Source organism: Pleurodeles waltl, chromosome 9 (genome assembly GCF_031143425.1).
Source record: "Pleurodeles waltl isolate 20211129_DDA chromosome 9, aPleWal1.hap1.20221129, whole genome shotgun sequence".
In the NCBI taxonomy this organism is placed as follows: Eukaryota; Metazoa; Chordata; class Amphibia; order Caudata; family Salamandridae; genus Pleurodeles; species Pleurodeles waltl.
Window position 1 is genome coordinate 23,430,848 of NC_090448.1, and position 72,089 is coordinate 23,502,936.

Below are 72,089 nucleotides of genomic sequence, written 5' to 3' on the forward strand. Positions count from 1 at the left end.
CATGTTGGGAGGCCATCCCCAGCTGAGCCTCTGCCGTCTTCTTGCTGCAGCGGCGAATGTCCTCCCATCTTTTCCGGCAGTGGGTGCCCCGTCTCTGGTGGGCCCCCAGGGTCCGGACGTCCTTGGCGATGGCACGCCAAATGTCCCTCTTCTGGTGGGCGCTGACCTACATGACATGCACAAGGGAAGACGAGAAGTCATTACCAACTGCACCGTCGATGTGAGTGGCCCCCCTCCCTACTCTAGCCATGTGGCCCATTCATTCACATGCATTAATGTTCCCTGAACTCTGTCCCCTTCCCTCTTACAACCAGCCCTCTCCACCCAGGCCTAACCCATACAACGTGCTCCCTGTGTACTAACCTGTTGGTCTGGAGGACTGTAGAGTAGCGTGTACTGGGGGAGGACCCCGTCTACCAGTTTCTCCAACTCCTGAGCAGTGAAGGCAGGGGCCCTTTCCCCAGATGCAGCAGCCATTGTCTCTTCCAGACCGAGGTCACAGCAGCACTTGCAGTGTAGGTCCTTTCCTGTCGAAGATCAGGTATCTAGTGATTGAACAGATAGAAAATGGCGGTCACATCCGCGGCGGTGACGTCCGCGGCGGTGCGTATCATCACCGCCGGCGCACCTGTTCATTGGCTCCTGGGACCCATAGGGTCCTATGTCAACCAATGCAGCATTGCGCCGCGGTCTACGACCGCCTACCGCGACGGTGTGCAACGCCAACGCAGTTACCCCACAATCCCATTGTCCCAGTTTAGAGCTGAGGCAGCCGCCATTTCAGGGGCCCACATGGCTTCATTTACTTCTGTGTCACACATAGCTAGGCCTACACTCAACACACATACAGGAAGGGTTTTGTGTTTGGTGTCGTCTTCTGTGTAACTGTGGGTACATACCTGGAAAAAAATTGACTTGATCGTCGCTGTTGTCCTTCCTAGGTGCCGTCAGCTGGGACATTTGAGAAGATGGCGGAATCCTCCGGTGTACCTACCGCTGGTGGACCTGTTGACAATGGAGGAGCGACATGTAATCGTCACCTACAGGTTTGACCGTGCCACAATCCAGGAACTATGTACCCAGTTGGAGTCAGACCTGATGTCACCAATCCGCCATCCCACTGGAATCCCCCCTGACGTGCAGGTGCTGGCAGTGCTCCATTTCCTTGCAAGTGGGTCATTTCAGACAATAGTGGCCATGGCATCAGGGATGTCCCACCCGATGTTTTCCAACGTGTTGTCCAGCATGTTGGCTGCCCTGCTGAAACACGTAAGGAGATACATAATTTTCCCTGAGGTGGAAGATTTGGCTTCAGTTAAAGGTGACTTCTATGCTCTTGGACATATCCCCAACGTCATGGTGCCATTGATGGGACCCATGTAGCTCTGGTCCCCCCCCACAGGAGTGAACAGGTGTACAGGAACAGGAAGAGTTATCATTCCATGAATGTACAGATGGTCTGTTTAGCAGACCAGTACATCTCCCAGGTTAATGCTATGTTCCCTGGTTCAGTGCATGACGCTTACATCCTGCGGAATAGCAGCATCCCTGATATGATGGGTCAACTCCAGAGGCACCGTGTGTGGCTATTAGGGGACTCTGGTTACCCCAACCTGTCCTGGCTATTGACCCCAGTGAGGAATCCCAGGACCAGGGCAGAGGAACGGTACAATGAGGCCCATGGGCGGACTAGGAGGGTGATCGAACGCACCTTCGGACTCCTTAAGGCCAGGTTCAGGTGCCTCCATATGACAGGTGGTTCCCTATTCTACTCACCGAAGAAGGTGTGCCAGATCATCATCGCCTGCTCGATGCTTCACAATCTTGCTTTGCGACGCCAGGTGCCTTTTCTGCAGGAGGATGGTCCAGATGACGGTGTTGTGGCAGCTGTGGAGCCTGTGGACAGTGATGAAGAGGAAGCTGAGGAAGAAGACAACGACAACAGGGAGTCAGTCATACAGCAATATTTCCAGTGACACACAGGTGAGAACATTTTCATTGTTACCATTACATTCACTGTCCCACGTCCTCCTCTATCCTGTGTGTTATTTCATGGGATTATTTGGTAACTGAGTTGTTTCTTTCCATTACGGTTTCACAGGTGTGGTTACCAACGTGTGTCATCTGCTTGCATCCTTCAAGGACTTGTGATGTGTGACATTGGTATTTTGCCTTTACATCTAACAACGCATTTTGACACTGTCATAGATATTACATTTTACCAAATCATAGACTGACTCCAGATTGTTTTGTGTTTCAAGGGTGTTTATTGAAGTGCTAAAAAATGGAAGGGGGTTGTAAAATGGTGATGGGTGATGGCAGAGGAATGTCCATGGCAGAGTCCAGTCTATTAGTCTCACAGGTGCACTGCCCATATCGGCATAGGAAGTGGAGCTGGGGCAGTTCAAGTATGGACAGGGTAACAAAGTGGGACAGTGGGGGGACAATCAGGGTGGTCTCATTTCCTGGCAGGGGTCTTGCCATCTTGCTCTGTCCTGTTCCTGGCTCTCAGGGACCGCTTGCGTGGTGGATGTCCGTCTGCAGGGGGTGGGGTGCTGGTGTGGTGGTCCTGTGGCGGGGCGTCCTGTCCACTAGCGCCGGCGGAGGTGGTGGGCAGTTCATCGTCCATGCTAGTGTCAGGGGCCCCTTGGAGTGCCACGGTGTCCCTCAGGGTCCGCTGTATGTCCTTCAGCACCCCTACAATGGTGCCCAAGGCGGAGCTGATGGTCCTGAGCTCCTCCCTGAACCCCAACTGCTAGTCCTCCTGCAGGCGCTGGGTCTCCTGAAACTTGACCAGGACCGTCGCCATCGTCTCCTGGGAGTGGTGGTATGCTCCCATTGTCGCGTGGGCTCTCATTATCCTAAATGAGACTACTGGATTTCTAGGCAGCAGGATCAATAATGGTGTGGGGGACTGAGTCTGACCCACGTGTAAGGAACTCTGTCACCCTAAATCAGTTTTTTGCTCCGGCTAACTAGCAGTGCCTCATTTCTCCCACGGGGAAGAAATGATTAGGCAGCCGAGCGCATGACATCTTTGGAACTTCTCAGGGAAGTCGTGGTCACTCAGATCCAAACCAACTCTCTCATTTACAATATGATCTCATATACAAATGACAAAGACAGTATAAGTTTTATATAATGTTTTAATGAAACGACTGTATTTTATATAATAAGGCGTGAGCCGCAATAACCAGAACAATACAACACAGTAGGATTGAAATAGTCACCAGGAGAGTAAAACATAAGAACAAAGCTATCATAGTGCCTAACAGTTTCTACTCTCCCTCTGCTTGTTCTATTTAGAGCACAGCATGTTAAGCTTCTAGCTTGCCTTTCCGAATCACTGTGGAGACATCAGCCCTCATACCTGAGCAAAGGCCTGTGATCTGGTTCAGCATCTGCAACGAGGCAGTCAGCGTCTAGTTGTGGTTCCCTGGTAGGACTCTCCCTCTTGCGTGTATTGGGACAAGGAAGTGATTTTATAACTAACATGTCATCGTGATCACAAAATGATGATGTCCTGTGAGCGGGTGACGCATATTGATTGCTATATTCACTACATTAGGATTCGCCATTTGTTAAAAAAAAAAATATCTCTAGGTCAGAGAAGGCACACCAATATCGGGGTTTTTCCTTTCAAAGTTCAAGCTTGAACAACCAACCACTAAGCAATAGGATGTACCTATCCCGTGGTGGCGGAAACCCTCAGCCCCACGGACGTCTCCGCGTACGGAACCGAGGAGTCAAAATATATATGAGACCGAGAGAGTCAGTCGGACCTAAATATTAGAGCCAGACCAAACGTTGGCGGCGCCATGTCGCGTGGGCTCTCATTATCCTAAATGAGACTACTGGATTTCTAGGCAGCAGGATCGATAACAGTGTGGGGGACTGAGTCTGACCCACGTGTAAGGAACTCTGTCACCCTAAATCCGGTTTTTGCTCCGGCTAACTAGCAGTGCCTCATTTCTCCCACGGGGAAGAAATGATTAGGCAGCCGAGCGCATGACATCTTTGGAACTTCTCAGGGAAGTCGTGGTCACTCAGATCCAAACCAACTCTCTCATTTACAATATGATCTCATATACAAATGACAAAGACAGTATAAGTTTTATATAATGTTTTAATAAAACGACTGTATTTTAGATAATAAGGCGTGAGCCGCAATAACCAGAACAATACAACACAGTAGGATTGAAATAGTCACCAGGAGAGTAAAACATAAGAACAAAGCTATCATAGTGCCTAACAGTTTCTACTCTCCCTCTGCTTGTTCTATTTAGAGCACAGCATGTTAAGCTTCTAGCTTGCCTTTCCGAATCACTGGGGAGACATCAGCCCTCATACCTGAGCAAAGGGCTGTGATCTGGTTCAGCATCTGCAACGAGGCAGTCAGCGTCTAGTTGTGGTTCCCTGGTCGGAATCTCCCTCTTGCGTGTATTGGGACAAGGAAGTGATTTTATAACTAACATGTCATCGTGATCACAAAATGATGATGTCCTGTGAGCGGGTGACGCATATTGATTGCTATATTCACTACATTAGGATTCGCCATTTGTTAAAAAAAAATATATCTCTAGGTCAGAGAAGGCACACCAATATCGGGGTTTTTCCTTTCAAAGTTCAAGCTTGAACAACCAACCACTAAGCAATAGGATGTACCTATCCCGTGGTGGCAGAAACCCTCAGCCCCATGGACGTCTCCGCGTACGGAACCGAGGAGTCAAAATATATATGAGACCGAGAGAGTCAGTCGGACCTAAATATTAGAGCCAGACCAAACGTTGGCGGCGCCATGTCGCGTGAGCTCTCATTATCCTAAATGAGACTACTGGATTTCTAGGCAGCAGGATCGATAACGGTGTGGGGGACTGAGTCTGACCCACTTGTAAGGAACTCTGTCACCCTAAATCCGGTTTTTGCTCCGGCTAACTAGCAGTGCCTCATTTCTCCCACGGGGAAGAAATGATTAGGCAGCCGAGCGCATGACATCTTTGGAACTTCTCAGGGAAGTCGTGGTCACTCAGATCCAAACCAACTCTCTCATTTACAATATGATCTCATATACAAATGACAAAGACAGTATAAGTTTTATATAATGTTTTAATGAAACGACTGTATTTTAGATAATAAGGCGTGAGCCGCAATAACCAGAACAATACAACACAGTAGGATTGAAATAGTCACCAGGAGAGTAAAACATAAGAACAAAGCTATCATAGTGCCTAACAGTTTCTACTCTCCCTCTGCTTGTTCTATTTAGAGCACAGCATGTTAAGCTTCTAGCTTGCCTTTCCGAATCACTGTGGAGACATCAGCCCTCATACCTGAGCAAAGGCCTGTGATCTGGTTCAGCATCTGCAACGAGGCAGTCAGCGTCTAGTTGTTGTTCCCTGGTAGGACTCTCCCTCTTGCGTGTATTGGGACAAGGAAGTGATTTTATAACTAACATGTCATCGTGATCACAAAATGATGATGTCCTGTGAGCGGGTGACGCATATTGATTGCTATATTCACTACATTAGGATTCGCCATTTGTTAAAAAAAAAAATATCTCTAGGTCAGAGAAGGCACACCAATATCGGGGTTTTTCCTTTCAAAGTTCAAGCTTGAACAACCAACCACTAAGCAATAGGATGTACCTATCCCGTGGTGGCGGAAACCCTCAGCCCCACGGACGTCTCCGCGTACGGAACCGAGGAGTCAAAATATATATGAGACCGAGAGAGTCAGTCGGACCTAAATATTAGAGCCAGACCAAACGTTGGCGGCGCCATGTCGCGTGGGCTCTCATTATCCTAAATGAGACTACTGGATTTCTAGGCAGCAGGATCGATAACAGTGTGGGGGACTGAGTCTGACCCACGTGTAAGGAACTCTGTCACCCTAAATCCGGTTTTTGCTCCGGCTAACTAGCAGTGCCTCATTTCTCCCACGGGGAAGAAATGATTAGGCAGCCGAGCGCATGACATCTTTGGAACTTCTCAGGGAAGTCGTGGTCACTCAGATCCAAACCAACTCTCTCATTTACAATATGATCTCATATACAAATGACAAAGACAGTATAAGTTTTATATAATGTTTTAATAAAACGACTGTATTTTAGATAATAAGGCGTGAGCCGCAATAACCAGAACAATACAACACAGTAGGATTGAAATAGTCACCAGGAGAGTAAAACATAAGAACAAAGCTATCATAGTGCCTAACAGTTTCTACTCTCCCTCTGCTTGTTCTATTTAGAGCACAGCATGTTAAGCTTCTAGCTTGCCTTTCCGAATCACTGGGGAGACATCAGCCCTCATACCTGAGCAAAGGGCTGTGATCTGGTTCAGCATCTGCAACGAGGCAGTCAGCGTCTAGTTGTGGTTCCCTGGTCGGAATCTCCCTCTTGCGTGTATTGGGACAAGGAAGTGATTTTATAACTAACATGTCATCGTGATCACAAAATGATGATGTCCTGTGAGCGGGTGACGCATATTGATTGCTATATTCACTACATTAGGATTCGCCATTTGTTAAAAAAATATATATCTCTAGGTCAGAGAAGGCACACCAATATCGGGGTTTTTCCTTTCAAAGTTCAAGCTTGAACAACCAACCACTAAGCAATAGGATGTACCTATCCCGTGGTGGCGGAAACCCTCAGCCCCATGGACGTCTCCGCGTACGGAACCGAGGAGTCAAAATATATATGAGACCGAGAGAGTCAGTCGGACCTAAATATTAGAGCCAGACCAAACGTTGGCGGCGCCATGTCGCGTGGGCTCTCATTATCCTAAATGAGACTACTGGATTTCTAGGCAGCAGGATCGATAACGGTGTGGGGGACTGAGTCTGACCCACTTGTAAGGAACTCTGTCACCCTAAATCCGGTTTTTGCTCCGGCTAACTAGCAGTGCCTCATTTCTTCCACGGGGAAGAAATGATTAGGCAGCCGAGCGCATGACATCTTTGGAACTTCTCAGGGAAGTCGTGGTCACTCAGATCCAAACCAACTCTCTCATTTACAATATGATCTCATATACAAATGACAAAGACAGTATAAGTTTTATATAATGTTTTAATAAAACGACTGTATTTTAGATAATAAGGCGTGAGCCGCAATAACCAGAACAATACAACACAGTAGGATTGAAATAGTCACCAGGAGAGTAAAACATAAGAACAAAGCTATCATAGTGCCTAACAGTTTCTACTCTCCCTCTGCTTGTTCTATTTAGAGCACAGCATGTTAAGCTTCTAGCTTGCCTTTCCGAATCACTGGGGAGACATCAGCCCTTATACCTGAGCAAAGGCCTGTGATCTGGTTCAGCATCTGCAACAAGGCAGTCAGCGTCTAGTTGTGGTTCCCTGGTCGGAATCTCCCTCTTGCGTGTATTGGGACAAGGAAGTGATTTTATAACTAACATGTCATCGTGATCACAAAATGTCCCTACGCAGGAACGCCAAATCTAAACTCCTACCACGTCTATCAGCAATGTACCAGACTGTGGTGGTCATTACGACCCTGGCGGATTACGTCCGCCAGGGCCGCGGGACGCGGTGGCACCGCCGACAGGCCGGCGGTGCCCCGCGGGGCATTCTGACCGCGGCGGCTTAGCCACGGTCAGAGAAGGGAAACCGGCGGTCTCCCGCCGGTTTCCCGCTGCCCCCAAGGAATCCTCCAAGCCGGCGCAGCTTGCTGCGCCGGCTTGGGGATTCCGACTCCCCCTCCCGCCATCCAGTTCCTGGCGGTTCTCCTGCCGGGAACCGGATGGCGGGAGGGGGAGTCGCGGGCCCCCATAAGAGGGCCCCAAAATGTATTTCACTGTCTGTCTTGCAGACAGTGAAATACGCGACGGGTGCAACAGCACCCGTCGCACCTTCCCACTCCGCCGGCTCTATTACGAGCCGGCATCCTCGTGGGAAGGGAGTTTTTCCCTTGGCTGGCGGGCGGTCTTTTGGAGACCACCCGCCAGCCCAGGGAAAAACTCATAATACCCTCCGCGGTCTTCTGACCGCGGAGCAGTATTATGGAGGGCGGAATTCTGGCGGGCGGCCTCCGCCGCCCGCCGGACTCATAATGAGGGCCTGTATCCTTGACTGAAGCACAGAGTGAATATGTTATGGAGAACTCCAGTGCTGAAGTAGGCAAAACAGTGGGATATGAATAAAAAAACAACACCGTAGAACTGGCTATTTGAAAAATAACAGTACGAAGCCTAATAAAAAGCATTTAGAGCAAAGTGCACAGAGGCTCTAAGCTGCCAGCAAATGAATAAAACACATCCTGGGCAAAGTGCACAAAGGCCTAAAGCCTGAAGCTAATGCGCAAAGGATACGTAAAACTAACCACACTACACCATGATGGAGGATAGGGCCTCGTGGAGAGTGGGTTCCCTTGTCCTGTCTGCCCCCTGTCACACAGCAGCCCTCCCAGTTCCCCTGTGTTCCTGTGCCTCCGTCCCCTGGACCGTGTGCCCACTACCACTGCCCCCAGGTCCCTGTTGTTGTTGGGGTGGTGGGTTATCCTGGGTTCCCTGTAGTGGTGGACACACCGCTGATTGACCTGTCCTGGGTACGGAGGTATGGGCCCGCTGGGTGGCTGCTGTGCTGGTGTTACCAGAGGGTGGAAGGTCAGTGTTGGGCTGTGTCTGTGCAAGGGGAACCGACTGTCCCGAGGCCCACGATGGTCCGGGCTGGTCATCAGGCTCCAGTAGGGCAGAGCTGCTATCGTCACTGTGGGCCTCTTCGGTGGGTGGAGTGGAGTTGTCTGGACCCTCGGGTGTGGTGACAGTCCTTCGTGATCCTGCAGGGGCATAAGAGCATGATTTTTGCATGTGTGTGTGTGATGGTGTGCAATGGGTGGGTGTTTGTGTACCCCAGTGCAAGCATTCGTGTGTGGGGGCTTGTGTGATGATGTTTAGGGGGTTGTTCTGGGTATGTGCAGTGGGCATGCTTTGGTGATGGGTGTCCATGCTTAGTTGTGTCATGCAGGGTTTGGTGTTGGGATGTGTAGTTTGTGTTATTAGTACATTAGTGATGAGTTGGGGTGATAGGGGAGGGTGTGAGGGTGGGGGTGTGTGATAGCATGCAGGTAGGGTGGGGGATATGATAGTTAAGATTAGACTTACCAGTGTCCATTCCTCCACCGACTCCTCCGAGGCCCTCAGGATGCATGATGGTCAAGACTTGCTCCTCCCATGTTGTTAGTTGTGGGGGAGGAGGTGGGGGCCCGCCGCCAGTCCGCTGAACCGCAATGTTGTGCCTGGAGACCGTTGAACGCACCTTCCCCCGTAGGTCGTTCCACCTCTTCCTGATGTCCTCCCGATTTCTTGGGTGCTGTCCCACAGTGTTGACCCTGTCGACTATTCTTCGCCATAGCTCCATCTTCCTGGCTATGGATGTGTGCGGCACCTGTGAGCCAAATATTTGTGGCTCTACCCGGACAATTTCCTCCACCATGACCCGGAGCTCCTCCTCGGAAAAGCGGGGGTGTCTTTGGCGTGCCATGGGGTGGTGTGTGTGATGTGTGGGGCGGTGTGGGTGTTGATGTGTGTGGTGATGTGTAGTGGTGTGTGGTGTTTTGTGCGTGGATGTTGTGTGGGTGATGGTGTTGTGTGCCTCTGTATGGTGGGGTTGTCTTTGCTGTGCTGTCTCTCTGGCCTTCGTTCGTGAATTCTGGTCGTAGGGGTTTGTGGGTGTGTGTTTTATAATGTATTGGGTGTGTGGGAGTGGTGATTGTATGTGTATCAGGTGTGTGTATTTGTAATTGTCCAATGTGGCGGTGTTTTGGAGATGTGTGTGTATTTTGAGCGCGGCGGTGTGTACCGCCAATGGAATACCGCGGTTGAAAGACCGCCGCGTGGATTCGTGAGTCGTAATAGCCTGGGCGTGTTTCTGTTGGCGTGGAGGTGGAGGTTTTGTTTTCGCCAGTTTAACACTGACCTTTGGTGTGGCGGAGTTGTGTGGGTGTCTGAATTTCGGCGGTTTCCGAGATGTGTGTCATAATAGCTGTGGCGGAATTCCGCGGCCACGGCGGTGTGTTGGCGGTCTTCTGCACGGCGGTAAGCGGCTTTTACCGCCAATGTTGTAATTACCCCCCAAATCACCAAATGTTATAAGTTAGGGATGATAGTCAAAGCCAGTGATGACCACAACAGCCACATTTATGCCAGAACTGTGCCTGTGTGATTTTCCTGCTAAACTGGCATATATTTGCGCGCGCGCGCGCACACACACAAACACACACACATTTCACGCACATATGCATTCATTCGTACAATAATTTTTGGCCAGTCAACCCCACCTCTCATATCTGTAAAGTGAGGCTGTTGCGCCACAGTTCCCTCTCCGCCAACATATCAATAAGGCCCTAGGATTCTTGCCACCACTACACGTCTCAGAAACCAAGTCAAATCACAACGCCAGGAAAGGAAGGGTCTACTCGGAGAAGAGGAGCGAAACAGAGACAAGCTGGGTAATTAATGACGCTTCTACAGGTAGGTTTCATTGCAAGTATAAGTGCTGTATAAAGTTTTATGAAACCACTTCATAAATTCAATAAGTAATGAGCTGTGAGTAGCGTAGCACACATTTGTAACAATATGTGAGATGAATGTGTGACATTGGCGCCGCCTTCTGGCCTATACTGAACCGACGAAGGCAATGTTTTAATGTTTTTGCTTTTCAATCTTTTGGAGGGCTTAATCAGCAAAATCGGTCCTCTTTCGCCTAGGTTGCTGCGTCTTTGCATTTCAGTTACGATCCAAACCAGATTAGACAGCGGATGTTAAACAAATTAAGCGGTATAATACATTCTATGTCAGGACCAGAGGCTCCCATTATGCTTTCTCTTTCTTTTACTGTCTCAACACAGCAGCAAATCAAATAACAGTACAACAAAAAACATGATAATACAACATTGATAAATATAATACAATACCCATGACGCTTTACATTAAATCACATGTTCCAATCACATCTCAAGACCCCCGTCTATATAAACCATGACCCCATAAGTCACTTCCCCCGCAGCAGATAAGTACTCTATAGCTTATATTACTGTTATGCATGTGTATATTGTGATATCTGCACTGTATTATTGTGTTTTTTTGTTAATTTGAGCGAAGTGATTCAGCTTGCTTTCATGATTTATGGATTCAGTGCTATTGCGCTCTGTTTATTTTCATGATCGGCTTCTTACGGATTTGGCCCACTAGTGGAGAGGGAGCGGGAGTGGACCACACGGATAGGGCGTAGTCCTATTTCTAATTTTAGTTTTTCCCCCTTGTTGCGTCGCGTTACAGATTTATGAGCCGAGCTTATTCAGAGTGTTTCCTCTGGGAGATCGACCCATTTCTCTGTGGCGTAGCACGTGGAGGCCTCCTCTGACAGTTATTTGTGCTCTCAATACTCCCTGTTGCTTGGAGAACGTGGGCTGTAATAAAATAGAAGGCTTTGCCTAGAGTGTTTATTTTTTCACAGGCTGCTCCCTCCACATTTTATTGGCCTTTAAGCCTGTTAGGTGTTTTTACGCTCCCCCTATATTGATATCTCCTGTTCTATCATTTTTATAGCTAACTAAATATCTATCTATCTACATATATATGTATATATATATATATATATATCAGGAGAATGGCTCAATAGGATGAGCATGAATCAAGGTATTTCCCTGAGGAATCTGGAAATCAGTTAGAGATGACCTGGTTGAAGCCCTTGATTGCAGGGTTCAACAATCTGGCAACAATGCCCTTGTCAGGGCTTTGGGTCCTTTTGTGGCCAATTATTTGATCCCGCTCCCGCTCAGGGTTGGATGCAGGAGCCCCAGACTCAGAGCAAAGGGTCTAAATCTAAATCAAAATCTAAGAACTTAGATAAGGGATTGGACTCTGCATCTGTGGACGCCCATGCTGACGCTTTTGAGAAACTTCGCAGCAAACGAGCTAGTGAACATAACTATAGTGCCAAAAAAGACTCTGGTTTTTCCCCATCTTCATCAAACAAAAATTCCTCATCAAAAGATTCTGATGACTCTGATTTCCCGGGGCCCAGCAAGAAGCCTAAAAAGCAAGTTTCCCCTCTTAAGATCCTAGATTTCGATCCCACAGAGATTATCCACCCCAAGGCGTCCAATTGGATTCCTCCCTTGGAAGTGGCAAAGTATGTACAGTCCAACATTCGCAAGAGCTTCGATAAGGAGGTGTGGTCCTGTCTTCGAGCAGAATGCCCTAGACCAGATCTATAAGGCAAGGTTGCACACACTCTAGAAATTGACCCCACTATGGTGACCTTTATGAAAAAATGTGCTAGGAACCCTAAAAAGGGTCTGAACAGGTTGTGGTGTAACTGCCAGGACAAGTTGTCACATATGTTTGGTCCTTTGATGAAGATTCTAGAATTGGCCTTCCACGCTAAGGAATCAGGGTCCCCGGTGGACACCGACATTTTAATTGGTTGGGCACAAAGTACCATTTGTCAACTTGGCAATACAAATTGCGCAATCTCTTCAGAATGCAGGAAGTCCATACTCATGCGTATCGACCCTAAACTAAATGATCTGGCCACCTCAGAGGCTGGTCCTTCGGCTGACGGATTGCTATTTGGGACTTTATTCATTAAAGAACTGGCTAAGTTCTGCTCTACTTATTCCTCCCTCGATAAGGCACAGATTTCCTTCAAAAAAGTTTTTAAAGCAGGCCTTTTACTCAGGGCTGGTCGTTACGGAGGGAGAATCTCCGGCCGAGGATCTTTCTCAAGTCCTCAGAACTACTACCCCAGAAGGAAAGGAGGTTGGTATGGAGAACAGTCTTCAGATCCACCTTCTACTCCACCCGCTCCACAGGAGGGCGCCCCAGAGTCTGTAGAGGGCCCCGCCGGGGACATCAGGGAGCAATTCAAGACTCTGGATATTCCGGTAAGCATTATACCACATTCTCAAGTACTACTGGGGGGAGAGTGGGATTATTTCTGGACAACTGGAAACAGATTTCTGGGGATCCTTGGGTTCTTCAGACGGTACTGGGTTTCAGGTTGGAGTTTCTCAGTGCTCTGAAGCAATTGCACTCCCCTCTTCAAATGTATTTTTCCCTTGCAGATCAGTCCTCTATAGACTTAGAGGTTCAAGCCCTGATTGACAAAGGGGCAGTACATTTTTCCTCACCTCACCAGTACGGTTTTATCAGCCCCATTTTCTTAGCAGACAAGAAAGATGGGGGTCATTGCCTTGTTTTAAACCTGAAAAAATTCAATTATTGGATCTGGTACAGACATTTCAAAATGGAAGGAATACACATGTTGAGAGATATTCTATTAGAAGGCGACTGGATGGTCCGCCTAGACCTAAAGGATGCCTATCTCTCGATTCCCATTTTTCCTCCACACAGGAGATATTTACAGTTCCTGTGGAGGGGTCACTGCCTGGAGTTCAATGCTCTCCCTTTCGGTCTGTCGTCAGCCCCTGGTGCTTCACAAAACTGATGAGACCAGTGGTGGAATCACTTCGAGCCAAGGAGTGCGATTGATCATATATTTGGACGACATATTGTTGATGGCTCAGGATGCACAGGGGGCCGATGGTTGAGATCAGAAGAGAATCTCCACATCAACTGCTTGGAGCTTCTGGCGGGCTCATTTGCCATAAAGAGCCTCTCCCCTCAGAAGACCGGCTGTTGCATATTATCAAGGATGGACAATATATCAGCAGTCTGGTATGTCAACAAATTGGGGGGGACAAAGTCCAGGATCCTGGAAGAAATTGCCAAGGAATTCTGGTATTATTGTCTCAGCCATTGTCTGGTTGCCCTAGCGGATTATCTTTGAGGTTCCCGATAGCGGACTGGAACTCCAGATTTCTGAGGGATTCCAGCGTTTGGAAACTGAATCCAATGATTTTTCTCCAGATAATCAAAGAATGGCGTCCTTGCGACGTGGATCTTTTTGCTTCATGTCTCAATTCTCAGATAACGAAATTCTTCAGCTGACATCCGGACCCTCTGGCTCTGGTGACAGATGCCTTTCTTCAGGATTGAATGCAGTTTCGGGGGTATGCTTTTTCACCGTTCCTGATGATTTCCAGGGTTCTGTCTCATATACGGTGACAGAAGGTGGAGATAGTTCTGGTGACCCCATTTTGGAGTACCCAACCATGGTTCCCGGTAGCTCTACATTTAACTTACGCTCCTCCGCTTCTCATTTCACCTCGTCAGAATCTTCTGATGAGTCTGGAGCGCCTTCAACATCCACTGGTCTTGTCAGAGAAACTGATATTGATGGTTTGGATGGTTTCAGGTCAAGATGGAATTCCCACGGCATTTTGCAGAAAGCTGCAGATTTCATCAAACAGGCTTGGGCTGCAGGCACTCATAAGCGGTACACCTCAGCCTGGCGCAGACGGAGTAGTTGGTGTGACGGGTGGGGTTTCAATCCCAGGGGGTCGGACATTGAGTTCATTGTAAATTTCTTAGCTGAACTCACAGGTTCAGGATTGGCATATAAAACGGTTAATAATTTCTGATCTGCCATCTCTGCTGGTCATGAGCCTTCTGAAGGTCAGCCTGTAGGGGAACATCCTCTGGTATGTAAGGTTATGAAAGGTATCCGCATGTCAAATCCTACTCAGGCCCGCTGTTCTTCTTCATGGGATGTGGATGTTGTATTGCGGTTTTTAGACAACTGGCCTTTTAATAGGTATATTTTTCAAAAACAGATTTCAGTGAAATTAATTATGTTAGTCAGCCTTATTTCATGTAAAAGAGTATCAGATGTCAGAGCTTTGGATCTAGCCGGGAGAGTTTATTCTCCTGAAGGTGTTACCTTTACCATCACGAGAAGGACAAAAACTAATTGTAGGTCAGTAACTTATCCGATGTTTCCTGATAATCCACATTTGTGTGTAGTTCAATGTTTGAAAGATTATGAGGTGGCCACTGAAGAATTCAGACAAGATTCCAGGGGTCAATTATTGATTTAGTTACAGAAACCTTTTAAGGCGGTTTCGCCCGCTACATTATTTAGATGGATGAAATGGTTAATGAACGAAGCTGTTATAGATATAGAAACATTTGGGGCACATTCAGCTAGCGGAGCCATGGCTTCCAAGACACATGCCTTAGGTTCTCGTTTAGAGGACATTATGAAGGTGGCAGACTGGTCTTCTGAGTCTGCTTTCTGTAAGTTCTATCACAGACCTATTGTTGATGTAGTTGCAGTGGGTATTGGACAGCTTGAAACAAGCATAATCGGAGCCTCCGGTCCTGATATAGAATCAAACATTTTCTAGCTTACGTGTCAACAAGTTTCAATTCTATTAAGGACACGAAGGTGAGGATTATCCCTCCCATATCAATATTTTTATGACTCTTCTCAGAATTTAATGTTAAGAATCTTTTGTATTTATTGTATATCATGTTTATGGATTTTGCCCTCCCTTCTTTTTATAGATTTGCTCACAGAAGTGTTGATATTTGTATATCTATTTTGGGAGATATTACCATCAGTTTTCTGCTATTTTAGGGTCTGATCAGAAGACACCGTGAAGTATGAATCTTCCACTGTTCAGCTATCGTAGAAGACAGCTCTGTGGACTTCGTTCTCGTTGGAAGGCTTTTACTCCTTCTGGATATGGCTCCTGTTGAGCTTGGTGGGTGCTTTTTCCTGGATTTCAGATCTGATGGTCATTGGAAAAGTTCATCTGTAAGGAGTTTAGTTTCTGATGCTTGATGTTTATCTGTCTTTAGCAAAGAAAGAGGAAGTGACTTAAGGAGTCATGGTTAATATAAACAGGGGTCTTGAGATGTGACTGGAACCTGTGATTTAATGTAAAGCATCATGGGTATTGATGTTTTTTGTTTTACTGTTATTTGATTGGCTGCTTTGTTGAGAAATTAAAAGAAAGAGAAAGCAGAATCCTCGCCTCTGTGTCCTTAATAGAAATGAAAATTCTTGACACGTAACCTAGAAAATATTTTTGTTACCAGTATGATACAAAACAACCCTAGCATATTTTGTAGAATGAACTTCCGCTAGGATGACAATATACAGGGTATCTTTTAAGCCAACAGACTTGCTGCATTTTGAATGAGCTACAGTTGGCCTAATAATCTGATGGCCATTTGAAGGTCCAGTAAATTGTCTTAATCGAGGACATGACAGTGGGCACTAAGTTTGTGGGTTGTTTCACGTGTCTCTGGGTTCTAGAGTCTATGGATCAAATGTACTTCTTTTTTCATGGTATGAAACAATGTAATCAAATTTGTTGAACTGCATTGAATTGCCATTTTTGTTTCTGATATTCTGTCTAAATACTGTTGCATTGCATGAAAGGGACGGAGTGAGACAGCCCCATGTCTACCAAATATGGCGCTGTAGCTCGTACCCTTGTGCAAGTGTCTTTAACTCACTCTTCCATCATGTGCATGGGTGTGAGCGTATGTTTTGTACTGGAATTTTACTTTTTCAGAACAAAACAGTATGGTTAGACCTATTGTAAGGGTCAAATTTACTAACCAAAGTGGCTGCATTAGAGGGTTAAAATATCTGTCTACTTTTTTAATATGTAGGGATTTACAACAAAAGCCATGGGTGGCTACATTGGAACTCCCATTTACTATCCATGGTACACTCCTTTGATGGAACGTAGCACAAAGAAGTGCTTTGCAATGGAATGTAAACATAGTTTCTACACTTTTTGCCACTTTACTTCACTTTGAAATGTGTTAGTAAATATGCCCCAATGTGCAGAGTGAACATTGCAGGGAGAACAATATGCCTGTCTCCAAAATTAAGTGGTTCCCTTTCAGTTTGTATTTGCCCTACTTGACTTGACAGATCGGCCTGTTCTTATTTTCTGGGTACCTGTTCTGAAACTACATGAGTGTTCAATGATGTAGGGAAATGCAAATCTATTCCCAGTCAGTCTAGTTGCTGCCAAACACTCAACTGGACTATCCCTTTTAGCCCATAGTTTTCAGAATGTCTTGGCACAAATACTGCAGCTAGCCACAGCACCAAAAAGATTGAAATTCAAAGGAAAAGTCTTGAGCCCTCAATACAACCCTGGCGGTCGGTGATAAGGAGGTGGTAATACCGCCAACAGGCCGGCGGTAAAAAAATTGGAATCATGACCACAGCAGAAACTGCCAACACAAACAGCCACTTTAACACTCCGACCGCCACGGCGGTAGCAACAAACACCACAGCGGTAACCGCCAACAGCCAGGCAGAAGACTGTACCGCCCACTGCATTACAACACGCCTATCCGCCAGCTTTTCCGGGGCAGTACCAACGCCATCAAAAGCACAGCAAAAACAGAACACAGAAGGGAAACGACTCACCTCTCGACACTCAAGGAAGAACCACGACGCCATGGAGCCCGAACTGCAGGTGTTCCCCATGCTGGTGTACCTTCTCATACACCAGGAACATGAATGCCGGCGAAGACGACCACGGTGAAGACTGCACCTAGCACACGGGGAGGGAGGAAAAAGAGAGTGACAAACACACACAACACGCAACACCCCCACCCCCACCTTCACCCTCAACACCATACACACAAACACATGCAACAACATGACATATACACCCCGTAACCCTCAGGAATAACCAAAGGACAAAAGGATTGGAGTAAAATGATTGTAATAGTACAGTTTTAGAAAAATATGTACTTAAATCAATAAACAGTATGTACAATGTATTCAATATATACAAAAGGAGGGACAATGCCCACTCAAAAATGTCCGTGGCCCACTGGGCCAAAACACATAGGCCAAGGCCACACTTGACTTCTGCCTGAATAAGGAGAGAACACTTCAGGGGCATCAGGTCGAAAACACACAGACACCTCAGGGGTATGGGGAATGGAGGGGCACCTCAGCCGGAAGATGGTACTACGCCACTGGCCTGGAGGGGGCTCCATGCCCACTGCTTTGTCCTGGGGAGTGCAAAGCCACAGTCTCTCAAGTCGGTGGCTTGTCTACTGCTTGGTCGTGGGAAGTGCAAGGCCACAGCCTCTCAAGTGGGTGGTTTGCCCACTGCTTGGACCTGGGGAGTGCAAGGCCGCAGTCTCTCAAGTGGGTGGTTTGCCCACTGCTTTGTCCTGGGAGTGCAAGGCCACAGTCTCTCAGGTGTGTGCCTGTTTTCCACTGGTTCTGGAGGGGGCCTTGTGCCCAGTGTGCTTCATCCTGGAAAGGAGGGGCTGAGTGGATGCCTTCTTCCACTGGTTCTGGAGGTGGCCTTGTGCCTAGTGTGCTTCATCCTGGCAAGGAGGGGCTGAGTGGATGACTTCTTCCACTGGTTCTGGAGGGGGCCTTGTGCCCAGTGTGCTTCATCCTGGATGTGGCAAGGTCACAGTCTCTCACCTGTGTGTCACACTGACAGGTGTTGCAGGGTCCAGGATGCACTGCAGCCCATGTAGTCACCACTACACACTGCTCTCCGGCGGTGACGGCTGCTCAGTGGATGCCAGTTGCACTGCAGGTGGCGGTGCAGGCAGTTGTGGTGGTAGCCTCCAGGCCTTCACCTGCAGCCTCGGACGGCTGCCCACTGGGGCTGCTGCTGCTGGCAGTGGTGCTGCTGGCGGCGGGGCAGGTGGCAGTGCTGGCCGCGATGCAGGTGGCAGTGCTGCCCGCGGTGCAGGTAGCCGTGCTGGCAGTGGTGGTGGTAGCCTCCAGGCCTTCACCTGCAGCCTCAGACGGCTGCCCACTGGGGCTGCTGCTGCTGGCAGTTGTGCTGCTGGTGGCGGGGCTGGTGGCGGTGCTGGCCGTGGTATAGGTGGAGGTGCTGGCAGTGGTGGTGGTAGCCTCCAGGCCTTCACCTGCAGCCTCGGACGGCTGCCCACTGGGGCTGCTGCTGCTGGCAGTGGTGCTGCTGGCGGCGGGGCTGGTGGCGATGCTGGCCGAGGTGCAGGTGGCGGTGCTGGCACTGGTCGTGGTAGCCTCCAGGCCTTCACCTGCAGCCTCAGACGGCTGCCCACTCGGGCTGCTGCTGCTGGCAGTGGTGCTGCTGGCGGCGGGGCAGGTGGCGGTGCTGGCTGCAGTGCAGGTGGCGGTGCTGCCAGTGGTGGTGGTAGCCTCCAGGCCTTCACCTGCAGCCTCGGACAGCTGAAGTGCCATGGCTGGTGTTCTGTGCCCCTTCCTGCCCTTGGCAGATGGTGCCTCCTTGCTTCTGCCAGCTGGAGTCTTTGTCTTGCCCTTGCTGGCTGGTTGTGCCTCCTTTCCCTTGCTGGCTGGTGTCCCCTTCTTGCCCTTGCTAGGTGGCAGACCCTTCTTGGCCTTGGCAGGTGTTGCTGGCACACTGGCCGGGCTGACGGGTGCCTCCTTGGAGCCTCTCACACCTGCAGTAGCTGCAGAAACAACAGCGGCCGTGGACTGGGTGGCTGAGGTGCTGGGCTGGGTTCTGGCCACCCTGGCCCAAGGCGAAGGACGGGGAGGGGGGAGGTAGGGAATAGGTCAGTATTGGTGAGGAAAAGCTTCTTAGGGACACTGGGGTGGGAAGAGGGTGAAGGTTTGGGAGTGGAGGAAGAGGGAGTGGTTGTAGGAGGTGTCAGTCTGCTGTGTTTGGGTGCAGGTGTATGGGCTGGATGCTGTTGTGAGGTGGATAGCTGTTGGGTGTGTGCGTGCTTGCGTTTGTGTTCTCTGGGAGGAGGGGTCAAAGACACAGTGGGAGAGGACACAGGGGACGTGTGCATGGATGTGATGACTGCCAGTGAGGGGCATGTAGTGATAGGCGTGATGGTGATGGAGGTAGTGGATGAGGATGTAGTGCATGCAGGTGTGAGTGGAGACGCTACTGGGAGGGAGGTGGACGACGAGAAGGAGGGGGCACAGTGGAGGCAGTGGATGTTGGTGCGTCTGCATTTGGATGGTGGTTGTGTGAGTGCCTGTGAGATGAAGTGTGGTGCTTGTGTTTGCCAGAACCACTTCTGTGTGTTGATTTGGGTGATTGCTGGTCTGAAGGTGTGCTTGGTATAGGCTGGGGTTGAGGGGATTGGGACTGGATAGAGGAAGTTGGAGGGGGGAGGCTGGAGACAGGGACAATGGCTAGCATCAGTGCGGAGGCCAGAGCCTGGAATGCTCTCTTTTGGGCCGCCACACCAGAGTGAATGCCCTCCAGGTATACATTTGTTAGTTGCAAATGTCCTGCTACACCCTGGATGGCATTCAGTATGGTTGACTGCTCAAAAGAGAGAGATCTCTGGAGGTCAATAGCCTCCTCACTGAGGGCAGCAGGGCTGACTGGGGCAGGGCCTGAGGTGCCTGGGGCAAAGGAGATGCCCACCCTCTGGGGTGAGCGGGCACGGGAAACATGCTGAGGGGCTGCTGGGAGGGCGGTGCTGGAATGGGGGTTGGCGGCTGTACCTGTTGTTGGGGTGGGCACAGAGGTGTCCACCACTGCCAGGGAACTTCCATCGGAGGAGGGGTCGCTGTCGGTAGTGTCCCCTCCTGTCTCCGTCATGGTGGTCCCCTTGCCCTCCGTCCCACTGGTGCCCTCACCGTCTGTGGATTCGGCCCCCAGGTCCATGTGGGATGCAGCTCCCTCCATCGCCAGTGCCTCTGCTCCTCCGGCAGATAATGTTAATGCATACAAGGACAGGGTGACAAAACAAAAAGGGGGGGGAGAGACAGAGGATTCACTTGGTCAATGCCAGCAACAACACTACCGTTGGTGTACACAACACACAGGGAACAGCCCTATGCACTAGGCCATGCACTACCAGTTACAATGCTAGTCACCAGCCCATGGGGTACAATACCTTACACCATTAGCTGCACACCTGAAACCCACAGGACCCTGACCAGTAGTAGATGCCCACTAACACTATTGGTGTTGGAGTGCATCTGATCTTGCCCATCATTGAACATACCCTGCCATGTTCGCCCTGGCCTAGGGGCATCCACAGCCCACATCCCCCACCCAGGTAATACCTTAACGCGTGCAAAGTCATGATTCTGAATCTGTACTCACCCCCTTGTGGCTGCGGTGATGCCTTCAGATCCCATCCAACTCCAGATAGGCCACCGCCAGGATGCGGAACATCAGGGGGGTCAGGGTATGACGGGCACCCCTTCCTCGTTGGGAGGCCAGCCCCAGCTGGGTCTCCGCCGTCTTACTTGCCCAGTGGCCCAGGTCCTCCCACCGTTTGCGGCAGTGGGTGCTCCACCTGTCAAGTTGTTGTTTTTTCCTGTAGGAAGTGATTAGTCCAGCTACCCAAGATGGGTATCATTTTGACTGAAAGAAGTGTGGGAATGCTGGATGGTAGTAATCTTGTGGATTGTCACATATTACAGAACATTCCCTTTCAGAAATGTAACAATTTATTTTAAATTGTATCCAAAATGTGAGTCTTGCAGGGAGTTGCAGATGCAAGTAAACCAGACTACCTTTGACTCCCCTGGGAGTCTAGATTTTAGAAATGTCTTATTTAGGTAGGTTGCCTCTGTCTGTTGCTGAAACCTTAGGACAGTAGACCTTTTGTTGGGCTCATTTTATAGGAAAAAATACACTTTCTTGTGCAGCACTGTTTCCAAAAACATCCAACCTTTTGGCTATTTTTTCCGTTCCCTTGAGGGGAGTTGATGCAGTCTGGGTACCATTAGGATCCCAAAAGCACACGGTTTGGCCTCCATTCCTTTTGAGAAAGTTATTGATGCTTAAGCATGAACTGCCCCAAAGGTAAAATAAAGCTTAGAACTTGGAGTTGGTTGAAGTCTCAGCACCAAAGCTGTTAAATTTCACACCATTTGCTGTTGATATTCTGTTTGTTATAAATAACTGAGCTGTTTATACTACAAGGTTCGCTGCTTTGGAAATAGTAACTCTATCTAGTCATGGTTATGGAATGATCATATGTAAGCAAGTGCTGTGTGAGTTCACTGTCATCCAGGGGGAGTTTAGTTGGTTGCCCCTGGATAGGCACATGATTCTCCACAGCACTGCTAGCAACTTAATATAAGTTAAGAAACTACATCTCTGCATTATGACCTCAATAACTTAGTATTCCAGCTCAACCAAAGAGAGATACAGTGAAGAGGAAACACATGTGGCCCTATTTAGGCCAGGGTGGGTGCCCCACCGCCCCGCCATATGGGGGTGGGAGAAGGGGACCATCACCCATATTTAGAGATACCTATCTTCATGTAGGGGATCTCTCTGCAGCAAAATAAGCTGCTGTTATGCTTCTTTTAACATCTGACATTCTTTCTCAAATGAAGATTCTATGTCAAGACAGGAGGCTACCATTATGCATAAACATTTTATTCAGTTCTGAGCAGCATCTTAAAAGCTTCCAACATTGAACTTATAGACATCATAATGAAATATAACTCTCAGGCCCATTTAAGCATACATCTTCCTCCTCTTTTGTTTGTTGCTTCTGAGCAGATCCACACTGCTTGTGATTTTCTACTTTTTAATGAGAACAGTTTATATTTAAGATGCTTTTGTGTAAGTGTGTTTATTTACCCAATTCTATAGGCATTTTTGCCTAGATTTTATGCAAATATAAGTGTTTGTTATAAATTCAAAATTATTTGTCAATTTAGAGTTGTAAATATTAGGGCTAAAGATCATGGGCCCATAATTATAGATTATGAGGTTTATTTATTTCAGTATTTGCCTTTGAAATTATATCTTTGTGTAATTTCATTAAAAAAAAAGAAAATAAAAGAAAACAGCCATTTACCTAAGGTTGTGATCGCGAGGAACACTTGTTCTTGTCCTTGCGCTTGAGTAATCTTCAGGTATAGCCTCTCAAATGGCGAGGATCAGGAAGGAAATAGATGACCAGGCTGTGGCACTAGGGCCTGTTTCTTTAGGATGTGGAGCCTGTTATAACTGAAATGGATGCTCGCACTGGAGATGTGCGAGTGTCTAGGACAGACCAAAAAGGAAGGTAGTCATGGATACTCTGCGGGAAAATCTTTTCAACACATGGGATTTAAGGCACCCAAGAGGTAAAAGAGGAAAAGAATGGTGGCCGTTTGATCATGTGTCTGATTACATTTGGATCTGGTTTGAGGCTCTGGAAAGAGAGGAATGTAATATTATGAGGGCTGAGTGTTCTCCCCCAGTAATCAATGATAAGGTCACATTGACTCTGAATTTGGACCGATGTTTATCACTTATTTATTCAAACTAGGGAGAGATACTGACGAGATCGCTTAAACCGTATCAAGACGAACTTTTAGATATATTAGAGCCAATGGCAAGACCTTTTGACCTAGTTGAGGATGCGTTCCTTACAGGGAAAGATGTTATTAATAATTTGTTAAGAGGATGATACCAGCACTCTATATGTTTTTTTGGATAAGGAAATGCAGGTCTCATAGCGCAGAAGTGTAAAACTGTTTTGATGCACATAAACCCAAAGTTGGGAGATTTGGCAAAGAAGGAAACAAATGAAGATGCTAAAGGATTAATCTTTGGTGAGGGAATAGTAAAGTCTTTGGGAAAGTATGTGCAGACATTTACAAGCTTAGATAAATAGCAGTTTAATATGACTACACTACTCAGAAAGAGTAGTTTTTTTTGGGATAGGCTGGAAGGAGAGGGCAGTGTTCCTGCAGACAAATTATAAGTCCATTCATATAGATTACCAAACAAGTGGAAGTTACAGAGTTAACCAAGGATGTTTCTATCCCCAGAAGGTTAGAGGAGGAAGGAATAGGTCAACTCAAGGTTGAGGTCAAGCAACCAGTTCTGGACAAGGTGAATATGAAGACAACTATTGTTTTATTCCATTAAAGGTGGGAGGAAGATTAAAATGGTTGCAAGACCATTGGAAAAAATAACAACAGACGTTTTGGTCTTAGAAGCTGTGAAAGGGTATCAAATACTGTCCGAAATCAGCCTTTTTAGGTATAACCGAACGAGTTGGTTTTCAACGAAAATTTTGAGGGTATTGAAATGGAGGAGATAAAGCAAATGTTGGCAAAGGGAGCAATAATAGAAGTAGGAGAAGAGAAAAAAGATTTTGGAAGTACACTTTTCCTAGTGGAGAAAACAGACAAAGGTTCAAGACCAGTAATAAATGTGAGGAATTTGAATCAATTTGTACAATACAGACATTTCAAGATGGAAGGGATACATCTGCTAATTGTGATTCGGTCTATTAAAACAGGCTAAATTGCTTCGTACATCCGACCCTAAGAGTGCAGAATTTTGGATAATAAATGTGACGGAGAAATCAGTTGTTAATTTCTTATGTTAAACCATATAAGGGTGTTTCAAGTGCTACAATTTCAAGACTGGCGAAATCAGTGATTAGAGAAGCGGGTGTAGATTTGTCAAAATTTACAATACATTCAGTTACAGGAGCTATGGCAAGTAAGGTGTTTATGTCAAGGGTCGGTTGGAAGATGTTTTAAGGCAGCAGATTGGTCTAAAGCAGACATTGTTTGAAGATTTTACTTTAAAGCTATGGAACATGTTTCAAGTCATTCCCAAGGAAATTTTGAACATGCATAATGCTAGCCTTCTGTCTTGACATAAAATTACAATTTCTATTGGCTCACTGAACACAGTGTTGCAATTTTGTTAACGAAAAGGAGGCTTGCATTATCCTACTCATCCTTCTCATTTGAGGACATCTATTTGCTGGTAGATAAATAGACTTTGTTATATTCTGTAAGGCTATTCAATTTGAAGTTTATTTTGTTTAAAGTTTACACTTGTCGAAGATGTAGGTAGACATGGACATATGTTTTCTTAATTTGTTTTTTTTCAGATAATTAAGGTGAAGTAATTATGGCACGGAAGAATAATATCAACTTCTGTTCCTGAAGACTCAAACAAAAGAGGAGAAAGCTGGAGAACCAGGAGTATTCTTGGGACTGAGAGTTCTATTTCATTGTGATGTCTATAATTTATATGCTGGAAGCTTTTAAGGGGCTGCTCAGAAGGAATGAATAAAATATTTATGCATAAGGCTAACCTCCTTGCCTTTAATAAAATTGTGATTCTTTATTCATTGAACCTATAAGAATCGGCATTCTCCCATATTTCCATGAGGTAGGTTTCGCTTAAAGTAACAGTTTCAATCACATGTTCTGCTTCCATTCACTTGAACTGAGTAAAGTGTATAAAACAGTGTATTCAATGTATTCAAATTTAGTATTATATGCTCCAAAGAGATTGAAATGGATGATCTTGTCCCATGGTCTTCAATCTTTTCCAATCTGTAGTGAGGGCTACTTCTGAGCAGTGAAAATCATTGTGGGTTACCGAAGGCTAAGTAATTTGTAAAAGTTACCATACATCCCATGGCAATCTTTATTGACTTTAAGCCTAATGTTCAGATACTATGGCTTGAACAAAATACTTTGATTAGGGGCACTATGACAGGCCTGCATGTGTGTCAGTGATAGTGTGGTTTTGGGGAATGTATGATCATGTGTGTTTATGAATGAGATATATGTGTATGGGTTACTCAAAGTCTGTGTCATATGTACTCATAGCATAGGACATACCTTTTGGCATATGTGGCACAGTTACGTGCATAATACAAATATACAACAATTTTTTAAAAGGGATACATTTTAAGTGCAGAAAAATAAAATCTGCAAAAATGTTCATAATATGGAACATTTTTCTGCATTTTAAATTTCTTCCACTTAAAATAATGGCTGTATTTTTCAGTAATAAATACAGCAACTTTTATTAGGGATGAAACTCCAAGGGTTTGCACCAATTAGGGCTAGGGGTGGGTGAAGCTCGCTATGTGGAACTCCATGAAGTAGTAAAAAACTCCAACACACTATGCGGAATTCTGCAGGCGGAGTCTCTCGTCGCGTCTGTTCACATTGCGATTTACTTTCAAAATTGCTGGCATCTTGTTTTTCAGTCTGTTCATGGTGCTGGGCCTGTTTTTGGAATCCTTTTTACTACTTTTCAATCCTCCATCTTTCTGATTAATCCACCCCTCAATTTTATTTATTGTATTAGTGTGTGTTTTTGTGTCTGTGTATTTTACGTTTTAAAAAAAAATTGTGCTTCTGTGACTTTTTGTATTTTTGTTTATTTTTCCCTTTACTTCCTTATTTCTTCCTTCATCCTTCCTTCCTTCCTTCTCCTTCTCCTGTTTCTTTTCATTTTCTGTACCCCACCCCACCCAGTACCATGGCAGAGCAGGGCAGTGCCAGCAAAACGGGAGCAGCGCCGCCAGGCCTCCCCGAGCAGCAGCATCTACCTTATGGGCGGCAGCTCCCCCAAGAGGTGCAGCCCCAGCCCATCCTTTATAAGGCAGAGGTGGCAGCACTGTTTTTTTTATGTGTAGCGCCACCTCCCCTCCATGCTGGCAGCAGGTGGCAGGCCTGACAGCAGGTACTCCCTGCAGGGATGTGATGGGGAAGGGTGTACAGATGTGTGCGACACACCAGCCAGGTCCAGAGCACCATCCAGCAGCTGACGCAAAGCTGGGTGGATACCTGCTCGACCTGCTAGGTATCGAGATTCTGGGGCTCAGTGAGTATTCGTTATATTATTTGTTGCGTTTGTGTTCTAAAATGCTAACTTTTTTCCTAAATAGCATGCTGCTCACACTCAGAGGTAAGGTACATTTTGTTTATGTTAAGAATATTATTATGTGATCCAGTTTGAGAGAGGCAGGTGCTTGTCTCTACCTAATCGCACTCGTCAGCGCTCTCTCTGGCTGATTATTTAAGAAGTCATTGCACTGCAGACTCCTCTTTCCCCGTCAACATAGTGAATTAGTGATATCAATGAGTTACCATTCTCTGTGACTTTTATCTATTAGCTCGTACAGTCCCAAGCAATTTCACACAGTGTAGTACTAGCAGTATGCATCTATGCTTTGCAAAAAACGGAGACTGAGTTAGTCCATCAAGGGGTTTGAGAAATGAGAATACAATCAAAGATCACTTATTGCAATAGATTAGTTCCAAATGTAGTTTTAGTTAAGGAAATTTGGACTAGGGATTTTAGGATTAGTATAGCCAACTCAACGATAGTCAGCACTAGTACCATAGGTGATCTGATTTAGATAAATACAATGGTATTGTGTCTGCCTGTTTTGATAATTTTGTGGAGGTTAACTGTATCACTAATCTATTTTTCTATCTTCTTTATTTCCTACATCAGTACCCAAGGGCAAGAACAGGGGCAGTGCCGAGACGGGTCCGGGAAGAGATGGGAGGAGGAGGTGCCGACCACATGTGCCACTGCCGAGGGCTCTGCTCATGCCAGTAAGTCCTTTTATTATTATTATTATTTCCCTAAATTTTACCTCTGCCCACTATTATACTACTTTTAATTTTGCCTTGTTTATTTTTTACACTGCCTCCTTTTGTTTTCTAACTCCCCTATCACTGCCTCCTTTTGTTTTCTAACTCCCCTATCAAATTTATGTTTAATTCCTCTTATCCCTGCATTATCTTTTTTTCTATCCTTCATTAACCATTATTATTCCACCCCTTCATAGCACTTCAATGATTCCTATTCACCATCATCATAGGCTATGCCTCTGCCCCTCCATTACGAGAAGTTTTTGGTTGGCTTGACTCCCTGGCTTTTCTAACCCTGTGGTTTGTGAACCAAAAATTGCCTAGAGTGATATTTTTGATAGAAGATACTGCAGTGGTAACCGAACTGTAGTGATTAAAAAAATTAAGGGAAGGCGTATCTCGCATCTAAAAACGGTATGATTTTTCTAGCCACACAGAGTGCCCTGGCTCGTCAAGTGCCACTGCAGGAACAGAAGGAGGAGGGGGAGAAGCGGTGGCAGGTACGGGTGGTGGAAATTATGACAATTACTATTATACTCACTAGCTACAAGGGCATTGTTGTGGTTGTGAACCCCCACATTACAAGCTATAGGGGTGGTTGGGTTATGGCCTCTTCTTTCCGCAATTTAGCAAAAGCTCACATACTGCATGCCAAATATGATGGCTTGATGGAAACGGAAAAGAACGGAAGGTTAAAAAAAAAAGGATGGGTGAAATTAGTGAAAGTAAAGGATGCGTGGGTGGCTGGGTGAAAGGATGCGTGTGTGAGAATTGGTTAAATGGATGGATGGGAGAAAGGATGATTGAAGGAAAGGGTGGATAATGAATGGATGGTTAATGGATTTGGAATTTTGGTGAAAAACTGGATGAGAGAAAGTAAAGCTTAAATCATGGTGGCTATGGGTGAATATAGGAAGAATTAAAAGATGATTGAATAATTGCTTGGATGAATAAGCAAGGGAGCTCCTCTGGAGAGGGGCATGCTTCTCACCTACGTTGCTTACTTTGTGTTATGGTTATCAAAGTTGTGGTTCAAAGTGGGGGTACTTTAATTTGTGTTCCAATCCCTTGACTAACTGTATTTGTTAAGCGAGGCGGATATGTATCCCTCCCATCATCATTCATCAACCCTCTCCCTGCCCATGGCATTTCACCACCCATAAGCGAAGAAGTGCAGCATGGTTCAATTTGTGACTGCGGTGTTCGTTCTGCAATGTGTCTCTGCTTCAGTTAATGCAGCATTTACAAAGTTTTCAATGCACTGCAAACCTAACACACAAAGGCCCTCATTATGACATTGGCAGTAAATCCTGCTTACCACCATGCTGACGGCCGCCAACATACCGCCGCGGTAGCGGATATCGGTTCACCATGTTATGACACACACACACCAATCTGACAGAATACTGCCATGTACACAAATCGGCCAGACCAAGGGTCAGTGGATAAAGTGGCAGACCCACCACCCATACCGTTCCACCAACAGAACAACACCCATCACATTATGACCCACCGATCAACATGGCGGACATTTAACGGTGGTAAACCATTAGTGGTACAAACCGCTGCGCTCAGAATGAACACCCACATACAAAACAACACCACATTGGCCAATACTAAAACACATACCTGACACTCATACACATTCCACACCCACACCACTATAAAAGTCAGACCCACATTACCCACAACCGCTTACAAACACCAATTGCTACCAGGAGACTGAGAAGAAGAGCACAGAGACAACCAGACACACACACCACTTACACCCATACACCCCTCACGCACTCCACATCACACACCCCACCATATTACCCAACACAGCCTCACCAACACACAACACCCATGGCACCACAAAGGCACCCCCATTTCACTGAGGAGGAGTTAAGGGTCATGGTGGAGGAAATTGTCAGGGCAGAGCCACAGCTGTTTGGAGCACAGGTACAGCAGATTTCCATTGCAATGAAGATGGAGCTTTGGTGGAGAATCGTGGACAGGGTGTGGGACAGCACCCAAGAACAAGGGATGTCGTCAGGAAGAGGTGGAACGACCTACAGGGGAAGGTACGTTCCATAGCAGCAAGGCATAAGCTTGCCATACAGAGGACTGGCGGTGAACCTCCTCCGACACAGCTCACAGCATGGGAGGAGCAAGTACTCGCATTACTACATCCTGAGGGACTCACTGGAGTAGCCAGAGGACTGGACACTGGTGAGTCAATATTTATTACTTATCACCCCCCAATACCTGCATGTCATCTCACACACACTCACACCCATCACTGCACTCCAACCCACACACTGCACCTACACATCTGACTAACCCCAATGCAAAGCCCTGCATGCCATACCAATATATGGACACCTCTCCCAGCCCTGCATGGCCACCCATCACTAAAGCATGCACAGCATAGGGAAAGCAACATAACTATAATATATCACCATACGCAAGCAAAAGCTGGCAGGGCAACACCAACAATAGAGGGGACGCTAGGGATGTACAAATGTCATACACTTGAGGTATAATACCTCACTTACATCTCATCACTGTTCAGGGGACAGGGGCAAAGGCCAACTGGGAAACTGGGAGGACTGCAGAGCCCAGGGGGAGGACAGGACCAGGGAACCGACTCTCCAGGAGGCACTTTCCGAGATCCTGGGAGCCTACCAACATTCCCAGGACACGGTGGGCCAGATCCTTGACAACGTGCAGGAGAACAGGCAGCTGCAGGAGGGACAGTATCAGGGGATCAGGGAGGACTTGCAGGCCATTAACAACACCCTGGTCTCCATAGCAGGGGTGCTGGTAGACATGGCCAACATCATGAGGGAGGCAACAGCACACCAGCGGGCCCCCACCACTAGCCATCAACTGAACAGCCCTCCACTTCCACTGCCGCTATTGGGCTGGAGGCCCGCCACAGGACCCACAGGCCACCAGCACCCCTCCCCCTGCAGAAGGTGAACCACCCTGCAAACAATCCCTGCGACCCAGACAGAAGCCAGAGACACTTGCCAAGACCACCGCCAAGAAATGAGACTCTCCTAATTGTCCCCCTTGTGTCCGACTCAGTCACCTTGTCCACCTTGAACTGCCATTGCTCCCCTTCCTATGTCTCCTTGGACACTGCACCTGTGCTACAAACAGACTAGAACAATACTCTGGACTTTCCTCCATCATCACCCCATTCCATTGCACTTTCTCCTCAATTTCTTAGCACTACAATAAACACCCTTGGACAAATTCAACTACTAATATTTCATGGATTGAAAATTTGTATTGATGGAAACAGCTACATCCATTGCAATGAACTGTACATTGTGAGAGCATAGAAATAATGACCTATAGCTGGCTGTAGTCAGCACATCAGGACATTGTTGTCCTGTCACCAACATCTGTAAAATGATAATCCACAGGTGACAGTAAGTAGAGGTACTAAGTGGATAATGCCATCATGCCACAGCCACACAGAATACACCAATAGTCATGGAAACGTCAGGTTGCACTGTCTCACCTGTGTGTCATTGGAAGTACTGACAGATAACTGATGTTCTGTTGTCCACATCCTCATCCTCTGCCTCCTCATCGTCACTGTCCTAAGGGTCCACTGCGGCCACAGGGGCATTTCCAGTCTCCTCCTTCTGCAGAAAAGGTACTTGACTTCTGAGGGCCAGGTTGTGGAACATGCAGCATGCCACTACTATCTGGCAGAACTTCCCGGGTGAGTAGCACCTGACAGATAGAGGTACCTGAACCTGGCCTTCAGGAGCCCGAAGGTCCTCTCGATGATCCTTCTGGTTCATGTGCCTCATTATAACGTTCCTCAGCCCCTGTCCTGGCATTCCTAACAGGGGTCAGCAGCCACGATAGGTTTGGGTAGCCAGAGTCACGTGCAAGTATTGAGGGACAACGTTTAGCCTCACACAATGATTTGGGGATGACACCTGAAGGCATACACTAACATACAGTGGGTGGGGACCATGGCTCGCCTATTAGCCACACCCTGTGCCTCTGTAGTTGGGCCATCACATTTGGGATGCTGCTATTCCTCAGAGCAAAGGCATCATGCACCGACCCAGGATACGTAGCGTTGACGTGAGAGATGTACTGGTCCGCCAGACACACCATTTGCACATTCAGTGAGTGGAAAATCTTCTGATTCCTGAACACCTGTTTATTCCTGAACACCTGTTCATTCTGTGTTCCGTCAATCGTTCCAATAATATTGGATATATGTCCCATTGCATATAATCCGGCCTTCTCTGTGGCCAAATCTTCCACCTGGGGGAAAGCTATGTAGCCGCACATATGTTTCACCAGGACAGCACGACTGAGAACATTGGCTGTGACATTCCTGCTGCCAAGCCTACTGTCACTTGGAAAGAACCAGTTGCCAGGAAATGGAGCACTGATAGCACTTGCACAAGAGGGTGGACCCAGTTGGATGATGGATAGCAGATATCAGGTAAGACTCCAATTGGGCACACATCTCAGTTATTGTGGCCCTGTCCAGTCTATAGGTAAGTACAATGCGCCTGTCCTCCAGTGCAGCCAAGTCCACAAGGGGTCTGTACACGGGGGTATGTCTCCTCCTCCTATTTATCTGCAGCGGTAGGTATCTAAGGGACACAAGAGTGAGTAGGCTGTCACAATCTGAACAATGGAACCCCAACCTCAGTGTACATAGTGCATTTATGCGATGGGACAGTGGGAATGGTGAGGTATGTGCTAATCTAGCCTGTGATGCAGTTAAGGTTGATATGACCATTGTCCGCCACCATGAAATGGCGACCGCCTATATGTATGTAGGGACAGGTGGATGTGAGGTAACTCTGCCGACATTGGGCGTCATGACAGAAGGCGGTCTTGCACCGCTGTGCAAGTACTCATTGGATAATATGGGTCTCTATGGAGTACAGTGGCCAAAGGGGATCTGTGTCGGCGGTGACGGTGTACAACGCCGCAGACGTGACCACCATTTTCTATCTGATTCCTCACTGGTTTCCTGACCTTCAACAGGAGAACACCTAGACTGCATGTGACTTGTGTCTGGAACCTACCATGGCCCGTGTGACTGGGAAAAAGGGCCCCTGCCTTCACTTTGGAGGAGTTGGAGCGATCGGTGGATGGGGTCCTGCCCCAGTACAGACTGCTATATGGTCCTCCAGACCAACAGGTGAGTACAGCTTGGCATGATGCATGTGTGAAGGATGCATGGAGATGTGTGTGCAAGCATCGTGTCATTGGGGGGAAATGCCTTGTGGTGGTGTACATGGTGTGCGCCGGCCGATGTGTGTGCCAATGGTGACGGAAATGGGTTTGGTGGGCCATATGTGTGACAGGCTGGATTGTAAGGTTAATGATGTCCTCCTGTCTGTATTACCTCTGCAGGTCAGCGCCCATCAAAAGAAGGGATTATGGCGTGCCATCGCCAAGGACGTGCGGACCCTTGGGGTCTATGGCAGGCAAAGCACTGTCAGAAACGGTGGGAGGACCTGAGATGTTGGGCACAGAAGACCACAGAAGCCCAGCTGGGGATGGCCTCCCAACGAGTAAGGTGTGCCTGCGAGAACCTGACCCCCCTGATTGCTCGCATACTGGCGGTGGCCTACCCAGAGCTGGATGGACGCTTGAGGGAATCACAGCAGCCACAAGGGGGTGAGTACAGGGGCATTATTAAAATAGTTTGCAGGTGGCATGGGATCCGGGTGGTGGATGTGAGTTGGTGGGTGCCACTAAGGCCAGGCCAGACATTGCAGCGTGATTCAGCTCAAGGGTAATGTGTATGGCAAATGCAGGTAACCTAGCTTGTTAGCATTCCATGTCAGTCAGGGCTTTGTGGGTACCGGGGAGGGGTGCAGTTGGCAGTGTGTGGCCCTCTTCTTGCCGCGGCATCTATCCAAATCACTGGAAGTACAATGCAGAGTGCTCAAGCCTGATCCCTGTGTGTGACGGTGCTATGTAGGCCAACTGTGGTGTTGGTGCAGTAATTGACCCAGTGTTTCCTTTTTCTCTCTCCCCACTATTTTCTTCTGTCATCCTGTCCATGTGTGCATTAGCATCATCCAGCGGCAGAGGGAGCTGTATTCCACGGGACCCAGGAGGCAGAGTCCACCGATGCTGAGGGAACCAGTGGGATGGAGGGCGAGCGGAGCACTACAGCGGAGACAGGAGGTGACAACACTGACTCAGATAACTCCTCCGATGGAAGCTCCCTGGTGGTCGCAGACACCACTGTGACCACCCCAGCTGCAGGTACAGCCGCCACCCCTGTTCCAGCACAGCCCTCCCAGTAGCCCCTCAGCGAGTTGCCCGTGCCTGTTCACCCAGGAGGGTGGGCATCTCCTTCGCCCCAAGCACCTCAGGCCCTTCCCCAGTGAGCCATGCTGCCCTGAGTGAGGAGGCTATTGACCTCCTGAGATCCATCTCTGTAGGGCAGTCAACCATTGTGAATGCCATCCAGTGGCTGGCATCCCGGATGCAGCAATGCAATGCATTCCTGGAGGGCAGCCACAGTGGATCGGCAGCCCAACAGAGATCGATTCAGGCTCTGGCCTACTCTCTGATGGTAGCCATTGCCCTGTTCCTACCGTCCCTCCTCCAACTACCATTTCCCAGTCCCAATCTCCTCAACCCCAACCCATCCCATGCACACATACAGACAAGCATGCACACAAGACAACACCCAGGAGTGGCACAGTCAAACACAGGCACCACACTTCATCCCACAAGCACTTACGCAAACACAAGACAGTTGCAGACACAACCACATCCATTGCCTCCACTGTCTCCCCCTCGTCCACCTCCCTAACAATCTCGTCCGTACTCACACCTGCATGCACTGCATCAACATTCACCACCAGCATCACCACACCAAGCAGCACACACACCTCACTAGCAGACACCTCCACAACATCCATGCACGCGTCCCGTGTCCTCTCCCATCCTGTCTGCCCCCCCCCAAAGGACACAAACGCAAGCACTCACACACCCAACAGTCATCCACCTCACATCAGCACACTCCCCATGCACCTGCACCCAAATCCAGCAGACATACACCTCCTACAACTACTCCCTCAACCTCCACTCCCATCCCTCCTCCCTCATCCCGCCCCACCGTCCCTAAGAAGCTTTTCATTGCCCAACTTGACCTCTTCCCTCCCCCCGTCCTGCCCTTAAGAGCAGGGTCCCAACGGCCCATCACCTCAGCCAAACAGTCCATGCGGACAGTGGTAGCACCACCTAGTCGTGGTGGCAAGTCAGTGAAGGATCCCAATCCACCAGCCAGGAAGGTTAAGGATCCCACACCTCCTGCCATGAAAGGGAAGGAGCCTGCACCTCCTGCCATGAGGGGGAAGAAGCCCCCGACTCCTGCCCGAAAGGCTAAGGAACACGCACAACCTGCCATGAAGGGGAAGAAGCTCTCAACCCCTGCCAGGAAGGGTAAGGATCCCACTCCTTCTGCCATGAAGGGGAAGAAGCCCTCGACTCCAGCGGAGGCTGTCAGGGTGACACCTCCAACACCACCAGTGGTCACGGGCCCCCACCGTCAGCTGAGGAAGTGCATCTCTCACCTCCAGCAGAGGCTGCCTAGGAGGTACCTCCACCTGCCACCACAGTTCAGCCTTCACCGCCAGCAGAGGCTGCCCAGGAGGCACCTCCACCTGCCACCACAGTTCACCCCTCACCTCCTGCAGAGGCTGCCCAGGAGGCACCTCCACCTGCCACCACGGTTTAGCCCTCACCTCCAGCAGCGGCTGCCCAGGAAGCAGGTTCACCTGCTGACACTGTGCAGTCCTCACCTCCAGATGACACAGTGCAGCCATTACCACCAGCGGAAGTCATGTAGGCCACCCTCCAGGCACTGCTGTACAAGGGGCCCCCTCCAGGAGCAGTGGGCATGTTCTCCACCTGAGAGATTGTGACCTTGCACTTCCCAGGGCAGAGTAATGGGCATGGAGCCCCCTCCAGAACCAGTGGGAAAGTCGCCCACTCCAGAGACTGTGTCCTTACACTCCACAGGACAGAGAAATGGGCATGGAGCCCTCTCCAGAACCAGTGGGAAAGTCACCCCTTCCAGAAACTGTGGCCTTGCACTCCCCAGGACTGAGTAGCCCCCTCCAGAACGAGTGGAAAAATCACCCACTCCAGAGACTGTGGCCTTGCACTCCCCAGGACAGAGTAATGGGCATTTAGCCCCCTGCAGAACCAGTGGGAAAGTCACACACTCCAGAGACTATAGCCTAGCACTCACCAGCACAGAGAAATAGGCATGGAGCCCCCTCCAAAACCAGTGGGAAAGTCACCCACTCCAGAGACTGTGGCCTTGCACTCCCCAGGACAGAGATGTGGGCATGGAGCCCCCTACAGACCCAGTGGGCTTGTTCCCGACATCGGCTAAGGTGCCTCCCACCGCCATCCCCCTGAGGTGCCTGCCCACTTGCAAACTGATGCCCCTTCAGAGTTCTATCCGGATGAAGTCAGGGTTCGAGTTGGGCCTTGGACTGTGCCCTGTAGGCATGTGGGCCCTTAGTACATTGGACTGGGCATTGGCCCTTTGTGTACATTTGTACATATCTGTTTCTCGTACAATTGGTTTATTTGGTAGCTGTTTATATCAATATATTCTCATTACAGAATTCTTGTTGTCCTTGCATTGTTCTGCCGTGTATTGTGTGCCATTGTTTTTCATCTGCAGCTGGTTATGTGTATGGTGTGGGTGTGTCGGGTGTGTGTTGTGCGTGTGTGTGTGTCACTCTCGTTTTCCGTCCCTTCCTCCCTCCCTTGTGTGCTAGGCAGCTGTACTCACCGTCGTCGTCTTCATTAGCGTTGGTGTTCCAGGTGGAGCATGACGGAGATGAGCATTGGGGAGACTTGCAGTTCCGGTTCAATGGCGGCGTTCTTCTTCTCTGTGTCTTCGATGGTAAGTGTTTGTTCTTCTGTGATGTGTTTCCGCCAGGATTTTGATGGCGTTGGTACCGCCCCGCAAATCGTAGCAGTTTGAAGGGTCAAAATATGATGGAAGGTACTTTGTCTTCCGCCTGGCGGTTGGTGTGGTACAGTGGCTGTCTATGGGAGTTATCACTGCCATGGTCATAATTTGATGGTGTATTAACGCCACTTTATCACTCACCGACAGGGTCATAATGACGGCCAAAATGTCACTCCAACATAAATGTATGAGTCTGAACTGTTGCAAAAAGAGTACACAGGCCATTAGATGAGTGGGAAGAAAATAAGTTACCTGCAAGTGTAGTTCTCCAGTATTGGAATCTTTCATAGATTCTCATGCTTGAATCATTCCCCATCGTCAAGATAGGAGTCCCCGGTACTTTTAATGAAGTAATGCCAATATAGACACAAACACAGAGGCCTTAGGCCCACCAGTTTAGTAGTCTATCAGACTCATTATTTAAAAAAGGACTAAACTTAAAAGTCCACCAATCAGGCAACACCACACTGCAGAACCCTCCCAAGAGAAGCTACAGTCACGCAGAGTTTCAAAGCACTATTGCTTTCCAGTGATACAGAACTGAGAGAAGTAAAGGTGAGCTTCTCCCAGGAGGTGGGTGGGTCACATGTAAATCTATGAAAGATTCAAATACTGAAGCACTACAGTAACAAGAAAGTTACTTATTTTATTACTCCAGTATTGGAACTTTCATAGATTCACATGCTTGAATCAGAGTAGCAAGCAGTTATATGAGCAGATTGTATATAGATAGATAGATAGATAGATAGATAGATAGATAGATAGATAGATAGATAGATAGATAAAATAGATAGATAGATAGATAGATAGACATATATATATATACAGACATGAACATATTATATGAACGTAGTACAAATAAGAAAACACAGTAAACACAGTAAACTATAAACAATGTGTGGAAGTAGTATGAAGGATGGTTGGAAGGCTCGCCTTTACTGAAAATTAATTCCTTAATTAGTCTGGAAGACCACAAAGAAGGAGATGTAGGTGATCGCCTGAACTGGAAAAAAGTGTCTAGATACCCTCTTATGGAGGCACAAGCCAACCCCAAGCGTGCTAGATGCAAAAGGTATGGTAAAAGCTGTTCTGGTGACAAAGTCAAGGGGTGTATGTGTTCCTTCTGGTACCATGAGCAAAATCTTTTCCATTTGTGTTAATATGTTTTGATAATACTGTTCGTCCTAACTTTGGAAAGCATTTCTCTACATTCAGGTGTGATGTTCAGATGGGCAAATTTATTGTGTTCAGGAGCCAGGCAGATAAGTTGAGGGAGTGGGGATCCGGGTGGAGGACCTGGCCAGTTCGCATTGTCAGTAGATGAGAAGACACTCAGAAGACAGGATGTGCGGTTTCTCTGAGAATAGAAAAAGCTCTGCAAACCAATATTGGTGAGGCCATCTTGGGGATATCGAAATTATCTTGCAATGCTCCCTTTTTATTTTTGTTAGTAATCTCTGAATCACAGGATGGGAGGAAAAGTGTAGGCAAAGACTCCATACCATGCCATCAAAAAATGCATTCCCCAAAGATCCCAGATGGGGATGCCAGCTTGCAAAGAACCGGCATTTGGTGTTGTAAGGATTTGAAAATAGGTCTAAGTTTGTTTTTCCCCACTGTGAGAATGTCCCATTCGATGTGTTCTGATTGAGTTCCCATTCGTGGCATGAGGATCTTAGTCTGCTTAGGGTATCCGCTATTTTGTTTTGCTTCCCTGGGACATGTTCTGCTCTTAGTTGAACCCTGTTTGCAATGATCTTGTACCTCCCTGTTTGTTGATATAATGCATCGTTGTCATGTTGTCCATTCTTATAAGGACCAGAGAGTTCTATTCCTGAGGAGGAAAGCTTGCAGGGTTAGATATACTGCTTTGAGATCTAGCAGGTTCATGTGACAACCTGTGTGGTTTGTGCCATTTGCCACTGACTTGCAAGTCTTGAACATACGCTCTCCATCCCACCAGAGAAGCGTCTGTGGTAATTACCAACAGAGATGGTTGGATAAGGAATGAAAGGCCGACCGAAAGACGTGCCTGTATTGTCCACCAAGATAGGAGTTGTATCATCACATGCGTTACCTTGATGATGTCGTTAAGGCAGCCCAATACGTCCACTATTGATCTAACTGTTCTTGAAGGGAGTCATATTCGAAGTTGACAACACAGAACTAGAGGGATGTAAGCATACATCATTCCCAAGAGGGATTTGTATAAGCGTACTGAAAGTTGCTCTTTTTCCTGAACCACATTTGCCAGCTACACCAACTTCTCTTGCCTTCCTTCCATTGGGCAAGCCCTGTTGTTTATAGTGTCTAGGATTGCTCCTTGAAAGGTTGTTTGTCAAAGGCTGCTGGTTTGATTTTTTCCAGTTCAGGATGAGGACTAGGTTGTTGAACAAATTTATGCAGGCCTTGGTTGATTGTATTGCTGACTGTTTATAGTCTGTCTTTATCAGCCAATCATCCAAGTATGGGAACACTTGATGTTTTTGTTTCCGAAGAGAAGCTGGTACCGGTGCCAGGCATATTGTGAATATTCTTGGTGCTGATTTGAGACCGAAAGGAAGGACTTCAAAGGGGAAGTGGCTCCCGGCTACTGCAAATCTCAGGAATCTTCTGTGAGAAGGATGAATGGGGGTGTGCAGTTTAGCTACAGGAGAGTATCTTGCAACGTGACCATACGGAATGATTGCTTTTTTAGATATTTTTTGAGGTTCCAGATATTGAGAATAGGCTTCTATTCCTTTTCCCTCTAGTGAGTAAGAAAGAAACGGGAATAGTATATCTTTCCTTGCTGCATAACAGGGACTCTTTCCATCACTTCTTTTTGTAACATGGAGTTGACTTCCAGTTTGAGTAGATGAAGGTGTTTTCGAACAGAAATGAGTGGTGGGTTTAATGGCGCGGACTGCGTGAACTCAAGTGTAAGTCCAAATAGTACAAAGTTGAGGACCCACCAGTCCGATGTTATTTCTTGCCATTTTAAAAACAAATTGAGATATCTTTCCTCCTATTGTCAATGGTGGGAGGATGAGAGTAGTCAGGCCTTGATGTGTTGACTACCCCGAGGTGTGAATCTGTTATACACCACTTGAGGTGGAGCTCTTGTTGAGAGGAAGAGGGGGAGGAGAGATTGCTGTATTGCTGAAAGCCTCCTCTATAGGAGGAAATCCCCTTTCCTCTGGCCCCACGAAGGGCAGTTTCTTGAATTGTAGCATGCCCAATGATCTGGCCGTATCTGTCTCTGTTTTTATCGACTGAAGAGCCTCCTCTACATGTTTTCCATAAAGGGCTTCTCTGTCACAGGGAAGATGAATAATTTTATTCTGTACTTTGGGTCTAAACGAAGTAGCTTTAAGGCAGCTCTGCCTCCTGAGTACTGCAGATCCTGACAATAATCTAAAGGCTCCTGTCGCAATGTCCATAGTGCAGTCTCTGCAGTCACCTTGATGCAGAATCTTTTTTGCCTCTGCTATAGCGTCTTCTGGGAGTTTGTCAACGTATGCTGTAATGTCAGCCCATAACTGTCTATCATACCTGCCCAAAACAACTAGAGTATTTGCTGCTTTGACTGTTAAAAATGACATCAAAGAAAACCTATTTCCAATGTTATCACAGTGCCTTCCCTCCTTGTCTGGGGGTGCCGAAATTGCTGTAGTGGATTTTCTTATCTTCTTTGGGCCGCTTGTGTGATCAAGCAATCAGGTTTTGGGTGACCCGTCAGAGAAGCCGGGCATCATCCGGGGCCCTGTATTTTTTATCTAGGCGTGGCAGAATTGCCAACTTGGAGGCTGGAGTTCTCTTATCCTTCCCATATATAGTTTACTACAGTCATAAATCGCACACTTTTCTGGAAAGGTTCAATAAAATTGTAGAAGAAACAGTCTTTCTGTTTTGTAAGCATATGGAGCGCAAACCTTTGAGCTGCCCTTTCCAGCAGGTTATGAAAACCACAGATATCCTCAGGTGGCGAGTCCACTGGGGTAGGTGATGGAGAATCTGGTGTAGGTATGAGATATTCATCCCATTCGATGTTGGTTTCCTGTAATTCTCCTTCTTCCCCCTCTTCCTCCAATGTGTCTGGGTCATGCGGAAGGGGTGTGGTGATATGCGTCTAACTGAGGTTGGTAGTGATACCAGTCTCTGTGCTGGCATAGATGGAAGAGCCCTGGGCAGAGCTGCTGTTTGTGCAGGAGGTTCCTCTGTTGGAAAACGCTTTCTGTAATCTAAAAGCATAATTTTAAGACCAGCAATAAGGGATTCCGGCAAGCAAACCATTTGATATTGGTGCGGTTGTTGGCATTGTTCAAGAGAGGTGTAGTAGTCCTGTTGCTCATCTTCCCGTCATATTCATCATCGCCCTGGCACTTAACATGCAATTCCAAGAGACTGTGTGCAATGCCAAAATGTCCCTCTTCCTTAAAGTCCTCATCAAATAAAAGATGACCTGTAAAAAGAGGTGTAATCTTGCTGGAAGAGTTGTGCTCTGGAGCTAGCAGTTTCCTTTTTTGTGTGGGAAATAAACCTGTCATTGATGGTATCACCGATGGGGTCATCGACAAGGTCGTCGACAGATGAACTAGCTTTATTTTTACTGTTGTTGCAGTGACGTCGGTGGTGGCATCATCAGCGGTGCCGTTGTTGTTAAAGCAACCGTCGTCCATGAAGATGTGGATGAAACCTGCACCGTCGACGGGCGAGTCATCAACAATGTTGGCGCTGATGTTGTCGACGAGAAATATACGGTAGTAGGCATTGTAGAGACCGTGGTTGTTTTCGTCGATGATGACACTTCATTATAAGTTCTCATCGTCAATGGAATCGACTATGATGATTTCACTGATGGAGGGATCGTCAATGACGGTCTATCCGCCGGTGGAGCTGAGGAAGGTTTTTAACACAAATGGCTGGCTCTTGGTGTAGGCGGCTCAGAAGACGATCTGGAAGCTTTTTCTGAAGGGGTAGCCCTTTCCCTTTTCTCTTATTTCTCCTTTTTTGAAGAGGAGGTTTTACCTTCCTGAGGGGATGCTGAAGGACTGCGACCCTTGTAAGACTTATGAGGAGCTATTTTCCAGGCCTTCTTACACTGCTCAGAACCAGTCTTTGAATGGGGTGATCTTTCTCTGTACTCTGATCTTTTAAAGAAATACGAGGAATGCCCACTGTCCAACTACGACACTGGCTCCTTTCTGGACTAAAGATTTTGCAGCCAGATTATCAGTCTTCCCTTTCTATCCTTTAATGTCTATGTTGAAAAGATATGACATACCTTGCAATCCTTAGCAGAATGTTCAGGATAGAGGCAATATAAGCAGTCCTTATGTGGGTCTTCTGAACGAGCCTCTTTTCCCACAGGTACTGCAGGCCCTGAAGAGAATTTTCTTCTCTTTGTCTGACATGATAAAAAAGAAAATAAGGGCCAGATGTAGCAAGGCATTAGCGCCTCGCAAACGGCTAAAACACATTTTGCAAGTCGGAACTGACTCGCAAAATGTGTTTCCGACTCGCAAATAGGAAGGGGTGTTCCCTTCCTATTTGCGACTCACACCGTGATGTAAGTTGATTTGCGACCCCGAAAGCGGTCGCAAATCAACTCGCAGTTACCATCCACTTGAAGTGGATGGTAACTCATTCGCAAAGGGGAAGGGGTCCCCATGGGACCCCTTCCCCCTTGTGAATGATCACACAAAAAAAAATTCATAGCAGGCAGTGGTCTTATGGACCACTGCCTACTCTGAAAAAACCCGAAACAAAAGGTTTCGGTATTTTTTTCTAAGTGCAGCTTGTTTTCCTTTAAGGAAAACGGGCTGCAGATAGAAAAAAAAACTGCTTTATTTAAAAGCAGTCACGGACATGGTGGTCTGCTGTCTCCAGCAGACCACCATCCCCGTTAGTGCCCAGACGAATCCAGAACGCTGCTGCACGACTTATCCTGAACATACCCCGCCACAACCACATCTCCGGACACCTGAGGAAACTCCACTGGCTCCCAGTCAACAAGAGGATAACCTTCAGACTCCTCACCCACGCACACAAAGCCCTGCACAACCGCGGACCAGAACTCATCAACCACCGCATCTCCTTCTACACTCCTCCTCGCACCCTACGCTCGACCGGACAAGCCCTGGCAGCCGTACCACGCATTCGCAAAGCCACTGCCGGAGGCAGGTCCTTCTCTTACCTAGCAGCGAAGACCTGGAACTCCCTTCCCAGCCACCTTCGCGCCATACAAGACCACCTTCACTTCAGACGGCAGCTCAAGACCTGGCTCTTCGAGCATTGAACCCCCCCCCCACAGCGCCTTGAGACCCTTACGGGTGAGTAGCGCGCTTTATAAATGCGACTAATTGAAAAATTGAATTAATTAATTAATTAATTGACTCGCTATGGGGTCGCAAACTGCGACCCACCTCATTAATATTAATGAGGTGGGTCTTTGCGAACTCATAGCGAGTCGCAGAAGGTGTCTGAAACACCTTTCTGCATAGCAAATTGCGAGTTGCAATTTGCGAGATGGAAGGACTCGCAAATTGCAACTCACATTTTGCTTTCTACTTACATCTGGCACTAAGTTACTTACCTGTAACTGTAGTTCTCCAGTATTGGAATCTTTCATAGATTCACATGCTTGAATCCTTCCCCGTCGTCGAGATGGGAGCCCCCGGTACATCAAATCAGCAATATAGAAGCTACTGCAATAAAAAAAGGCCCAAATGCTTTCACTTTAGTAGCCTATCTTTGTCTCTATGAGTATAAAAAGGGACCAAAGCAAGTCCCAGCCAACCAGGCTTCTCCTCCCTCTAAACCCTCCTGTGAAAAGCTCCATTCCCTCAGATTTTCCCAAGCACGAGTGCCCGAGTATCTGAAGAAGAGAGGTAACGGTGAGCTTCCCAGGGGAGGAGGGAGGGTCGCATGTGAATCTATGAAAGATTCCAATACTGGAGAACTACAGTTACAGGTAAGTAACTAATTTCTTACTCCAGTATTGGAACTTTCATAGTTTCACATGCTTGAATCAGAATAGCAGGCAGTATTGAGGCGCATTGTATAGTATATATCCATACATATACATGTACATATATATATACAGCTATATATATATGTATATATATATATATATATATATATATATATATATATATATATATATATATATATATATATATATAGTCATAGAACATACATATATAACCAGAATCACTGACGAAAGAAGATCATGCAGGTGAGATACAACACTAGATAAGCAATAAGCATGATAAAAGAACAGTACCTTGACCAGAAAATTAAGAAATATCAACCTCCAATGAAGAAACAATGTTGTACAATGTGCGTAAAGTATACTTGGCTGGCGGGAAAAAAGGAATAAAGGAATACAACAGCTCACCGTTACTGGAATAGATGTCGTAAAACCGCTTGTCCTAAAGCCACATCACCCTGCTGAGTTTCTCTTAAACAGTAATGTTTCGCAAATGTATGCGTAGACTTCCAAGTGGCTGCTCTGCAGATGTCCTGGATGGGCACTCCTGCAAACAGCGCTGTGGATGCAGCCATTTTCCTTGTTGAATATGCACGCGCTGGATTCTGTAAAGGTTTTCCTGCTGCTGTATGACAATAGTTAATCGCAGAGGCTATCCACCTTGCAATCCCCTGCTTGGACAATGCTCGGCCTTTACGCAGAGCACTAAATGCCACAAAAAGTTGGTTAGATTGTCTAAATTGCTTAGTTCTATCTATATAAAACTTCAGGCACCTCTGAACGTCCAAAGAATGCAGAGCTTGCTCCGCCGGTGTTGATGGATTTGGGAAATATGACTTCAGTACCACCGGCTGGTTAATAAGGAAATCCGAAGGGACTTTAGGTATAAACTTTGGATTCGGCCGTAAAATTACTTTGTCCCTCTTGAACTGCAAGAAAGGGTCTTGGATAGTGAATGCTTGAATCTCGCTCACTCTTCTGGCTGAGGTAAGAGCGAGAAGGAGAGAGACCTTCCAGGATAGAAATTTTAGATCTGTCTTGTGAATTGGCTCAAACGGTGGTTTCATTAATTGGGACAAGATCAAATTAAGCTGCTACGATGGAGGAGGAGGCCTGCCTGGAGGGAAAGATCTGAGCAGTCCCTTAAGAAACAGCTTTATGGCCCTTGCGGACCACAAAGGAAGTACGTTATCTGCACGCCTATAGCGGGAAATCGTTGCTAAGTGGACTCTAATCAAGGCCAGAAGGAGAAGATAAGGCAGTATTTGCTCTGGCGATGAATAGAAAGGATGCACCTGAGCTTCTGTACACCATGAGCAAAACCTCTTCCACTTCAGACGATAACATTTGCTGGTACTCTCAGCTGCAGCTCTAGCGAGGATGATTCTACAATCCGAAGGTATATCTAGATGTGCAAACTCATGGTGTTCAGAAGCCAGGCTGTCAAGTGAAGTGAAGCCGGATCCGGGTGGAGAATTTGACCCTTGTTCATTGTTAGCAATGATGGCATCACTGGTAGAGGGATGCTGTGATTCCGAGAGAGGAGAAGGAGCTCTGTATACCAGAACTGGCAAGGCCATGCCGGAGCAATCAGAAGAACATTGCAGTGTTCGTTCTTGATCTTTGCCAGAACTCTCGGTATTAGGGGAATGGGAGAAAAAGCGTAAGCATAAATTCCTGACAATGCCATGGAAAACGCATTCCCCAAAGAGCCCCGATGGGCATTCCGACTTGCAAAGAATTGGCATTTTCCATTCTGCGGGGTGGCGAAGAGATCCAGGTTTGGCTTTCCCCATAAGGAGAAGACTTGGTTCAACACTCCTTGATCCAGCTCCCATTCGTGGTTGGACAATCGAGACCTGCTCAGAGAATCCGCTATGATGTTCTGAACACCTGCAACATGTTCTGCTCGAAGGTTTATCTGCTGACTGATAGACCATTCCCAAATGTGCTGAGATTCTCTCGATAAGAGCAGAGACCTGAGTCCTCCATGTTTGTTGATATAATGGAGTGTCGTAGTGTTGTCAGTTCGAATGAGTACTGAAGAACCTTTATCTTTGGAAGAAAAGCACGAAGCGCTAATCGAACCGCTTTCAATTTTAGGTAATTGATGTGAAAAACTCTCTGATGTGGTTTCCATTTGCCCCTGACTCGTAGGTGCTGGAGGAAGGCACCCCAACCTTCGAGAGAAGCGTCTGTAGTAATCACCCACGGAGCTGGTTGGGGAAGAAAAGAAAGTCCCCTCGATAAGTGAAACTCGCTCGAGTCCACCAGGTCAGAGGTGATATCATGGGCTTCGTTATTTTGATGACATCGTCGAAAGACCCTCTGGACTGTGTCTACTGAAGGTCTAGCTGCTCCTCTAGGGGCCTCATTCTGAGATGACAGAATGGCACCAGTGCAATGCAGGAGGACATCATCCCCAACAGGGTCTTGAAGAGACAAACTGAAACATACTTTCTTTTTCGTAGGCGCCTCGCGAGGAATATGAGCTTTCTCCGTCTCTCCTCTGTAGGAGGTGCATTGTTGGTGAAAATGTCCAATATCGCCCCTAGAAATGTTCTCCTACTTAAGGGCTGGAAGGCTGACTTGTCGTGGTTGACTGTTAAGCCTAGGCTCGTGAACAGCTCAATGCAGACGCATGTGGACTTCAGTGCCTGAGAACTGGACTTGGCCTTGACCAGCCAATCGTCCAGATACGGGAAGACTTGATGGTTCTGCCTTCTGACTAAAGGTGCTACTGGAGCTAAGCATTTGGTAAAGATCCAGGGGGACGATTTCTGACCGAAAGGTAACACTTTGAACTGGAAATGGTCTCCGGCTACTACAAATCTGAGGTATTTCCTGTGGGAACTACACAAGCTCGCAAATACTGAGCTTAAAAGAACTAAGATATGTTGGTGTACTGAGCAGTAATAATAAGAACATTACCTACCTTTGAAGTAACTTTAAAGTTTTTGGAATTGGGAATATATAAGAGCCCTGAAGAAGTCGCTGGGGACTAAAGGACTTCCCCATGACGAAACACGTGTTGGCTCAGAGTGTTTTTCCTTGAAGGATGCTGTAAATTTGAAGATGTGATCCAATAAACTTCTGGATTGGATTGGACTTTATAAAGATTGGCGTGATATTTCAGACTGCGTTCTTTTGAAATTTACTCACTTGAGTTTTGACTTACTGGATTTGTGAATAGAAAACTTTGGGCGAGGGGGGCCTCACATTGTGTTAATTACTGTTAGGGTGATCATACGGAATGACTGCTTCTTGAGATAAGTATTGAGATCCATGAGGTCTAGGATTTGGCGCCAACTCTTCCACTTCTTTCAAACCAGGAAGAACTGAGAGTAGAATCCCTTTCTCTTGTCCTGATGTGGAGCTCTCTCTATAGCTCCCTTGAGGAGCATCGACTCAACTTCGTGCTTGAGTAAGTGCAAGTGCTATATCCTTCGAAGGAGGGGAGGTCTTGTAGGAGGGTACTCTAAGAATTCCAAAGTATGGCTGAATTGAATGAGATTTAAGACCCATTGGTTTGATGTTATTTTTTGCCAATTGTGAAAGAGAAATCCTTTCCTCTAGTTTTGTATCCAAGGGAAGGTTCACAGCCAGAGACACAAGAAAGTCACTGTCTGCGTCCTGTGTCCTTCGCTTGCCTTCCAGCTTTTCCTCTCTGTGAAGGTCTTGAATAAGCAGCTTGCACAGGCAGTCTCTGTTGGAACTGGGAACAAAAGGACTGAGAAGCCGCAGAGACAGAGGGGTACCTATATTGTTGGAAGCCTCCTCTATATGATGAATACCCCTGACCTCCAGCTCCCCAAAAGGGCTGTCTTTTAAACTGCAGTGTGCAAAGGGACCTGGCTATATCAGTATCCGTTTTTATTGATTGAAGCGCATCATCAATGTGCTTCCCGAATAGGGCTTCACCATCAAAAGGAAGGTCCAGAATTTTGTTTTGAACTTCAGGCCTAAACGAAGTAGCTCGGAGCCAACCCTGCCTTCTTAAAACCGCAGTTCCTCCCATCTGCCGGAAAGCCGTGGTGGTGATATCCATCGCACAGTCTATAACTTCAGCAGAAGACCTCTCACCCTCTTGCAAGGTGTAACGAAATGCCTCCTTGGCATGGTTACCCACTGACTTTTTGCCTTTGCTGATGCCAAGTTATGATTTGAAAGTGTGCTGAGGCCTGCTAACCAGGCCCCAGCACCAGTGTTCTTTCCCTAAAACGGTACCTTTGTCTCCACAATTGGCACACCCTGGCATCCAGGTAAGTCCCTTGTAACTGGTACCCCTGGTACCAAGGGCCCTGGTGCCAGGGAAGGTCTCTAAGGGATGCAGCATGTCTTATGCCACCCTGGGGACCCCTCACTCAGCACATGCACACTGCTTTCCAGCTTGTGTGTGCTGGTGGGGAGAAAATGACTAAGTCGACATGGCACTCCCCTCAAAGTGCCATGCCAACCTCACACTGCCTATGGCATAGATAAGTCACCCCTCTAGCAGGCCTTATAGCCCTAAGGCAGGGTGCACTATACCACAGGTGAGGGCATAGGTGCATAAGCACTATGACCCTACAGTGTCTAAGCAAAACCTTAGACATTGTAAGTGCAGGGTATCCATAAGAGTAAATGGTCTGGGAGTCTGTCATACACGAACTCCACAGCACCATAATGGCTACACTGAAAACTGGGAAGTTTGGTATCAAACTTCTCAGCACAATAAATGCACACTGATGCCAGTGTACATTTTATTGTGAAATACACCCAGAGGGCATCTTAGAGATGCCCCCTGAAAACAGACCCGACTTCCAGTGTGGGGTGACTAGTTTTGCCAGCCTGCCACACACCAGACATGTTGCTGGCCACATGGGGAGAGTGCCTTTGTCACTCTGTGGCTAGAAACAAAGCCTGTACTGGGTGGAGGTGCTTCACACCTCCCTCTGCAGGAACTGTAACACCTGGCAGTGAGCCTCAAAAGCTCATCCCCTTTGTTACAGCGCCACAGGGCATCCCAGCTAGTGGAGATGCCCGTCCCGTCCGGCCACGGTCCCACTTTTGGCAGCAAGGCCGGAGGAGATAATGAGAAAAACTAGGAGGAGTCACTGGCCAGTCAGGACAACCCCTAAGGTGTCCTGAGCTGAGGTGACTCTGACTTTTAGAAATCCCCCATCTTGCAGATGGAGGATTCTCCCAATAGGATTAGGGATGTGCCCCCCTCCCCTCAGGGAGGAGGCACAAAGAGGGTGGCCACCCTCAGGGCTAGTAGCCATTGGCTACTACCCTCCCAGACCTAAACACACCCCTAAATTGAGTATTTAGGGGCCCCCAGAACCAAGCAAGATAGATTCCTGCAACCTGAAGATGAAGAGGGACTGATGACCTGAAGCCCTGCAGAGAAGACGGAGACACCAACTGCTTTGGCCCCAGCCCTACCGGTCTGTCTCCCCACTTCAAGAAAAACCGCAACAGCGACGCATCCCCCAGGGTCCAGCAACCTCTGAAGCCTCAGAGGACTACCCTGCATCTAAAAGGACCCAGAACTCCCGGGGACAGCGGCCCTCTTCCAAAGAAACTGCAACTTTGCAACAAAGAAGCAACTTTTAAAGATCCCACGTTTCCCGCCGGAAGCGTGAGACTTTCTACTCTGCACCTGACGCCCCCGGCTCGACCTGCGGAAAACTAACACTACAGGGAGGACTCCCTGGCAACTGCGAGCCCGTGAGTAGCCAGAGTTGACCCACCTGAGCCCCCACAGCGACACCTGCAGAGGGAATCCAGAGGCTCCCCCTGACCGCGACTGCCTGATTCAAAGAACCCGACGCCTGGGAAACACACTGCACCCGCAGCCCCCAGGACCTGAAGGATCCGACTTCCAGTGCAGGAGTGACCCCCAGGAGGCCCTCCCCCTAGCCCAGGTGGTGGCTACCCCGAGGAGCCCCCCCCTTGCCTGCCCGCATCGCTGAAGAGACCCCTGGGTCTCCCATTGAAACCTATTGCAAACCTGACGCCTGTTTGCACACTGCACCCGGCCGCCCCCGTGCCGCTGAGGGTGTACTTTCTGTGCTCACCTGTGTCCCCCCCGGTGCCCTACAAAACCCCCCTGGTCTGCCCTCCGAAGTCGCAGGTACTTACCTGCTGGCAGACTGGAACCGGGGCACCCCTATTTCCATTGAAGCCTATGTGTTTTGGGCACCACTTTGACCTCTGCACCTGACCGGCCCTGAGCTGCTGGTGTGGTAACTTTGGGGTTGCCTTGAACCCCCAACGGTGGGCTACTTTGGACCCAACTTTGAACCCTGTAAGTGCTTTACTTACCTGAAAAACTAACAAACACTTACCTCACCCAGGAACTGTTGAATTTTGCAGTGTCCAATTTTAAAATAGCTTATTGCCATTTTCTCCAAAACTGTACATTCTATTGTGATGATTCAAAGTTCCTAAGATACATGAGTGAAATACCTTTCATTTAAAGTATTGTTTGTAAATCTTGAACCTGTGGTTCTTAAAATAAACTAAGAAAATATATTTTTCTATATAAAAATCTATTGGCCTGGAATTGTCCTTGAGTGTGTGTTCCTCATTTATTGTCTGTGTGTGTACATCAAATGCTTAACACTACCCTCTGATAAGCCTACTGCTCGACCACACTACCACAAAATAGAGCATTAGAATTATCTATTTTTGCCACTATCTTACCTCTAAGGGTAACCCTTGGACTCTGTGCATGCTATTTCTTACTTTGAAATAGTACATACAGAGCCAACTTCCTACATTGGTGGATCAGCGGTGGGGTACAAGACTTTGCATTTGCTGGACTACTCAGCCAATACCTGATCACACGACTAAATTCCAAAAAATTTCATTAAAAACTGATTATTGAAATTTGAGCTATTTTTCTAATTTTTTAAAAGTCCTGCTAGGGCCTTGTGTTAGTCCCTCTTAGCATTTCTTTTAGAGTTTAAACGTTTTGTAAAAGTTTGAATTAAGTTCTAGAGATAGTTTTAGATTCTTAAAAAGTATTCCAACTTTTAGGAACAAAATGTCTGCAGCAGAAGCGATAGTGATGGAACTCAACCTCACCCCTTACCTGCATCTTAGGATGTCAGAGTTAAGGTCTCTCAGCAAAATCAAAAAGATAAAAACTGGTTCAGACCCTACCAAAGTACAGCTCCAGGAGCTTCTGGCAGAGTTTGCTAAAAACAACCCCTCTGATGATGGCCTCACAGAGGGGGACACTAGTGATTTGGAGGAACTCCCACCTCCAGTCCTAGATAGGGAGACCAGGGTTTCTCCAACCCTGACTCCACAAGTGATAGTCAGAGATGCTGCTTCTCTCACAGGAGAGTAAAACAGCTCTGGAAGCATTGAGAGCAGTCTCAATGAAGATGATCTCCTGCTAGCCAGGATGGCCAAAAGATTGGCTTTGGAAAGACAGATCCTAGCCATAGAACGGGAAAGACAAGAGATGGGCTTAGGTCCCATCAATGGTGGCAGCAATTTAAGTAGGGCCAGAGATTCTCCTGACATGCTAAAAATCCCCAAAGGAATTGTAACTAAATATGAAGATGGTGATGACATCACCAAACGGTTCACAGCTTTTGAGAGGGCTTGTGCAACCACAAAAGTAAACAGATCTCACTGGGGTGCTCTCCTGTGGGAAATGTTCACTGGAAAGTGTAGGGATAGACTCCTCACACTCTCTGGAAAAGATGCAGAATCCTATGACCTCATGAAGGCTACCCTGATTGAGGGCTTTGGATTCTCAACTGAGGAGTACAGGATTAGGTTCAGGGGGGCTCAAAAATCCTCGAGCCAGACCTGGGTTGATTTTGTTGACTTCTCAGTCAAAACACTGGATGGCTGGATTAATGGCAGTGGTGTAAATGATTATGATGGGCTGTACAATCTGTGTATGAAAGAACACCTTTTAAGTATTTGTTTCAATGATAAACTGCATCAGCATCTGGTAGACCTAGGACCAATTTCTCCCCAAGAATTGGGAAAGAAGGCGGACCATTGGGTCAAGGCTAGGGTGACCAAGACGTCCACAGGGGGTGACCAAAAGAAAGGGGTCACAAAGACTCCCCAGGGGAAGAGTATTGAGACATCCAAGGGTAAAAGTAAAGAGTCTTCTACAGGGCCCCAAAAACCTGCTCAGGAGGGAGGGTCCAAAGTCTCTTCACAATCCAATTTTGAGTACAAGGGTTAAAACTTTGATCCCAAGAAGGCCTGGTGTCGTAGCTGTAATCAGCAGGGACACCAAACTGGAGATAAGGCCTGTCCCAAGAAAGGTTCCACTTCAAACTCTACTCCAGTTAGCACTGGAATAGCCAGTCTCCAGGTGGGATCAACAGTGTGCCCAGAGCAAATCAGGGTTCACACTAAAGCACATTAGTTTCTGAGGGTGGGGTGGACTTAGCCACACTGGCTGCCTGGCCCCCTAATATGCAAAAATACAGGCAGCAACTCTTAATTAATGGGACTAGTGTAGAAGGCCTGAGGGATACAGGTGCCAGTGTCACCATGGTGACAGAGAAACTGGTTTCCCCAGGACAATACCTGACTGGACAAACTTATCCAGTCACCAACTCTGACAATCAGACTAAAGTACATCCCATGGCTATGGTAACTTTAGAATGGGGAGGGGTCAATGGGCTGAAACAGGTAGTAGTCTCCTCAAATATCCCTGTAGACTGTTTGCTTGGAAATGACCTGGAGTCCTCAGTATGGGCTGAGGTAGAACTCAAAACCCATGCAGCCATGCTGGGTATCCCTGAACTGGTGTGTGTCAAGGGCACAGTGCAAAGCTCAGGGTGAAAAAGTGGTGTTGGAGCCTGGAATAATAGACCAACCCTCCAAGAGGAAAGGAAAGAAGACTGGGGAACCAGCTTCAACACAACAAAAGAAAGGGAACCTCTCTTCCCAGGAAGAAGTTCTGCCCTCTGAGGGAACTGGGCCCATGGAGTTGGAACCTTGACAGGTTGAACTCTTAGGCCCAGGGGGACCCACAAAGGAACTGTTGTGTAAGGGGCAAGAAACATGTCCCTCTCTTGAAGGCCGTAGGCAGCAAGCTGCTGAAGAGACCAAAGGAAAAATCACTGGAACACACAGAGGGGGTTATTCTAACTTTGGAGGAGGTGTTAATCCGTCCCAAAAGTGACGGAAAAGTGACGGATTTACCACCAGCCGTATTACGAGTCCATTATATCCTATGGAACTCGTAATACGGCTGGTGGTATATCCGTCACTTTACCGTCACTTTTGGGACGGATTAACACTCCTCCAAAGTTAGAATAACCCCCAGAGTCTATTGGGAAGATGGACTCCTCTACACTGAGGCAAGAGATCCCAAACCTGGTGCCACTAGGAGAGTGGTAGTGCCTCAGGAGTTTAGGAAGTTCATTCTGACCTTAGCTCATGATATTCCACTTGCTGGGCATTTGGGACAAACCAAGACTTGGGAGAGGTTAGTCAACCATTTCTATTGGCCCAACATGTCCCAGAAAGTAAAGGAGTTTTGTGTCTCCTGTGCCACCTGTCAAGCCAGTGGTAAGACAGGTGGACACCCAAAGGCCCTCCTCATTCCACTTCCAGTGGTGGGGGTCCCCTTTGAAATAGTGGGTGTGGACATAGTGGGTCCACTTGAACCTCCCACAGCCTCAGGGAACCAGTATATCCTAGTGGTAGTGGATCATGCCACTAGGTACCCTGAAGCAATTCCCCTTAGGTCCACTACTGCCCCTGCAGTAGCTAAAGCACTCATAGGTATCTTTACTAGAGTGGGATTTCCTAAGGAGGTGGTGTCTGACAGGGGTACAAACTTCATGTCAGCATACCTGAAACAAATTCACCACACCATACCTTCCACAAACCAATGGTCTTGTAGAAAGGTTTAACAAGACATTGAAAGGCATGATCATGGGGCTCCCTGAAAAGCTCAAAAGGAGATGGGATGTCCTCTTGCCATGTCTGCTTTTCGCCTACAGAGAGGTGCCTCAGAAGGGAGTAGGGGTTTCCCCCTTTGAACTTTTGTTTGGCCATCCTGTCAGGGGACCACTAGCTCTTGTAAAAGAAGGCTGGGAGAGACCTCTTCATGAGCCTAAACAAGATAAAGTGGACTATGTACTAGGCCTACGTTCCAGGATGGCAGAGTACATGGAAAAGGCAAGTAAAAACCTTGAGGCCAGCCAACAACTCCAGAAGATGTGGTATGACCAAAAGGCTGCTATGGTTGAGTTTCAGCCAGGGCAGAAAGTCTGGGTTCTGGAGCCTGTGGCTCCCAGGGCACTTCAGGACAGATGGAGTGGCCCTTATCCAGTGCTAGAGAAAAAGAGTCAGGTCACCTACCTGGTAGACCTAGGCACTAGCAGAACCCCCAAAAGGGTGATCCATGTGAACCGACTCAAACTCTTTCATGATAGGGCAGATGTGAATCTGTTGATGGTGACAGATGAGGACCGGGAAGCTGAGAGTGAACCTCTCCCTGATCTCCTCTCCACTGACCCTAAAGATGGCTCAGTAGATGGAGTGATCTATTCAGACACCCTCTCTTGCCAACAACAATCTGACTGTAGGAAAGTCCTACAACAGTTTGCTGAGCTCTTTTCCCTAACCCCTGGTCAGACACACCGGTGTACCCATGATGTGGACACAGGAGACAGCATGCCTGTCAAAAACAACATTTTCAGACAGTCTGACCAAGTTAAGGAAAGCATCAAAGTTGAAGTCCACAAGATGCTGGAATTGGGAGTCATTGAGCACTCTGACAGCCCCTGGGCTAGCCCAGAGGTCTTAGTCCCCAAACCTCACACCAAGGATGGTAAGAGAGAGATGAGGTTTTGTGTGGATTACAGAGGACTCAATTCTGTCACCAAGACAGATGCCCATCCCATTCCAAGGGCAGATGAATTGATTGGCAAACTAGGTGCTGCCAGATACTTAAGTACCTTTGACTTGACAGCAGGGTACTGGCAAATAAAAATGGCACCAGGAGCAAAAGAAAAGACAGAATTCTCCACACCTGATGGGCATTATCAGTTTACTGTTATGCCCTTTGGCTTAAAGAATGCCCCTGCCACCTTCCAAAGGTTGGTGAATCAAGTCCTTGCTGGCTTGGAATCCTTTAGTGCAGCTTATCTTGACGATATTGCTGTCTTTCGCTCCAGCTGGCAGGATCACCTGGTCCACCTGAAGAAGGTTTTGAAGGCCCTGCAAGCAGCAGGCCTCTCTATCAAGGCATCCAAATGTCATATAGGGCAGGGAACTGTGGTTTACTTGGGACACCTTGTAGGTGGAGGCCAAGTTCAGCCACTCCAACCCAAGATCCAGACTATTCTGGACTGGGCATCTCCAAAAACCCAGACTCAAGTCAGGGCATTCCTTGGCTTGACTGGCTACTGCAGGAGGTTTGTGAAGGGATATGGATCAATAGTTACATCCCTCACAGAACGTACCTCCAAGAAAATGCCTAAGAATGTAAACTGGACTATAGAATGCCAACAGGCCTTTGACACCCTGAAACAAGCTATGTGCACAGTACCAGTTCTAAAAGCTCAAGATTACTCCAAGCAGTTCATTGTGCAGACTGGTGCCTCTGAACATGGGATAGGGGCAGTTTTGTCCCAAACAAATGATGATGGCATTGACCAGCCTGTTGCTTTCATTAGCAGGAGGTTACTGCCCAGGGAGAAGCGTTGGAGTGCCATTGAGAGGGAAGCCTTTGCTGTGGTTTGGTCCCTGAAGAAGCTGAGACCATACCTCTTTGGAACTCACTTTGTAGTTCAAACTGACCACAGACCTCTCAGATGGCTAATGCAATTGAAAGGTTAAAATTCAGAACTGTTGAGGTTGTCCATCTCCCTACAGGGAATGGACTTTATAGTGGAACACAGACCTGGGACTGCCCATGCATCCAGGTTATTCCACTTAGAAAATGAAGACTCTCTTGGGAAAGGTTAGTCTCATCCTCTTTCGTTTGGGGGGTGGGGGGGTTGTATAAGGAAATGCCTCCTTGGCATGGTTACCCCCTGACCATTTGCCTTTGCTGATGCCAAGTTATGATTTGAAAGTGTGCTGAGGCCTGCTAACCAGGCCCAGCACCAGTGTTCTTTCCCTAAAACTGTACCTTTGTCTCCACAATTGGCACACCCTGGCATCCAGGCAAGTCCCTTGTAACTGGTACCCCTGGTACCAAGGGCCCTGATGCCAGGGAAGGTCTCTAAGGGCTGCAGCATGTCTTATGCCACCCTGGGGACCCCTCACTCAGCACATGCACACTTCTTGCCAGCTTGTGTGTGCTGGTGGGGAGAACATGACTAAGTCGACATGGCACTCCCCTCAGAGTGCCATGCCAACCTCACACTGCCTATGGCATAGATAAGTCACCCCTCTAGCAGGCCTTACAGCCCTAAGGCAGGGTGCACTATACCACAGGTGAGGGCATAGGTGCATGAGCACTATGCCCCTACAGTGTCTAAGCAAAACCTTAGACATTGTAAGTGCAGGGTAGCCATAAGAGTATATGGTCTGGGAGTCTGTCATACACGAACTCCACAGCACCATAATGGCTACACTGAAAACTGGGAAGTTTGGTATCAAACTTCTAAGCACAATAAATGCACATTGATGCCAGTGTACATTTTATTGTGAAATACACCCAGAGGGCATCTTAGAGATGCCCCCTGAAAACATACCCGACTTCCAGTGTGGGCTGACTAGTTTTGCCAGCCTGCCACACACCAGACATGTTGCTGGCCACATGGGGAGAGTGCCTCTGTCACTCTGTGGCTAGTAAAAAAGCCTGTGCTGGGTGGAGGTGCTTCTCACCTCCCCCTGCAGGAACTGTAACACCTGGCGGTAAGCCTCAAAGGCTCACCCCCTTTGTTACAGCGCCACAGGGCATCCCAGCTAGTGGAGATGACCGCCCCTTCCGGCCACGGCCCCACTTTTGGCGGCATGGCCGGAGGAGATAATGAGAAAAACAAGGAGGAGTCACTGGCCAGTCAGGACAACCCCTAAGGTGTCCTGAGCTGAGGTGACTCTGACTTTTAGAAATCCTCCATCTTGCAGATGGAGGATTCCCCCAATAGGATTAGGGATGTGCCCCCCTCCCCTCAGGAAGGAGGCACAAAGAGGGTGTAGCCACCCTCAGGGCTAGTAGCCACTGGCTACTAACCTCCCAGACCTAAACACACCCCTAAATTGAGTATTTAGGGGCCCCCATAACCAAACAAGATAGATTCCTGCAACCTGAAGAAGAAGGAATGCTGACCTGAAGCCCTGCAGAGAAGACGGAGACACCAACTGCTTTGGCCCCAGCCCTACCGACCTGTCTCCCCACTTCAAGAAAAACTGCAACAGCGACGTGTCCCCCAGGGTCCAACGACCTCTGAAGCCTCAGAGGACTACCCTACATCTAAAAGGACCAGGAACTCCAGAGGACAGTGGCCCTGTTCCAAAGAAACTGCAACTTTGCAACAAAGAAGCAACTTTTAAAGATCGCACGTTTCCCGCCGGAAGCGTGAGACTTTCCACTCTGCACCCGACGCCCCCGGCTCGACCTGCGGAAAACTAACACTACAGGGAGGACTCCCCGGCGACTGCGAGCCCGTGAGTAGCCAGAGTTGACCCCCCTGAGCCCCCAAAGCGACACCTGCAGAGGGAATCAAGAGGCTCTTCCTGACCATGACTGCCTGCTTCAAAGAACTCGACGTCTGGGAAACACACTGCACCTGCAGCCCCCAGGACCTGAAGGATCCGACTTCCAGTGCAGGAGTGACCCCAAGGAGGCCCTCCCCTAGCCCAGGTGGTGGCTACCCATAGGAGCCCCCCCCCTTGCCTGCCTGCATCGCTGAAGAGACCCCTGGGTCTCCCATTGAAACCTATTGCAAACCTGACGCCTGTTTGCACACTGCACCCAGCCACCCCCGTGCCGCTGAGGGTGTACTTTCTGTGCTGACTTCTGTCCCCCCCAGTGCCCTACAAAACCCCCCTGGTCTGCCCTCCGAAGTCACGGGTACTTACCTGCTGGCAGACTGGAACCGGGGCACCCCTATTTCCATTGAAGCCTATGTGTTTTGGGCACCACTTTGACCTCTGCACCTGACCGGCCCTGAGCTGCTGGTGTGGTAACTTTGGGGTTGCCTTGAACCCCCAACAGTGGGCTACCTTGGACCCAACTTTGAACCCTGTAAGTGCTTTACTTATCTGAAAAACTAACAAATACTTACCTCCCCCGGGAACTGTTGAATTTTGCAGTGTCCAATTTTAAAATAGCTTATTGCCATTTTATCCAAAACTGTACATTCTATTGTGATGATTCAAAGTTCCTAAGATACATGAGTGAAATACCTTTCATTTAAAGTATTGTTGGTAAATCTTGAACCTGTGGTTCTTAAAATAAACTAAGAAAATATATTTTTCTATATAAAAACCTATTGGCCTGGAATTGTCTTTGAGTGTGTGTTCCTCATTTATTGCCTGTGTGTGTACAGCAAATGCTTAACACTACCCTCTGATAAGCCTACTGCTCGACCACACTACCACAAAATAGAGCATTAGAATTTTCTCTTTTTGCCACTATCTTACCTCTAAAGGAAACCCTTGGACTCTGTGCATGCTATTTCTTACTTTGAAATAGTACATACAGAGCCAACTTCCTACACAGGGCTTTCTTGGCTTCCAACTTAGAGTCCTCTGGCAGCTAATCTAGGTAGGGAGCAATGTCCGCCCATCGCTGCCTATCATATCTGCCTATGATAGCCAAAGAATTAGAAGCTCTTATCATAAGCGAAGCCATCAAAGAAAAACACTTCCCAATATTATCGAGCCTTCTTCCCTCCTTGTCCGGTGGAGTAGATATTGGCGCTGAAGGGTTTCTGGATCTACGTTGTGCCGCTTGGGCAATGACTGAGTCCGGTTTGGGATGGCCCATGATGCAGGCCAGAGAGTCTTCTGGGGCCTTATATTTCTTGTCAAGGCGAGGCAGATCAGGGTGACGGTCTCTGGGTTCTTCATTACCTTGATGCCCTCATCCAAAATATAGTCTGCATTTGGCATAGACTTTACACTTTTTTAAAATGGCTCTTTGAAATCATACAGGAAACAGTCCATCTGCTTTGTGGGCATGGGCAGCTCAAACCTCTTTGCAGCTCTTTCCAACAAGTTGTGAAACCCCCCCAATGTCACCAGGAGGGGAATCCACTGGAACCGGGGAGTGTGAGGACGGGGTAGGAATCTGATAATCATCCCACTCTGTTATGGCATCCGGCAATTCCCCCTCCTCTCTGTCATCGTCAGATGAAGACAGATCTTGTGTTGGGATTGAAACTGGCATCTGTGGTGGTACATGCAATGGCTGGACCACCGGATGAACCGGAGTAGAAGGAAGAGGCACAGAGGGTGGCATAGAAGGATGCTGTACTTCAGAGCCAGCTGGCGGAAACCACTTTCTATAGTCATCCAACATCAGGTGTAAGTCAGCTATGAGTGATCCTGGCAAAGAAACCATCTGCTCCTGATAGGGATACTGCTGTGGTTGGGAATAAGATGAGTGCGGATCATGCTGTATGTCCTGTTCTAGATCCTGGCACTTCACATGTAATTCTGATGGGCTATGGGCAATCCCAAATGGTCCTCTGAATCTTCCTGTTCCAAAAGATGTGTAGGTACCAATGCTGATACCCTACTTGGATATGTAACCAGTGGCGAGAGTAAATCAGACTTCTTATGTCTTTTAACTATTGTCAACGGCATCGCCGATGGCATCGTCATCGTCAACGGCAGCGCCGACGGGATCGCCGACAGAGACAGCAATGATGACAGAGAAAGTCTCATTGACAATGAGGTCAATGACAGTAGCACCTTCGTTGACGGTCTCACCGCCAGCATCATCGAAGGAGAAGCAATGGGTATACTGATCGTCAACGAAGTGACCGCAAACGCCGTCGACGAGGACTTCGTTGATATGAACATCATTGAAGAGGAAGCAGCCGTAGAGACAGTAGACGTTGTCGTAGTCAATGACGAGGCTGTAAACACACCTTTCAACGCTGCAGTCAACGATGCTGTCGTCGACAATGCTGTCGTCAACGGTGTCATCGTCGCAGATTTTCCAGATGGCTTTTTTAAAGATATGTTTTACCACAGGAGGTGGTGTTGGAGGCTCATAAAAAAGGCTCTTTTGCCGCGTTCTGATGAGACAGAACCTTCCTTAGAGTGTCTTTTGGATGAAACACAGCTCCTGTGTGGAGAACTGGAAGGACTGCTAGCTTTAAAAGACACCTGTTTGGTCTTTTTATGAGCTTTTCTAGGTGGATCCTCAGAATGGTGAGCTTGAGGAGGTCTGCCTCTTTTTTGTAACTTTCTTGAGGAGGAGGACTCCTCACTGTCAGAACCAGACACTGGGTTTCATCTGGATTTCAACTTCTGGAGCCAAATCAGTAGCATACCCTCTCTGTCCTTGAGGTTTTGTTAGAAAAGGATCTACATACCTTGCAGTCTTTGGCTACATGGTCAGGACAGAGGCAATAAATACAGTCTTTGTGTGGGTCTTCAAAGTGAAGTCTTTTCTTCCCACAGGTTTTGCAGGCTCTTAAAATACTTCTCTTTTCCTTATCTGACATGTCGAATTTTTCGCGAAATACAATTCCTTTAGGCTTTTAAGAAGATGACACCTTACTTGCTGAAGAAATCCACTTTCTTTGAAAAAAACCCAGTAGAGATAGACTTCTCTGGAGATTTGACTGAGCAGAGCTCAATGGAGACTCCCTAGCATGACGTGCGGTAGAAAATCTGAGGGAATGGAGCTTCTCATAGGAGGGTTGTAGAGGGAGGGGAAGCCTGATTGACTGGGACTTGCTTTGGTCCTTTTTACTCATAGAGACAAAGATAGGCTACTAATATGAAAGCCTTTGGGCCTTTTTTCATTGAAGTAGCTTCTATATTGCTGTTTTGATGTACCGGGGGCTCCCATCTCGATGACGGGGAAGGATTCAAGCATGTAAATCTATGAAAGTTCCAATACTGGAGTAAGAAAACAAGTTACTTACTTGTAACTACAGTTATCCAGTATTGGTATCTTTCATAAATTCACACGCTTGAATCATCCCTGTCGTCGAAGTGGGAGTCTCACGGTACAAAAAATAGCAATAATTAACAACTAATTTTTTTTCCCCATAGGGTATAATGGAAATACCAGCCACTCACATAGCCTATCCATGTCCTTTTGTGAAAAGGACCCAAACCTGCCTGCTGGCCAATCGGGCACCAGCACCCTCTAGAACACTCTCCAGAGAAGCTCCTTCCCTCAGATTTTCCAGCACGAGAGTGAAAAGATTATAACCTGAGAGGAAATGCGAGCTTCTAAGGGGAGGAGGGTGGGTCGCATGTGAATTTATGAAAGATACCAATACTGGATAACTGTAGTTACAGGTAAGTAACTTGTTTTCTTATCCATTATTGGATCTTTCATAAATATAGCCAGCAGTACTGTTGATAAGCATCATATTCGCAGTGGATGGAGGGTGCGAGCATAGAAAATCCTTTATAACCTGTATCAAATAGCTAGCTCATAAATCTTGTATTATGAACTTCCAACAAATATACATAGATCTATGTACATATACACATATATAATGAACATCCGTATAAATATATAAACATATATATATATATATATATATATACACATATATATGTATTTATATATATATATATATATATATACACACACACACACACACACACACATATATATATATATATAAGAGCATGTTAAAGTATATTGCATAGCAATTATAGACTATTTGCATATCAAATAGTTTCTACACAACCAAGGAAAAAGGTCTCACCTTAATGAAAGAGATGACGTAGAACAGCTTGTCCAACTAGATAGTCAGTTCTCTGCGAGGACTCCAAACAATAGTGCTGCGTAAAGGAGTGCGTAGTCTTCTATGTCGCAGCTTGGCATATCTTATCCAGGGCAATACCCTGAAACAAAGCAGCCGATGTGGAGACTGCTCTTGTGGAGTGGGCTCTCGGGCACCTAGTCAACGGTTTTCCTGCCTCGGTGTGACAGAACTGAATTGTGACCACTATTCCTTGTCGTCCAAGAGAATAAGATACCAAGAGCTGATCTGATTTCCTGATTTGTTTGGTACTTTGAAGGTAAAATTTGAGGCATCTTTTGATGTCCAAAGAATGCAGAGTTTTTTCTGCGATTGTAGTCGGATTTGGAAAAAAGGTTTGCAGTATCACGGGCTCATTGAGATGAAATGAAGATGGCACCTTGGGAGTGTATCTGGGGTTGGTCCTGAGCATAACGAAGTCATCTGAAAAAAACAGAAAAGGTTCTTTAGTAGTAAAAGCCTGTATATCACGGACTCTCCTGGTGGAAGTGAGAGCAAGCAGGGTTGCCACCTTCCATGTGATATACTTGAGTTCCGCCCTGTGGATAGGCTCGAAAGGAGCTTTCATGAGCTGGGACAGGACTATATTGAGATGCCACTCTGGCGGAGGTAGATGCACCAGAGGGAAAGTGCGGAAGAGGACTTTCATAAACTGCTTAATGACTCTGGATGAGCCGATTGAAGGCATCTCAGCGGATCACCTATAAGAGGCAATAGCTGCTAGGTGAATCTTGACTGATGCATGGCAAAGACCAGCCTTTGAGAGTGTGAGAAGTTACGAAAGAATTTGTTCAGGCTTAATTTGTTACTGGTGGAAATTGTTCTGAGAGCGCCAAACACAAAATCTCTTCCACTTGAGTTTGTATGTCTTATTTGTGCTCTCTGCTCATGCCCTAAGTAAAATCAGTCTGCATTCCTGATCGATGTTTATACCCTGAAACTCTCTGAACTCAGGAGCCAAGCATGCAATTGAAGAGAAGTTGGATCGGGATGAAGAATTTGACCCTGATTCTTCGTGAGAAGGTCACGGTTGCAGGGAAGGTGGACTGGATTGGCCACAGACTGGAGTAGGAGCTCCGTGTACCAGTACTGCCTGGGCCATCTGGGCGCTATGAGAATGATCCTGCAGCATTCGGACTTCATTTTCCTGAGGAGCCTGGGGATCAACAGGATGGGGGGAAAAGCGTTGGCAAAGATCCTGGACCATCTCATCAAAAGAGCATTTCCCCACGACCCCGGGAGTGGGTATCCACTGGCGTAGAACTTGCATTTGTCGTTCAGGTTGGTGGCAAACAAGCCTAGGATCGGTTGACCCCAGCGTTGGAAGATGCCGTCGAGTAGCTTCTGGTTGAGTTCCCACTCGTGGCAGTTGTCGTCCGTCCTGCAGAGAGAGTCTGCTAGGGCGTTGTTGACACCTGGCAGGTGCTCCACTCTGAGACGAATATTGTGCAGTGTGAGCCAGTCCCAAAGAGACTGAGCTTCCCTTGAGAGGGATCTTGTTCCTCCCTGCTTGTTGATGTAAAACATACTTGTTGTGTTGTCCGTCCTGACCAACACTGAGGACCCTGCGATGCGTGGAAGAAAAGCCTTGAGCGTGAGGTGGATCGCCTTCAATTCCTGCAGGTTTATGTGCATTCCTTTCTGAAGATTTGACCATCTTCCCTGAATGCACATGTCTTGTAAATGGCCTCCCCAGCCTTCCAAGGAAGCGTCTGTGGTGATGATAAAGTCTGTCACTGGTGTTAGAAATGTAAGACCTTGGGAGAGATGGTTGGTCTGAGACCACCACTTCAACGCTTGGCAAATCTTTGGCGTGATAGTTATTAAATCGTCGAAGGACCCTTGCGACTGGGTCCATTGGAGTTGTAATTCTTCTTGTAACGGTCTCATTCTCAGCCTTGCCAGTCGAACTAGGATGATGGCTGAGGAAATCATACCCAGAAGCGACTTGAACATTCGCACTGAAACAAACTCTTTTGTGAAAATTCTGACAGCTAAGTCCGTGCCGGAGTGAGATATGCCTTGTTCTTGATGGTGTCTAATTCTGCACCCAGGAAGACTCTTCTGCATGAAGGAAGTATGACTGACTTCTGTAGATTACTGTTAGCCCCAAACTGCGGAATAACTTCAAGCAAGCGTTTGTAGCCCTGGAGGCTAGTAACAGAGACGGAGCTTTTATGAGCCAGTCATCCAGGTATGGAAACACTTGGAAACCCCTGCTGCAGAGGGAACCTGCGACTGGGGGAAGGCGTTTTTAGTGAAGATTCGTGGAGCTGACCTCAGACTGAATGGGAGAACTTTGAACTGATAATGGGCACCGGCTACAGTAAAGCAGAGATATTTGCGATGTTTCTGATGTATTGGTATGTGGAAATAAGCATCCTGGAGATCCACTGTTTATCAAGAAGAAATGGGAATAGAATCCAAGACCTCTTTGCTGAACTGGAACTCTTTCTATAGCTTCCTTGGCAAGCATAAGGAATACTTCCTGCTGAAGCAGACGAAGATGGAACGGTCTGGATGTTCTTGGTGGATGATGCAGTGGTTTGTGTATGAATTCCAGGGTATGACCTCTGGTCACTATATGCAGCACCCATTTGTCTGATGTTATGTTCTTCCACTCCTGAATGTAGTTGGAGGTGTTTGCTCCTATTTGTTGATAGTGTGAACATTGGGGAAGCATAGCCGGTGCCTGGTGAAGATCATTGCTTTCTGGGTTGATCTCTGTTTTGTGACCCCTGTCTTCTCTTTCCTCCCTGTCTGGAGTATGCGGCCGTGGATGGTTGCCTACATTGGGGTTGCTGGTACTGCCTGTGAAAGGAACCTCGAAATGAGGTAAATCCTCTTCCTCTTGGACCCCGAAAGGGCTGTTTCCGGTACTGCAGGGTACCTAGGGACTTGGCAGTGTCTGTGTCTGCTTTGATGGCCTGGAGAGCGTCATCTACGTGCTTGCCAAAGAGAGATTCCCCATCGTAGGGCATGTCGAGGATTCTAGACTGCACTTCCGGTCTGAAAGATGTGGCCTTGAGCCAACCTTGGTGGCGTAACACCGCGGCACCAGCCAGCTGACGAAAGCCGGTGGAGGCTATAGCTAAAGCGCAGTCGATTATCTCCTCCGATGTACGCTCACCTTCTTGGAGGATCTTCCGTGCCTCTGCTTGCTTGCTTTCAGGCATGAGATCAATGAAAGGTTGCATATCCGACCACATTTGCGGGTCATAACGACCCAGGATTGCCAATGAATTTGCTGCTCTAACAGTGATTGCTGACATGAAGGAGAATCTTTTGCCCACATGATCTAATCTCCTTCCTTCTCTGTCTGGAGGAGTAGAGATAGGCGTCAACAGGTTCTTAGAATGCCTTTGAGCTGATTGCGAAATAACAGAGTCAGGCTTTGGGTGGCCAGTGAGACATGCCGGAGAGTCCTGAGTTGGGTCATACTCATCTTTGCCGTCCTCTTCCTGGTATTTAACGTGTAGCTGTGATGGGCTGTGCGCAACTCAGAATGGACCCTCATCCGATTCCTCCCAGTCCAGTAGATGACTAGGTACTAAAGTTGACACCTTGCTTGGCGACGTGTCTGTAGGATAAATCTCCGATCTGGGCAGAGATGTGATCATGACCATGGCCCGAAGATCAGGAGACCTGGAAGAGGAAGGAGTAGCCTCTATCTGTCTCACAGGCACCACTGGCATAGTAGATGGTGTCAATGATGATGGTGCCGTCAACGGTATTGTAATCAGGGATGATTTTTCCATCGCGGACGGTCTCGCCGACGATGGTGTCGACAACAGTGGTCTCGTCGACGATGGTTTAGTCGACGGTGGTCTCATCGACGACGGCTTCGTTGCCAGTATCCTCGTTGGCGGTGAGACAGCTGACGACGCTGTCGTTGGTGGTGTTATAGTCAACGGGGCTTTCGTTGACGGTGTTATCAACTACGATGTTGTCGTCGACGAAGGAGTCGATGTTGCTAACGACGCACTCCGTTCTGGAATCCTCATCGACGGAGGTTTGATAGAGGAAACAGGAGCCCTTACCGTTGACGTCAATGTAGTCGTCGATACGATGGTCTCGTCAACGAGGTGGTGAAGACGGTAGATGTAAACACCGTCGTCGTCGTCACGGTCGTCGACAGTGGTGTCGTCGTCAACTTAATTTTAATGGTTACCTTTCTAGAGGTAGAAGGCTCCGAGGAAGGAGATAGACGGTACGACTCCTTCTTTTGAAGAGGAGAGGATGGCTCAGAGGAAATTGAAGTCTGTAAGCCTTTTCCATGATGTAATTTCTGCCTCTTTCTAGATTTTTCAGCCCGGCCCAGGTCCTCAGATTTGGACCTTTTGTGTGGCCTTTTTGACCCACTCTCCTCACCTGAAGTACAGGATTTTGCCTGTAACCATGTCAGGAGTCTACCCTCATGGTCTCTGAGGGTTTTTGTGGAGAAAGTACGACATATCTTGCAGTCCTTCAATTGGTGTTGTGGGTAGAGGCAATACAAGCAGTCCTTATGTGGATCATCCACATGGAGCCTTTCCTTTCCACAGGTCTTGCAAGGGCGGAAAAGGCCTTTTCTAGAAGAATCCAACATATATATTTTTTTTAAGTTCTCTGAGAGAAAATGCTTCTGAAGAAGTAGAAAACTGAGCAGAACTCAGGGAGACTCCCTTCACACGATGTGCGGTAGAAAATCTGAGGGAAGGAGCTTCTAGAGGGTGCTGGTGCCTGACTGGCCAGCAGGCAGGTTTGGGTCCTTTACACAAAAGGACTTGGATAGGCTATATGAGTGGCTGGTATTTCCATTATAGCCTATGGGGAAAAAAAACATATTTGTTAATTACTGCTATTTTATGTACTGTGGGACTCCCACTTTGACGACGGGGATGATTCAAGCATGTGGATTTTTGAAAGATCCAATACTGGATAAATGTTAGTACAGAAAACTTTGCAGAGAGGTGGCGATCAGAGCGTAGAACAGAGTACGTGAAACCAAGACAGGAATCACAACGCTCTTCAGAGGTTTCTGTTAAAAAGGAAGAGAAACCTGTACAACAAAAACAATAATTTAAAAAGAAAAAAGTGGCAGTAGTCTCAGTTCGACATGCCACTCAGGAAGAGGGTTCTCTTGAAGAACAAGATTGGCTGCCTGATTTTGTCCGCACCTGCCCATATGGAGAAGAGGTTATTAAACCTTCCTCGCCCCTTGTTCCAGAGGAACTCGCTGAGTCCTATTCTATAGAATGGGCTCTAGCACAAGCGCCTGCGTTATATAGGAATCACGTAGGGTGGGATAGGGACTCTCCATACCATGTCATTCCAAATAAAAAGGAACCTCACCCACAACCGCAGTATCCCATAAAACATGAAGCAAGGGCACCGGTGAGAGAGATACTTACGCAATTAGAATACCAGGGTGTGATTGAACCCTGTATCTCACCGATGAATAACCCCTTATTCCCTGTGGCTAAGCCGGACCATTCAAACAGAATAGTCTTAGACTACAGACATTTAAACGGACCTACGCGTACATATGCAACACTGTGCGGAAAAAATATAAAGCAATTTTAGATATCTCGAATGGGTTCTTCTGCCAGAATATAGTGCCTGAAAGCAGGGACTTAACAAGCTTTAGCGCATTAGGCTCCCAGAAAAATTCTGTCATTTGCCTCAGGGGTATAAGAACAGCCCAGGACTGTTTGCAACTCGTGTGACTGCTATTTTACACGAGATAGACCCTGAAGCATTGTCATATGTGGACAATATATATGTCACGGATGACGAGTTACTACAACATTTAAGACGGGTAGCCCGCATTGTTGTAGGGTTTGCCGAACTCGGCTACAAATTTAAATTAAAAAAGTCAAAAATTGCCTTTCTCAGCGTCCTGTTCCTCGGATATGAGCTGTGGAGTGAAGGGAAGAGCCTAGCGCCACAATTCTTAGAAAAATGTGCACAATTGCAACCACCAAATACGATTAAAATTCTTCAATCATTGTTGGGCTTTCTAAATTTTGGCAGAACATACATTCCTGATTATGCTACACACCTAAAACCTTTATATGAATTAATACGTCCTGATTTTTCAAGTAGATTTTGGATAGTTGAACATACACGTACTCTTCGAGAGTTGCAGGCAGATATGCTAGCAGCAAAACATTTACACACACGGACAATAAGACACATTTGGTCATCAGGGTAATAGCTGGGGCCATCGGTTTTACTTATGTCACATTTAATGAAGGTGAGACAGTCCCGATTGCATACAAATCACATTTGTATTCAGCTGCTGAACAACGCTTTGCACCCACGGAAACAATTCTCACTGCTGTGCAGATGGCTGTTATTAAAAAAAGACCTCTTGCCCAAGGAAAACACATTATTGTCGTTTCTCCTATTCCAATCCTAGAAGCTGTTACAAAAGCTAGCGTTCCGAACGCGAAAGCACTTCAACCACGATGGATACAATGGGCTACGTCTTTAACAGCCAATGCACATTGATGCCAGTGTACATTTTATTGTGAAATACACCCAGAGGGCATCTTAGAGATGCCCCCTGAAAACATACCCGACTTCCAGTGTGGGCTGACTAGTTTTGCCAGCCTGCCACACACCAGACATGTTGCTGGCCACATGGGGAGAGTGCCTCTGTCACTCTGTGGCTAGTAAAAAAGCCTGTGCTGGGTGGAGGTGCTTCTCACCTCCCCCTGCAGGAACTGTAACACCTGGCGGTAAGCCTCAAAGGCTCACCCCCTTTGTTACAGCGCCACAGGGCATCCCAGCTAGTGGAGATGACCGCCCCTTCCGGCCACGGCCCCACTTTTGGCGGCATGGCCGGAGGAGATAATGAGAAAAACAAGGAGGAGTCACTGGCCAGTCAGGACAACCCCTAAGGTGTCCTGAGCTGAGGTGACTCTGACTTTTAGAAATCCTCCATCTTGCAGATGGAGGATTCCCCCAATAGGATTAGGGATGTGCCCCCCTCCCCTCAGGAAGGAGGCACAAAGAGGGTGTAGCCACCCTCAGGGCTAGTAGCCACTGGCTACTAACCTCCCAGACCTAAACACACCCCTAAATTGAGTATTTAGGGGCCCCCATAACCAAACAAGATAGATTCCTGCAACCTGAAGAAGAAGGAATGCTGACCTGAAGCCCTGCAGAGAAGACGGAGACACCAACTGCTTTGGCCCCAGCCCTACCGACCTGTCTCCCCACTTCAAGAAAAACTGCAACAGCGACGTGTCCCCCAGGGTCCAACGACCTCTGAAGCCTCAGAGGACTACCCTACATCTAAAAGGACCAGGAACTCCAGAGGACAGTGGCCCTGTTCCAAAGAAACTGCAACTTTGCAACAAAGAAGCAACTTTTAAAGATCGCACGTTTCCCGCCGGAAGCGTGAGACTTTCCACTCTGCACCCGACGCCCCCGGCTCGACCTGCGGAAAACTAACACTACAGGGAGGACTCCCCGGCGACTGCGAGCCCGTGAGTAGCCAGAGTTGACCCCCCTGAGCCCCCAAAGCGACACCTGCAGAGGGAATCAAGAGGCTCCTCCTGACCACGACTGCCTGCTTCAAAGAACCCGACGCCTGGGAAACACACTGCACCTGCAGCCCCCAGGACCTGAAGGATCCGACTTCCAGTGCAGGAGTGACCCCAAGGAGGCCCTCCCCTAGCCCAGGTGGTGGCTACCCATAGGAGCCCCCCCCCTTGCCTGCCTGCATCGCTGAAGAGACCTCTGGGTCTCCCATTGAAACCTATTGCAAACCTGACGCCTGTTTGCACACTGCACCCAGCCACCCCCGTGCCGCTGAGGGTGTACTTTCTGTGCTGACTTCTGTCCCCCCCAGTGCCCTACAAAACCCCCCTGGTCTGCCCTCCGAAGTCACGGGTACTTACCTGCTGGCAGACTGGAACCGGGGCACCCCTATTTCCATTGAAGCCTATGTGTTTTGGGCACCACTTTGACCTCTGCACCTGACCGGCCCTGAGCTGCTGGTGTGGTAACTTTGGGGTTGCCTTGAACCCCCAACAGTGGGCTACCTTGGACCCAACTTTGAACCCTGTAAGTGCTTTACTTACCTGAAAAACTAACAAATACTTACCTCCCCCGGGAACTGTTGAATTTTGCAGTGTCCAATTTTAAAATAGCTTATTGCCATTTTTTCCAAAACTGTACATTCTATTGTGATGATTCAAAGTTCCTAAGATACATGAGTGAAATACCTTTCATTTAAAGTATTGTTGGTAAATCTTGAACCTGTGGTTCTTAAAATAAACTAAGAAAATATATTTTTCTATATAAAAACCTATTGGCCTGGAATTGTCTTTGAGTGTGTGTTCCTCATTTATTGCCTGTGTGTGTACAGCAAATGCTTAACACTACCCTCTGATAAGCCTACTGCTCGACCACACTACCACAAAATAGAGCATTAGAATTTTCTCTTTTTGCCACTATCTTACCTCTAAAGGAAACCCTTGGACTCTGTGCATGCTATTTCTTACTTTGAAATAGTACATACAGAGCCAACTTCCTACACAGGGCTTTCTTGGCTTCCAACTTAGAGTCCTCTGGCAGCTAATCTAGGTAGGGAGCAATGTCCGCCCATAGCTGCCTATCATATCTGCCTATGATAGCCAAAGAATTAGAAGCTCTTATCATAAGCGAAGCCATCAAAGAAAAACACTTCCCAATATTATCGAGCCTTCTTCCCTCCTTGTCCGGTGGAGTAGATATTGGCGCTGAAGGGTTTCTGGATCTACGTTGTGCCGCTTGGGCAATGACTGAGTCCGGTTTGGGATGGCCCATGATGCAGGCCAGAGAGTCTTCTGGGGCCTTATATTTCTTGTCAAGGCGAGGCAGATCAGGGTGACGGTCTCTGGGTTCTTCATTACCTTGATGCCCTCATCCAAAATATAGTCTGCATTTGGCATAGACTTTACACTTTTTTAAAATGGCTCTTTGAAATCATACAGGAAACAGTCCATCTGCTTTGTGGGCATGGGCAGCTCAAACCTCTTTGCAGCTCTTTCCAACAAGTTCTGAAACCCCCCCAATGTCACCAGGAGGGGAATCCACTGGAACCGGGGAGTGTGAGGACGGGGTAGGAATCTGATAATCATCCCACTCTGTTATGGCATCCGGCAATTCCCCCTCCTCTCTGTCATCGTCAGATGAAGACAGATCTTGTGTTGGGATTGAAACTGGCATCTGTGGTGGTACATGCAATGGCTGGACCACCGGATGAACCGGAGTAGAAGGAAGAGGCACAGAGGGTGGCATAGAAGGATGCTGTACTTCAGAGCCAGCTGGCGGAAACCACTTTCTATAGTCATCCAACATCAGGTGTAAGTCAGCTATGAGTGATCCTGGCAAAGAAACCATCTGCTCCTGATAGGGATACTGCTGTGGTTGGGAATAAGATGAGTGCGGATCATGCTGTATGTCCTGTTCTAGATCCTGGCACTTCACATGTAATTCTGATGGGCTATGGGCAATCCCAAATGGTCCTCTGAATCTTCCTGTTCCAAAAGATGTGTAGGTACCAATGCTGATACCCTACTTGGATATGTAACCAGTGGCGAGAGTAAATCAGACTTCTTATGTCTTTTAACTATTGTCAACGGCATCGCCGATGGCATCGTCATCGTCAACGGCAGCGCCGACGGGATCGCCGACAGAGACAGCAATGATGACAGAGAAAGTCTCATTGACAATGAGGTCAATGACAGTAGCACCTTCGTTGACGGTCTCACCGCCAGCATCATCGAAGGAGAAGCAATGGGTATACTGATCGTCAACGAAGTGACCGCAAACGCCGTTGACGAGGACTTTGTTGATATGAACATCATTGAAGAGGAAGCAGCCGTAGAGACAGTAGACGTTGTCGTAGTCAATGACGAGGCTGTAAACACACCTTTCAACGCTGCAGTCAACGATGCTGTCGTCGACAATGCTGTCGTCAACGGTGTCATCGTCGCAGATTTTCCAGATGGCTTTTTTAAAGATATGTTTTACCACAGGAGGTGGTGTTGGAGGCTCATAAAAAAGGCTCTTTTGCTGCGTTCTGATGAGACAGAACCTTCCTTAGCGTGTCTTTTGGATGAAACACAGCTCCTGTGTGGAGAACTGGAAGGACTGCTAGCTTTAAAAGACACCTGTTTGGTCTTTTTATGAGCTTTTCTAGGTGGATCCTCAGAATGGTGAGCTTGAGGAGGTCTGCCTCTTTTTTGTAACTTTCTTGAGGAGGAGGACTCCTCACTGTCAGAACCAGACACTGGGTTTCATCTGGATTTCAACTTCTGGAGCCAAATCAGTAGCATACCCTCTCTGTCCTTGAGGTTTTGTTAGAAAAGGATCTACATACCTTGCAGTCTTTGGCTACATGGTCAGGACAGAGGCAATAAATACAGTCTTTGTGTGGGTCTTCAAAGTGAAGTCTTTTCTTCCCACAGGTTTTGCAGGCTCTTAAAAGACTACTCTTTTCCTTATCTGACATGTCGAATTTTTCGCGAAATACAATTCCTTTAGGCTTTTAAGAAGATGACACCTTACTTGCTGAAGAAATCCACTTTCTTTGAAAAAAAACCAGTAGAGATAGACTTCTCTGGAGATTTGACTGAGCAGAGCTCAATGGAGACTCCCTAGCATGACGTGCGGTAGAAAATCTGAGGGAATGGAGCTTCTCATAGGAGGGTTGTAGAGGGAGGGGAAGCCTGATTGACTGGGACTTGCTTTGGTCCTTTTTACTCATAGAGACAAAGATAGGCTACTAATATGAAAGCCTTTGGGCCTTTTTTCATTGAAGTAGCTTCTATATTGCTGTTTTGATGTACCGGGGGCTCCCATCTCGATGACGGGGAAGGATTCAAGCATGTAAATCTATGAAAGTTCCAATACTGGAGTAAGAAAACAAGTTACTTACTTGTAACTACAGTTATCCAGTATTGGTATCTTTCATAAATTCACACGCTTGAATCATCCCTGTCGTCGAAGTGGGAGTCTC